This window comes from Magnolia sinica, chromosome 1 (genome assembly GCF_029962835.1).
Source record: "Magnolia sinica isolate HGM2019 chromosome 1, MsV1, whole genome shotgun sequence".
In the NCBI taxonomy this organism is placed as follows: domain Eukaryota; kingdom Viridiplantae; phylum Streptophyta; class Magnoliopsida; order Magnoliales; family Magnoliaceae; genus Magnolia; species Magnolia sinica.
Window position 1 is genome coordinate 109505668 of NC_080573.1, and position 72089 is coordinate 109577756.

The 72089-nt window shown below is 41.7% G+C and overlaps 1 protein-coding gene across 3 annotated transcripts; it reads left to right on the top strand.

Annotated features, from left to right (window-relative positions):
• The first annotated feature begins 7429 nt into the window (after positions 1-7429).
• On the top strand, positions 7430-46068 carry LOC131253664 (ubiquitin-conjugating enzyme E2 2-like). 3 transcript variants are annotated; one of them, XM_058254766.1, is made up of 7 exons: positions 7439-7737; positions 16789-16831; positions 27615-27748; positions 27889-27914; positions 29472-29561; positions 36552-36640; positions 45698-46068. In XM_058254766.1, the coding sequence occupies exons 2-7, from the start codon at positions 16802-16804 to the stop codon at positions 45824-45826; spliced, it is 498 nt and encodes a 165-aa protein (XP_058110749.1). In that variant the 5' UTR covers positions 7439-7737; positions 16789-16801; the 3' UTR covers positions 45827-46068. The 3 variants fall into 3 exon arrangements, with proteins under 3 accessions (XP_058110767.1, XP_058110749.1, XP_058110758.1); XM_058254784.1 differs by lacking the exon at positions 29472-29561 and having other exon boundaries at positions 7430-7737; XM_058254775.1 differs by lacking the exon at positions 16789-16831 and having other exon boundaries at positions 7444-7737.
• The last annotated feature ends 26021 nt before the right edge of the window (positions 46069-72089 follow it).

A 72089-nucleotide genomic window follows, 5' to 3' on the forward strand; every position in this document is an offset into this window, starting at 1 on the left:
GTGCCATAATCGAATAAGATGTGTGTTATGCATGAGAAAACAAGGAGTGTACCCTCGACAACTCCTGATGGCCGAGGATCCTGCTGGGCTACATAAAATCTGCCTTGAGCCTGCTGGGGAGGTGCATGTCCTCTCTGTTGTCATTGTTGTGGCGGCCTATACTGTTGCCTCTACTGTTGCGACAAAGGTCTCGACGGCTGATGTGGTTGTCGCTACTGTTGTTGGGGTCTCAATGGTTGATATTATTGTCGCTATTGCTGATGTGGAGGTTCTTGAGGCGCTCCCAACTGCTACTGTGGGTGGGGGCACTCCTACCTACGATGCCCCATCCATCCACATTCATAGTAAACACATGTAAATTGTCTCTGAGGTGGTGTTGAGGGTGTTGCTAGTGTTACCAGTGCTCGAAAGAGTTGTCGGGTCGTGCACCTCTGTGGTGGTTGAAGCCATTGCTATAGGCACTACCAAAGGAGGCCTTCCTCTTCCGGTCTCTGTCCTGACTGTGGATCCGTTGTTGTCACGCCACGAATTTCTGTGGCCCAAGTCTGAGCTTGTCCCGGGAATTCTAGGCATTAATTTTTCTTACACATTATTTAGATAATGTGATTTATAGTAAATTTACACACATTGTTCATAAAAGTAGGTAAGAGTTCAACAAATCATTAAATGCCCTCTCAATGGGAGCCTATTACATTGTCTTAAGTAAGCAATAGAAAATAAATAAACAAATAAATTGCAGTATCATTCTCCTTCTTTATTCACCGGCATGTTCAACATTAACGTGGATTTATTTGAACGTCTCAAGGCAACACAACACACGATTGAAAGATTCATGTGATATGATTTGTTCATGTAGTGACTATTTGTGACATCCAATCTCAGAGGTGATGTAACACGCATGACGATTTACTTTCATCGATTGTGCACAACTACCCAACCCACGAGATTACGTGTGAGGGCCACTACCCGAAACGTATTACATCTACGATAATATATCGACTGCTAGTATGTGATTTCAAACACAATACTTGCATTGCAAGATAATAACATAATGATTTGAATTATGTACAATGATTCACATGGTGAAGATAAATAATAATAATAACTCGAAGCATGTAACAATAAGATAATCACATCAATTTCATCACAAATTTTAAAGGAAGAACCCTCACCTTAAAGTTGGATCACCCTCGTAACGTTAGGATTTTGGGTATACTTTATGGTTGAATTCTAACATGATTACAGAATCGTATGGTTATATTGTAATACTATAGGTTTTATGATCGACTTCGGCTAGAGTTAGTTTTAAGATCTAAATTTGGTTTTAACATACTATAATTCTACGTGAGAAGACTTAAATTTAGATGAAGTTTGGTCAGTAACTTACCAAGTTTCAATGATCGTTCTTAACCTGACCAATCTTTTGTTTCAGAACTTTTCTTATTGAGTTGGTTCAGTTTGATTTGTCTAAAACAAGTAAAATATCATTGTTTAAGCTAAATAAAATCTAGTTCTTATGGAGGATTTCATAAGGTAATATGATGGCTAAATCACCTCTTGGAGTTGTTAAAAAAACTGACTGAATTCGATGGTTTTGGTGCGTTCCCGAATGGCGAACCTGACAACTACAACAAGATGACCCGTAGAAGCAGGAAATCCTTCTCCTCTCTCTTTCTCTCTCTTTCTCGGTGTTGGAAGGCGATCACTGAATGATCTTCTCCCTCCGCATGCTAGCTTTTATAAGCCTTTGAATGAAATCCAATGACAGGGAGAATCCCTATCCAATGCAACAGCGCCTTGTGGTACTCCTATGTGAAGGCGAGTTTCGCATGGTGGTTGGTGGATGATTTAATCAAGCTCATAGATCATATAGAGATGAGTTTTAATCCCTATTTCAAGATATGGTAGTTGTTCAAATGGGCCACTCAGTGAATGGATTTGATCTTATAATGGCGAAATCTCAACAATCGATGGTTAACACTCAAACGAGGAAGACAACTGTTGTTTTAATGGTAGGTTTCGTTCTGGCCTATCTTCCTTCGAGGTGATCATTGTGGATGGTTCATATGGGTGCACGAAGGCTTGTGGTCATTGAAAATCAAAGGTCCAATAGGTTCGATTAATGGTTTTCGTGGAAGAATGCTCCACGCGGTGCATCTTAGCTTTGGGAAAAATGGGAGGACGTTGCGATTATCTCACTTCTCCTGTCTCTTATTCTTGTTAGGAGGTGTTGAAAAATCCTCTGAGGATTGGACGGCTTAAATCCACACTTGATTTCAAAATCGAGAGTTTTAGTGGAGAAATTCCCGCAAACGTGAGTTGTTTGGACTTCGTTACAGCTAGCGGAAAGATGCCGCCTTGGTTCGGTTGCTGGAGTCGGTGGGGTCCACTGCGATGACTTTGTATAAGATCCACGCCCTTCATCGGTATCAACATGCCGTGTTGGCCAATAAGCCTAAGTATGAAGTAGATTAGAGCTTTGGATAAGCTTATATTGAAAATTCTCCTAGCGGGTGTCAAAACGGACTTGATCTTAATTAACGGTCAACACTTAATGATCGGGGCCTAATTTTGGAGAAAATGTGTAGTCAGGATAGGCAAATGATTGAGAAATTTTTAGTGGTTGATCGATGGTGAAAAAAGCCTAAATCTGAAATCTCACCTTTTGCACAAAAATGAAGGAATTATTTTTAAAGCGGTCAATATTCAATGGTATAGGATCATAAATCGAGGCCTAAATTTTGTATAATATCGTAGTCACATGAGGCCAAAGCGTGGTCCAATTTTGAGTTATGATTAACGGTATAAAGTGAGTAATTTGGAAGGTCAAGATTTAGAAAGAGTTGGCAAGCTTAAAGGAGCTAATTTTATGCTAAGGATACCAAAGTAGGGTTCTCATATTTCACACTTGGTCCCTATGATGGGAAATCTAAGTCGTTCATATGAAAGAAAATATCCTACTATGACTACCCATGAGATTTCCTCACTCGATGAACACCAAAATCAATGTTTTAGACTTTTACAATGATTTAAAGGCTGAAATTCGACGTGTATGGTTAATTTATGATAAATAGGTGTGGTATAAAATTTCACATGAAACGGATCATGAAAAACATGCGATCTAAAATTTAATGGTATATGTTAATAGCATTAAGTATTTATGATTTTGTTATCTTTTAATTTTCTAATTTCCATCATCCGTAATGTCGGATTGCACCATCCGAATACATTTAAACTTGACAGGCATTCTTTATTTTTCATGATCTTTCCATCGTCCCAGTTTGGGCCTTGATCGCTTACAGATGACCAAGATGCAATATTAATAGGCTATCACCCTCAGTAATTAAAAATAAAGTCTGTACACATCTAATTGACAAGTTATCAGGTAATTTAGGCCTATACCCTAAATATTCATGATGATCAATTTATCATAATATTTAGATGGCCCGTTTGTCAAATCTAAATATGATGGATGGTCAGATGACATGTTAAAAATAATAAAATTAAATGGTTAGTACTCTGACTATATATGTAGGTGGATGTCCGATCAGTTTCATAAACTGGTGAATAGAAATGGATTTTTGGAGTGATCAAGGGGTAGAACATGTATGCCGTTAGAATCAAGTGATTTGTTCACATGTGTAAGTTCCTTAGATTATAGTTCTGATGATGGGTTAAGCATATTCATATGTGGCAAGCAAAATGAACGGATTAAAATCTCAATTCGATACCCGTGTGAGCGGATGTAGAGATTAGGTAGTTAGTTTACTACGATCGGATTGTCCAAACTCAAAGTAGACAGTTAGATATCTTTTCATAGTGGTAAATAGTTGACTGAACGGTTGGTTATGATCGACAAGCAAGGATACTTGGATATATGATGATCCCGTCTTAAAAACCAATGGTCGGATGACTTTATCTGTGGATGAAGATTATTTCCAACGGTCAGATCCAGATTAGAGAATATATGTAAGGTTAAGATTGACTAAATTGGTATCGTACACATGTGCATACTAAGTTAAATACCATGGTAGCACTCAAGAACTTTCAATACTCGGGTATTGAAAAGTTCGGGGTGTTATAGTTGTGCATTGGTCCATTCTACCTCATAGATTTGGGCCCGCTCTACAACCTCCTTGAACGTCGGGAGCTTGTGTCTAATGACATGACTCCGAAGGCCAAGACACAAGCTGCCCTCAAAACGAAGGGCCCTCTTCGGCCAAAAGATATGATGCAAATCTGGACAGCTCGATGAACCAGGCCTCATACCGGGACATCGTCATGTCTTCATAGACCAGAGTCTCGAATTCCAATGCGCATTGCTGACGAACATGCTCGGGAAAGAACTTCCGGTTGAACCGGTCCATAAAGTCCTCCTAGGTCCACTTAAAATCGGCTCCTGTTGCTCGGGTAACAGATGCCCACCAATGCTCGGCCTCTCCCTACAGAAAGAATACAACCAAAGGGACCCATTGCTGCATCGTACACCTCATTATGTTGAAGATCTTCTTTACCTCTGATCTCCATCACTTTGCTGTTGTCGGGTCTGGCTCGCCCTGAAAATGTGGGGGGTCGAACCATTTAAAGTCACGTAGAAGAGAGCTCACGCGCTCCTACTTGATCTAGATGGGTAATCTAGTGGATTGCCTATCCTGCCTTTGTAGTATAAAGGTTATTGCATGTAGCATCTGCTGGAACTGGTCTGCACTCACTGATATAGCCCGGGCCGCACCTGTCTGGGATGTACTAGCCCCACTCCTCGGCCTCTTGGGTGTTATGTCCTATAGGAAGGAACAATGGACCTTTTAGCCTTCAGTACTCTTGAATGCACACACGTTAGGGAGCTATATCAGAAAGTTTATAGGTTCACAACAGTGAATCTTATTTTAAACTAAGTTTGAAAATATACCCTAAAGTGAGTTTATAAGTATTCAAACTTGAGGGCCTAATCATTCTTAGTTCACATCAGTCATACAGTGAAGAGAAGTTATTCTAAGACCATTAGCAGATATGTGATGTTATCATTAGGTATTCCCAAGTTATGCTCTGATACCAACTTTTGTCATGCCCCAAACTCGAAAACTGGGTTAACAGAATTCTGGCCTTCGAATCCGGTGCTGACAGCCTCTGTAGTACCCCATTATTTGATCTTAATTTTCATAGCCAAGTTTCGATCCTGGGATCCCATAATAATATCAAAGTAAGGAAAGAGAGAGAAGGAAAATGGAAAGAATAGGCAAAGGAAGGAGATTCGGCCATTGGTGTGGCACCTCGCCACTATGGGGTCCACCATACACATCATACATGATCAAGGTAGGTTCCATCCTTGTGAGACCACCAAAAATAGGATAATAGAAAGAAAGAGGGGGTTTTAACCCTCCCATGCACTTACCGTGATGGTGGACAATCAGATCGAGCCAGATCATCATTCGGATGGATTGAATGGTCCTAGGTCCTCCTAGACTCTTCTAACCCTCAAAATTATCTTCAAGCTCTCTCTCTCTCTCTCTAATCTCTCTTAAACACTCTCTTTTATCTTAATCTCTCTTTCTCTTTAATTACTCTCTAATGTTTCTTTCTTTCTTTCTAATCTCTTCTCTCTCTTTTGTTCTCAATCATATTTGCTTGAAAGATTTGAAGAAATGAGAGGGGTATGTGAGTTTTTATGGTAGAGCTTTTTGGGTAGATATGGAATTATGAAAAGAGAGAGGGTAAAATATGGAGAAAAAGAAAGAAAGAATGATGACTAACATGAGTAAGGGTACTAGTTGCATGAGAAAGGCATGAACTTTTTTGACTAATGGAGAGAGAGTGACATAAGTGATGGATGGGTTGATTGATAGATTGATTGATTTGACAACATTGAGATTTGTGCAAGTGGGTTCGCGTGCGTTGCACGACCCACCTCAGATTATGCCAAAACTACAACTTCCAAAAAAATTCATTAAAAATCAACAATTTCTCTCTAGTTGTTTAAAATAAGTATTCAGTTAAGTATTTTGCCAATTGAGTTCACCGTCAAGTTAACTCACTTCAAGTTTAAGTTCTCCACGTTGGTTTGAGCCCGTGTACAATGAACGCACCATTGGGACTGGGTCATGGTCGTTTTATTATGAATGCCAATTGTTTAAGATTCCTTTTGCACTTGGGACACGGTCCAAGGCAGATTTGATTTCAAGCCGAATGACCCAATCACGCCTTGACTCAAATAAATAAGTCATCTTATTTTATTTTATTATTTGATATTTTTTTTTAAAAATATTATCTACTCTTTTCAACACATTATTTCTAATATGCCTAAATTCTATCCTCACTAATCATTATTAAACAATTAGGTCTTTAATCCCTGGACTCAAATTGATCTGACTCCACCCATTTTGCCCCTAGGTAGGGGTGATAGTGGGTCGGGGTTCGCCCGTGCCTGACCTAATTTTTAAATGGGCTAGAATTATTGCCAAAACTCAATATATGATCCGTTACCCTCTGATCCGATCCAACCCACTTAAAATTCACCGATCCCATTCCCGCCTGACTCAACACGTTCAATTATTAAAGTTTCCAGCTCGACTGAACTGACCTGCCAAGACCAGACTAAGGTATACGAATGGCATGGGACTCTAAATCCGTGCACAAGGATGGTTACGTAGAAGAAATTTATATGCTTTTCTTTGTAATTTTTGTTTTGGGTTTTGGGTTGGCCATCCAACCCACCCATAACCAACATGGGTGGGTTAGGTCCAATAGGGTTCAACCTAAGCTCTGCCTATTTACTTAAACAGGTGAGCCCCATTCCACTGACCCTATTACTCATCCAAACCCAACTCAAAAGCGGGTCAGGCCAGTTCACAGCCGGCAGAAAGGGACCCATTGCTACCCGGACTGCCTTACATAGCATACTGTGTAAACTTTTTGGGGCCCACAGTGATGAATGTATCTTATCCACACCGTCCATCCGTTTTTCCAGCTCATTTTAGATCATGATTCCATAATTAAAGGATATCCAATGCTTAAGTGGACCACACTACAGGAAACAGCAGGAATTGAAGGCCTAGCGTTGAAAACTCCCTGGAGTCACATAAGTTTTGGATGAAGCTGTTATTTGTATTTACCCTTCATCCATGCATGTGTGACCTTATGAACAGTTTGGATGATAAATAAACATCACTCCTAAAAAGGTTTCAACGATGGTAGTCATTATTCCCACTGTTTCCTGTTGTGTGGTCCACTTTATCTTTAGATATGCTTCAAGTTTGGACTCATACCCTAAAATGAGCTGATAGAACGGATGGACGGCGTGGATAAGACACAAACATCACGGTGGGCACCGCATACCTGTCAAACGGCGTCCTTGCTACTCGCCAGCTCTATTGGACCATAAACATACGTGGTATTACGTATATACATACACATACACAAGTGGGGAGAATATACGTAGAGAATGTAGTGGAGCCATCCATATGGCGAGAGGGGTGAAGAGGTGAGAGAAAGCATCGCTTCCCAAATTCTCAACATGGATTAGGATATTGGAGTAGCAGTGTTGTAGCATAACAAGAATGGATAGATAGGGACGGCTGACCATTGCCAGTCACGACCCAATCAAAACCAACCAAAACCTCCTTCTCTCCAATCTCTAAAATTTCATAGCTAGAAAAGGGTAAGCCATAACTGCAACAACAAACCCTAGAAGAAGAAGATAAGAAGAAACCCTAAATCTCACCGCTGGTTTTCTTCTTTCAGGTGAGATATATCAAAGATCTTGTCTTTTCCTTTTTTTCTTTGAAACTGGAATTTTTCGATCTTTGTCCCTTTCAGTGGGGCCTATTGTTCTGTGGTCCAGGCTTTTGATGTGGTGGGTCCCACTGCGGATGTATCATGCATCGGAGATCTCCTTGAGTTGGTCGTCTGCTGGAAATAGACGGTTAAGGAGAGTCAATATGGCAACGGTCTGTTTTCATTTGTGAAAAAGGGTAAAGCGTGGATGGCTTGGATCTTCCAGTCTGGGAGGTTTCTGGGGCATGTTGACGTGGCTCACTGGATAGTGTTTGGATCGGCATGGGACTCACTTGTAGAAACCGGAATAACCGAGGACACTGATGGCTTACGGATCGTTTGGATGGATGCCTGTAAATGGTTTAAGTGGTAAATGATTTACAGCCTGTCCTGTTTGGCTGTAAGCTGTAAGTGATTGTCTGTGTTTGGATAGCCTGTAAATAATGGAGAGCCGGTAAAAATGAAATCACAGTTTTTTGCCTGTAAATCAAATAGGGCTGAAAGCTGTAAATGGTTTACTTTCAGCATCCAAACAATGACCGTAAACCATTTACCTTTAAATCATTAACAATTAGCCCCATTTACAATCATCCAAATGACCCCTTAGGGTTGGGAATTTTATTGTTTCTCTTTCTCCATTTCCCATAGAATTCATTTTAATTCATACAACACATGGGAGATGAGAAAAAAGAAGAAAAGAAAACTGTATAATTGGTTTGATGTGGAGTAGAGGATGCGATGTGTATTACAGGAAAGTCCCAATTTCAGCTCTAGGTTTTAGTTGTGATGCAGCTTTAACCTTTAAATATAACGTTAATTCTAGTTCTTTTTATTCTTTTTAATAATTTGCTAGTTGAAGAAAAACACTAATTGTAGATTAATTCCTTGATTATGTTCTAGGTTCTTTCTTCTTTCTTTATTTCTTTATCTGTGATCAGTTTCTTCATTCTTGTTTTTTAACTGACAAAAAGTTTATTAAAGAAATGACAAGTACATTGAAGTCGTGGAGTACAAAAAGGATCCAATCATAAGTTACCCTCTTGCATGGGTCAATATGGGTTGTTCCACCTATACTGTTTCTTTTCTTGGTTGCAACCCAGTAATGGCATTCACCCTTTTGGAAGTCTTCTTTGGTGATAAGTTTCCCTAAATTCCTCAGAATAGGTTGAACGGAAGGACCTAATAAAGCAATCACAGATCACCTCCTTCCCTTGCAAGATTTGATCTCTACAGGTAGATCTAGTCGGCTCTCCTCCGTGCACTGTTGATCTTGCGGAAGTGAGCTGAATTACTATTGCCTTCTTTGATCCACTTATCCCATGAGTGTTGCCTCCATTTTTTTAAAGGTAACAGAATTTGATTAAGAGGCTGCCCCCAAAAAGGGAATGTGAAGAATTACAACCCAGCAAGGCCAAGAAAATTACAAGCATCTGTAGAAATTAAGTCAAACGCGCACCCACTACATCTATCTTCATTCTCTAACAACCTCACTAACTGAACTCTGATAGTTGTGGAAGCAAAGATTGTTCCTTTCCCCTCAAATGGCCCAAAGCGACGCCATAAGAACAAGATACCACAAAATCTTTTCCTCTTTAACAACACCGCCGGCATGCAAGCCCAAAGGAAACCTTCAATGGAAACCGGCATCACCAACACCGTATTGAACAAACCAAAGAAGGTAGACGAAACCTCCCTAGCAAAGTTGTAATGAATAAAGAGATGATTTATTGACACGACATCTTCCATACACAAAGAACAAACATTGGCGAGTGTCATGGACCTTTTCTGAAGATTATCAATGGCTAACACCTTTTTTTCCTCTAACTAGACATAAGTCCTGATCTTGGGAGGTGCCCCACAAAAGCAAGAGAACGAGGTTGAATTGTCTATCTAGTGAGGGGCTGGGTTATGAATCATATTATAGAAAGATTTAACTGAGAACTTTCCGGAGCTGCTTTGATTCTGCACCATTGAATCCGACTTATTGTAAGAAAGATGGTAGAGATGTAAGTGATTCATGAGACTAGCAAAATCAGTTATTTCCTCCTCCAAAAGGTTCCTTCGACAAGGCGGGGACCAAATTGTGGCTCCCCCAATGTAGAAACACAACAGGCTATTGTAATTTCCTTTTCTAGAGATAACATGAAGAGCCTGGGAAAGATATTTTGAAGTGAAGAATCACCACACCAATGACCCTCCCAAAACCGAATCCAATCCCCATCACCCAAGGAGAAAGAAACTCCCTCTTTAAATTTTGCCAAACCTGAAGAGATCGCCCCTCAACAAGCTAACATCCGATAGCGCGAGGAATATCTAGTCCACCAACCCCCTTCTTTCACACCGTATTTACCGGCAATTAGAACTCTCCAAAGCCTTCCTTTTTTCCTTTGCAATCCACAACCATTACCCCATAAGAGCTAAGTTCATATTATCCAAATCTCTAATTCGAACCCCCCTTCTCTTAAAGGTTTGGTAACCTCATCCTACCTAGCAAGGTGAAATTTGTTGCTTACATTCACTCTGCTCCAAAGGAAATGCCTTCAAAGCTTGTCCATTCTATCTAATACCGCCTTAGGGCACCGAAAGAGAGACATGAAATACATGGAAAGATTTGAGAGGGCTGCCTTGATAAGTATGATTCTATCATAAAAAAGAAAGAAAGAAAGCATGATTATTTCCCCTAAGGAAAGGTGATGACTTTTCCAATGAGATAGTTGTGTTTCCATTCTTTCTAAGACCTTGTTCTAACGTTTCCACGGATTGGCTTGATAGTTACCTATTGGTTTCTCAACGGGGGCTGCCGAGACCCACTTTGGATCACCAACCTATTATCCTCGAGGTGCCTGCAGATGATTGGGGACCTAAGCCATTTAGATTTGAACTTGCGTGGGTAGAGGTGGAAGGTTTCAAAGACCTTGTAGCTGGATGGTGGAATTCTTTGGAGGTTGCTGGTTATGCCGTATGTTGGATTCCAGATTTGCAGAAAACTTAAACTTTTGGAAGGAAAAAATAAAAAATAAAAAATCAAAGTTTGGAAGAAGGAGGTTTGGGGGGCTAGAGAATTTGAGTTTGATGACATGGCTATGGAAATTCACAAGCTGATTGTGGTGGAGGCCGGGTCTTTATCAGAGGAGGATAAGATTAAGAGGGAGGCCTTGTTAAGCAAGTATGCCAGCAGATCCAAAGAGGAAGAAATTAAATGGCGGCTACATTCGAGAGCCATTTGGCTCAAGGAGGGAGATAAAAATACTCGATACTTTCACAGCATCACGAGTGCTCGGGTTAGGCGCAATTGAATTAGTAAGTTGGTTATTGATGCTGAAAGGACCTCAGATAGAGGTAGGATAAGCAACTCCATTGTTGGCTATTATAGTAATATGCTTTTTGGGGAAGCTTAGAACAGACCTCGTCTAGATTATTTGGCCTTTGACAAACTGTTCAAAGAGGATGCTACATCTCTTGAATCCCCATTTTCTTTAGATGAGGTTAAAGTAGCCGTTGGGTCCATGTGTGGGGACAAAGCTCCTGGCCTGATGGTTACCCCATTGTGTTCTTTCATATTTTTTGGCCTATCCTCCAAAAAGATGTGATGGACTTTCTTCTCGAGTTCCATGAGTGTAGCAGGCTATCAGTTGATTTGGGAGCATCTTTTATTGTGCTTCTACCCAAGATTAAAGGAGCGGAGCAGCTCAAAGATTTTCGGCATATCAGTTTAATAGGCAACCCATACAAGATCCTAGCTTTGCGCTTTAGAGGTGTGTTGTCTAAGGTTATTACAGTCAAGTAGGGGGCATTTGTAATGGGGAGACAAATTCTTGGAACTGCGCTTGTCGCTCACAAGGTATTGATTCTAGACATAGAGAGAAGCGAAGTGGTGTTGCCTGCAAATTGGATTTGGAAAATGCCTATGATCATGTTGATTGGGATTTTCTGGATTACATGTTGGATTGGTTAGACTGCGGGGTAAAGTGGAGGAGTTGGATGAGCTCTTGCATGCAATCTGCCTGCTTTTCTGTTTTGGTCAACGGTTCCCATAAAGGCTTCTTCTCGGCTACTAGAGGGCTTAGACAAGGGGACCCTCACTCCCCATATTTATTTGTGGTGGTTGGCGATGCTCTTAGCAAAATGCTTGGGATGCAAATCATCTATATTCAATACGTTGACAATACTATTTTGTTTTGCGAGGCCAATGTGACTGTTGTGGATGATCTTAAGAAAATCCTCATTTGCTTCGAAGTTGTTTTGGGTTTGAAGATCAACGCTGCCAAAAGTGAGTTGCTTGGGGTTCATGTTTTTAAGGAGGATCTTCAATCTCTGGCTTTGGTTTTTGGGTGTAAGGCATGCACTTTCCCCTCAACATATTTGGGCCTTCCGTTGTGCATTGGGAGTGTAAGGCCCATTCCCACAACACATGATATTGTCTGCTTTGGACAATCAAGTCCGTCTATAATTTTTTGCCACTTCATGGTGGGCCCAAAAAGTCTTGGATCAATTTGATCTTTGCATTTTTTTTCATCTGGATCTACATGATCTAATCAACATATTAAATGGCCATTAAATATCACGGCGGGGCACACAAGGTAGTCCACGCTGTCATAACGTGCAGGGGCATGCTGTCTCACAGCGTGGCCCACTTGTGGGCTCCACAATGGTCCATAATCATCAAGGAAAAGAAAGAGAAAGGAAAGAAGGAAAGAAGGAAGGGAGAGATCGGACCATTGGATGGGCCTCCGCCATTATGGGGCCCTCCACACACAAATATCAAATACACCAAGTGGGTCCCACCCTTATGGGCCCATGAAAAATGAAAGAAAGGAAAAATGGAGAGTTTGTCCTTCATTGCACTCACAATGGTGGATGGGCAGTCGAATTGGGCCAGATCGTCGATTGGATGACTTGGATGGTGAAGCTCATCCCCTAAACTCCTCTAACCTTCCCTCAAGCTCTAATCTCTCTTAAACACATCTCTCTCTCTCTCTCTCAAGCACTTTATCTTCTTTATCTAATCTCTCTCTAATTTCTTCTCTTTTCCCTAATCTCTTCTTTCTCTCTCTAATATCTTTTCTCTTTTCTTCTCACTCTCATTTGCTAGGAAGATTTTTTTAGAGAAATAAAGAGGGGTTTGAGAGTTTTTGTGGTAGAACTTTTTAGGTAGATAGGGAATTATGAAAAGAAATGGGTAAAATGGGGAGAAAAGAAGGAAAAAATGATGGCTAACATGGGTAAGGGTATGAGTTGCATGAGAAAGGCATAGACTTGTTTGACTAATGGAGAGATAAAGTGACATAAGTGATGAATGAGTTGATTGATGGATGGATTGATTGATTTGACAACATTTGGATTTGTGCAAGTAGGGCCCGCGTGCGTTGTGCAAGTGAAACCAGCTAGGCCCTTGCTCATGCCCAAAAGTAGCAGCGTCAGCTGTTGGGCGCTGGCAGCAACAATGTCTAGGGATGTTTTACATTCCAACAGTTGCTGTTTGCAATCTTTTTTCGTTTGTTTTGTTCTAGAGTATTGTTGGGGTCTGCTAGATGGCTGGATCAGCCAGGTTTTGGGGCTCTATGGCCAAAATGAGCAGGAAAACAGATGGGAGGTGTGGGTCTAAGAAATACATCACAATGGGTCCTATGAGTGGAAACCCACCCATGGCTCCCATGCAAAAGCGTCAGTGACGCAGGCTTACCAGCCTCCTATTTTTCACACAGTGTGGCCTACTTGGGATGTGGATCGACTTGGAACTTGTGCTCAATGGCCAAAATGGTCTGATGAATCGTATGGACGGAGTGGATGGGACACATATATCAATGTGGGTCCCACAAGTGGGACACCACTCCTCCTGGCGGAACTGCTGTTGGGTAGCAGGATGTTGCTTGCATCCAGCAACCGTCGTTGTTGCCCTTCCCTCTTTCTCAGTTGTGTTTAGGGATGGTGGGGTCCATCGTAACAAATCTGCTTGTAAGACTCGTATCCCTGTGAGGCAGACTGTACGCTTCATTTTCAGTGCCGGCATATATCTGATGGACTAGATTAACGAATTTTGATCGTTACCCTATTTTTGTACTGCAATACCCCGAGACTTGTAATCTAACGACCACGCGGGTGCTACGATTCCAACGCTACGCGGCACGCCCCATTATGATCCCTATGTTAGAAGTCGTAGTTTTGGGCATAATCCGAGGTGGGTTGCGCAACGCGTGCATGCCCCACTAGCACAAATCTCATTGTTGTCAAATCAGTCAATTCATCAATTAACCCATCAATCAACCCATCCATCACTCATGTCACTTTTTCTCTCTATTAGTCAAACAAGCCCATGCCTTTCTCATGCAATCCATATTCTTACCCATGCTAGCCATCATTATTTCTTTCTTCTCTCCCAATTTTACCCCCCTCTCTTTTCATAATTCTTTATTTACCCAAAAAGCTCTGCCACAAAAACTCCCAAACCCCTCTTATTTCTCCTAAAAAATCGTCCTAGTAAATGAGAGTAAGAAGAAAAGAGAGGAGAGATTAGAGAGAGAGAAGTGATTAGGGAGAAAGAGAAGAGAAAGTGCTTGAGAGAGAGAGAGAGAGAGAGAGAGAGAGAGAGGGTTAAAGGAGTTTTAGGGAGGAACTTCACCATCCAAGCCGTCCGATCGATGATCTGGCCTGATTCGACCGTCCATGCACCATTGTGGGTGTAATGGAGGTAAACTCTCCATTTTTCCTTACTTTCTTTCATTTTTGATGGGCCCACAAGGGCGGGACCCACTTGGTGTATGTGATATTTGTGTGGAGGGCCCCATAACGGCAGAGGCCCATCCAATGGTCTGATCTCTCCCTTCATTCTTTCCTTCTTTCCTTTCTCTTTCTTTTCCTTGATGATTGTGGACCATTGTGGGGCCCATAAGTGGGCCACGCTGCGAGACAACATGCCCCGCACGCTATGACAGCGTGGATCACCTTGTGTGCCCCGCTGTGATATTTAATTGCCATTCAACATGTTGATTAGATCATGTAGATCCAGATGAAAAAAAATGTAAAGATCAAATTGATCTAAGACTTTTTGGGCCCATTATGAAATGGCAAAAATGATGGATGGATTGGATTGTCCAAAGCGGACAATATCATGTGCTATAGGGATGAGCCTTACAAGTGGTATCAGAGCCGAAGATGGCTCTACCCTCGGTGGGGGATATTGTGATGTCCCGTCACTGTGGTCACATGTGGGCCGGTGCACATGTGAGCGGGTCCTGAGGTGGCTAGCAGGCTATTATGCACACGGTGAAGGTGAAACTTTGTCCCACATCAGAAGCGTTGTCTGAAGTTGTGGTGGCTATAAGTTGGGTTCCTTCCTTAACAAGCATGACGCGTTTTAAATTTGTGAGTTTCGGTAAAGCGGACAATATCATGTGTTGTGGGGACGGGCCTTACAGGGAGGTCGGCTAAGCATTTGTGGGACAAAGTGGTGGAGAGGATTGAGAGGAGGCTAGTTAGTTGGCAATGTCGGTATATCTCCTATGGCGGAACACCCACTCTTATCAAAGTGGCTTTTTCAAACATGCCTCTATACTTCAAGTGTCCTAGATTTGTGCTGGAAAGGCTTGAAAAGCTGAAATGGAGTTTCTTTTGGAGAGAAAATGCGGAAGGCAAGAAATTCCACCTTTGATGGGTAGAGGTTTATGAGCCAATATTTTTTAGGGGGGGTGGGGGGGTTGGGTTGGTCTAAAGAACCAAGTTCTTTTGAGGAAATGGATATGGAAATTCGGAACCGAAGAAGGGCATCTTTGGAGGGAGATAGTAGCCAGTAAGTATGGCACTCATGAAGGAGGTTGGTGTCTTAAGAGATCATCCCTGTATCATGTGTCTAGCATATGGAAAGCTATAGTGTCAACAAAGCACCTGGTTCGTTGAAATGCTGCCTTTGACTTTGGGAATGGGAATCGAATCTGATTATGGGCAAATATTTGGTGTGGGGATAAACTGCTGTAGGAAGTTTTCCCTAGGATTACCGCTCTCGTTGCTGACTGCGATATCGTTGTATCTTGATGCTTCTCTATTTCTGGAGGTTTGATGGTGTGGTCTCCCTGTTGCTGCCGGAACGTCTTGGACATCGAGATGTCCGAGTATATCAATTTACTTGACTATCTCAAGCCTATCACTCTTGCTTTTCATCAAGATGCATGGTTATGGAACGCGCACCGGTCTGGGAAATTTTTTATTTGCTCCTTCTTCAAAACCATGGCAGAGCCAACCAGGGTTATCGTGCTGCTCCATCTGTTCCATCATTGGTTCTATAGTGCTCCTCCTCGCGTGACAGTTTTGTTTGGTTGGTTAGTTGTAAAAGAGTGTTGACTCTTAACAATCTTCAGCAAAGGCGCCTAGTCCTCCCAAATATTTGTTTGCTTTGTATGGTAGACGCGGAGTCTATTGATCACCTTTCTATCCATTGCTCCTTCACTTGCAAGGTGTGGAACTCGTTTTTGGCAGAAAATTAGGTCTCTTGGGTTATGCCAAAATCTGTGGATACGTTTCTATGGGTATGGCATGGCAGAAGGAAAGAAACGAGCGATGTTTTAAAAATGGTGTGACCTCGGTGGAAAGAGTGATAGGAGCAGTTAGTACTTTAGTGTCTAGTTGGGCTCCTTATGCCAAGGGAGCATTTAATGCTCCTCTTTCTGTTACTTTGGGTATTTAGTTTTGCGCTGTATTCTTTTCCTGCTTTTAGGTAGGTTTCTCAATAAACTTTTTTGCCTTTCAAAAAAAGAGAAAAAAAAGAGAGAAAAAAGAGGCTTTGGAAGCTTACTAATACAAAGAGGAAGGCCAAGGTATGACGATGGGAAGGAGCTGACCTCATAATCAAAAGCTAGCAAACCTTTCCACCTCCTCCTTTGACATATGGAGTCCTAACATCTCACGTTTTCAGAGGTTGATCTTCAAACCAGAAACTGCTTCAAAACAATTTAAAATCTTCCTTGTGTTCTTTGCTATCTCCTTTTCTACTTCGCAAAATAAGATAGTGTTGTTGACCAATTGCAGGTGGGAGATATGGATGCACGCGCTAGCCAACTCTTATCCGAAAGTGAGATCCATCTCCTACCCCTTTCAAGTGTACGGCTAAAGGCCTGAGAGCCTCAATAACTACAAGGAACAAGAAAGGGGAAGGGGAATCGCCCTGCCTTAAGCATCGTGAGGCCTTAAAAAAGCCTTTAGAGGATCCATTTACCATAATATAGAAGGACGCCGATTGAACATGCTCCCGCATCCACCTCCCCCATATCTTCCCCAAACCCATTTTGCCCATCATGTAGTCCAAAAAATCCTAGTTGATGCGATCATGGGCTTTTCCCAGATCAAGTTCATAAACAGCCATTTTCTTCCCTTCATGGCACTGAGAATCAATTCATTCATAGGCCATGAGGACACTATCCAAATTCTGCATCCTTTCAACAAATGGCCCTTGATTTGAAATTTGATCTTATCAAGAACCACTCTTACCCTTGATACAAGAATTTTCATCACAATCTTATACGGCTACCAAGCAAATTAATAGGCTTGAACTCTTTCCAATTATCTGACCTTCCACTTTTGGGATGATGACTATGAATGTGGCACCCAACTCCTTGGATAACTGACTCCTATGAAAGAATTCTGAAATAAAATTCACCAAGTCAACCTTATTAACTTCCCAAAACACCTTAAAAAAAGTGATTGGAAAACCATCAGGACTCGGGGCTTTATCTTCACCTTAAGAATCCACTACCTGCTTAATTTCTCCTTTTAAATTTGACATTTTTAGATTCAAAGCGTCCTCTTTGGTTGAGAGAAGTCTAGATTATCCAACCTAGGCTGCCTCCAACCGTCACTAAAAAGCAACCCCTTAAAGAATTGCACAATACTGTCACAATCCTGGCACTTTTCCTCCACACCTTGATTATCCACTATAAGATTTGTAATCCTGATGGTCCTCAATCTAGTATTCACAATGTCGTGAAAAAACCAGCTGTTTTTATTGCCTTCCTTAAACCAAACTGCCCTCGAACTTCGACGCTTCTTAATTTCTTCTTCTTTGAGATGATAAGAATACTCCATCAACAACTTATCTTTAGAGGACTTTTCCTTCGACAACATCCCTCAGTCTTCCTTCATATCCAAAGACCGAATATCATTTAAAATGTTGTCCGTCTTGGCTTTGCGATTACCCATGACCCCCTGTTTCCAAGTAAAAATCTTTTCTTTCAAAACTTTCTACTTCTGGGGAAGAACAAAATCAACAAACCCCAAAACTGACAAGATTCTCACCACTGTCTAACTAGATCCTTAAACCTCTTCATTGCTAGCCATAAGAATTCAAATCTAAAGTGTCTCGGACCCCAATTTTCCTCCTCTAGATCAAGAAGAATGGGATGATGATCAGAAGCAGGTTTGATAAGACAAACTTGATGCACCTTAGGATACTTTTAAATCTATTCAAGCAACAACAAAAACCTGTCAATATGGGACATGATGGCCTGCTCTTGCCCATTGGACCAAGTAAACTTAGTGCCACCTAATGGGATATCAACCAAACTGTTCGAAGAGATCTAGTTAGAGAAATACTTCATACTTTTTGTTACCCTGCCTCCATTTGACTTCTAATAAAAAAGTTGAGTTATGCTGAAGTTTCTGCCTGTACACCATGGGTGAGGCCATTTAGTTCGAACTGAGTTCAATTCCTCCCAGAGAGAGGATTGTCTTTCCGGCTGACACAGGCCATAGACCATAATTTTCAATATTGGTATTGTATCAGGCGGTACAACTGTATCGTATCTGTATTGGCCTGATATGATACTCAATATGGGACCATATTGGCCTAGCCTTAAAAGAAAAGGCATGTATTAGGCTATATCGGCTGATACGGGGCGTATAAACCCTAATACGGGTCTGATATAGGTCAATATGACTGTAAAGGCCCAATTTTTTTCTTCAAAATTTCACTCATGTTTTCTCTTCTTTTTTCATTTAAACCATGGAGGAAGTTTAGGAAGTCATTTTAGGCTATATCTAGACCTATTTTGGGATAAAAACAAATTGATTTGAGTGAGGTTCAATAAATCAAAGCGAAGTGGACCATTATGGGAAAAATTGGAAAGAAGGGTAAACCTTCACTTTCTTTTTGATCTTTTCGTCTTCTTTTTGTTGTATTTCAATGTCATGGGCCCTAATTCACCAAGTCATACCTGATTTGTGTTCAGTTAGGGCTCATATAGTTGACTTTCAACAAAAACTGACAAACAACATTCTTATCAAAGAATATCTGATACACCAGTATATGCATGTCCAAAATACAAAAAGATAGATTCTCGAATATGTCATTTTCTTCTCTCTCTCTCTCCCTCCCTCCCTAATATCTGATATGGGCCAATGTGGTCCTATACCGATACACAACGCCTGTATCATATCGTTTTTCGGCCAGGTTGATACGCTCATTGGTATTTGATACTGATATTCAGATCTATGCCATAACTCATGGATAGTTGAAAGAATCCATCTGAAACCGTAAGCCACTTACATAGGACCATGGACATTGAGAAAGACCTGCACTAGCAATCCTCCTGAGCCCGTATCCCATTGTTCCAAGCTACTATGATGCCTCCAGCAACACCAACTGCATTCAGTGAAACCCAATCCTTTTTTTTTCTTAAATTTTTTTTTTTTTTAAATTTTTAATCCCTCAAATGGAATTCATCATTGAAATATCAATTAATTGAAGCTTAGATTCTTGCATAGAGATCAACTGAACTTTGGTTTTATGACATATGTCCTTGATCTTGAGCCCTTTCTCCTGATTTCCTAACCCTTTCATGTTCCAACTTCCAACTGAGCACCTTCATTGGGACACCAATCTCCCCTCTCTTCCTAGCTGCATAGTACTAACTCTCGATCTAGAATCCTAATTGATTGAAGACTCTAGGCTCATTAATTCCCTCCAGCCTCTTGGCGATCATCTCGGTTTCTTCTGTGATTCAAGATGCGGCTTTTGGGTAGCCGATTCCTTCACAAACCTAAGCTGAGCAATGACATCTTCGTTGCATTCCTAAATCTTACCACACAGATCTCTAGGAGAAAGGGTAAGATGTCATTATATCTTACCACTCCTATCATTTTTCCAATTGGGCCAATCGCTTCCTTTATACCACACAAGATCATTGGGAAAAAGGGAAGAAAAGTGGGAATCCCCCTTCCTTCGTTGATCGAGGCCTCACCAGCAAAGGAGGAGAGGTTGGAGGACACCCATCGTCTATTGAAATTTCTCTTGATAAAATACTTGAATCGGTTCAATGTCTAGCAAATCCAAGGGAGAAGGCTCGCGAAAATTGATCTCTTGAAGCAAATGTTCCTCTCCTCCCAACTTGATCTCCAACTCTTGATTAACTTCTATGTGCCCATCAAACGAGGAAGAATCAATAAAAGACTCAAAGGGAGAGAAAATCACCATAGACCCTGACTTAGCACAACTCCTTTCTCTTCTCGGCTCTGAGGAAGAAGCTTCATAGGCATTTATCTCTGGCTTTAGCCTCAACTGAGCTTTCCTGAAAATTAGCGAATAGAGGCTGGGAAGCGTGCAAGCCTCTCTTCTACTTGAAATAAAAAGAGGAAATCTCACACGGGAGAATGATCATGACTCACCATATGGGTCACACATGTTAATAAGATTGTATGAGTCGGGGCGAATTGAGAGTCTTCAAAGTTGCTAGTGGCCCACCGTTGCCACATCTTCTTCTCATTGGGGGACAACAAGCGTTTGTTTAGGGCGAACTGCTCTTTGGAGGACATGTGTTGACCCCTCCCTCATCTCCATGACACCTGCCACCCATACCCTCCATCTGAACACCCATTTCTCTAGCATCGAAAATAGATAAGGCCCGAACCTCCCAATGCCAGCTATCGCTCGAGCCTCAGGGTGCTCTCTCTCTCTCTCTCTCTCTCTCTCTCTCTCTCTCTCTCTCAGCTTCAGAGCTGCTCTGACTCGAAGTCATCATAGCACCTGCAGCGTTGATAGCCGATTGGCGTCCATGTGCCGACTTCTCCCATAATCCATGCGACATCTCGAGCATTGGAACCTCTCGATTCATGCTAGCTGTCACCTCACCTTTAGCCTAGGAGATTCACGTGTTCTGAATCTCAGGGTTCACTCCCCTAAAGCTCCTTGCGTCAGGCCACCCTGGTGTATTGTCATCATGTCGCCTGCCGTGCTGACAGCTACTTGACATCCTTGTGTGGTCTTCTCCCCCGCCATCATTACAATATTCAACATTAGGCCATGCATCACCTCCAACATAGCCAGATAGCCACGTACCCCTTGCCATTCACCCATCCGCTGACAGGTGGGAATTCCAGCATCTGGTGCTCCATCGGACTATCTAATCGGTGATCCATCCTCTTCGATCTCCTTGGTTTTGCACTCCCCTATTGAGGACCATCACCCTTGAGCTTCCAAACTTCCCCCCACCTTCTTAGCATCCCCTCCCCCACCTCTCTTTTAACCCTAATGGGAAGTCGACTATCTCAAACTGCAATTGGAATAGTCGAAGGATCCTTCACCTCTCTCTTTTCTTACGGACGCAAAGCCAAACAACACTAACCTCCTCCCCCTTTTCACTCTTTATATCAATGGCAATCACTTCTCCTAGGCAAGATCCTTGGGCTAGAAAAGTATCTTTGAACCAGATCTCCATTGCGATATCCTAGAGCAAAAATAGACATCAATGGAACTGAAAATGGAGAACTCTTCCCACTTGCAAATTGATAACATTGGGCCATCTTTGAAGAGGACTCTCGCCATCACCACTCTATCCTGATTGGCTTCTGGCCTTAGAGAAATCCAAACCTCATTCTCCCCAAGAGGTTCCAATGCATAGTCCTCATTTCTTAGCTCGCAGCAGGCCTCCAACCAAGTCAAAATTGCCTCCAAAGTAATTCCTGGTCTCGAATGAGCTACTAAGGATGTCTGTAAAACTCCCAAGGAGTTCTCGATGACTAGGGCATTGACCTTCACCATCGGTCTTGAAGCCAAAAACTCCTTTCAAACTCATATGCTCTCGCCCAATGGAAAGTCATCTCACTCCCTCGAAACATCCCTCTTCCTAGTACCCTAGTAGAGACCTCAGCCTTGCTAGCAACCATAGATCTAAATCTTTGTCCCTTCCTCAACTTTCCTAGCTTTTCTCTCCTCTTGGACACCTTCGCATCAACTCTTGATATCTGTGTTGCCTCCCTCCTTCCATATCTGGTCTTCTTCCAATCCTCAGAAGGTATTATGTTAACCACCTCTGATCTATATGTTGCCTTTTGAATCGATAGTTTTCTACCCCCAAAACCCTTGCCATGCAGAACTACCTCATATTTTGATGTCTCCTCCACTGATTCCATCCTAACAAAAGCAAATCCCCTCAGCCTCGAAGATTTTTGGTCTCTTGGGATGATTACCTCTTTAACCACCCTTGTCGCCTGGAAAACCTTGGAGAATTTTTTAGCATTCCAATCTTCCAGGAAATTCTCCATGGAGGCTTGCACATAATGACTAACCTTGTTTATTTTCGACCACATCTGCTTAGCCCTGTGCAACGAAAGATCAGTCAGCCCCCACTGATCCACAAACACACTGAATCGTCAAATATGGGAGGTTATACTCAACCCTCCCAACTTCCCGTGCCCAAATCTTATTACATTGAAATCCTCATAGAGTCTAGACACCGCGGTGCATCCCATTGCCTTTTGACTCTCTCAAGCTCCTAGAATTCTGGCCGCAATCCTGGGTCATTAGGATCATGCACGGAGGATAATAATTGAGGGGGGCTCTCCCAGACATGGCTTGGAACAGGATCAGAAAGGGCAGAGCGGAATTTTCCTCTTTGCATCGATGAACTCTCAAGGGACAATGAGTATGTTGCCTTGAGATTGTAGACTACCTTTCGTGAAAACACATCACTTCTAGACGCCAGTTGTTTGCTTAAGGCCCTTACCTCATGACACTTGTCTAAATTTATCGTCACATTGATCGACTTAGCAAGACCCAATCACTTGGAGTGACACTTGTCTACTTCCTACTGCAGAGAGGACATCTCATTGACCTGGAAGTTGTATCTCATTTGTCACTGAGAGCGAATGAAGTCCAGAGACTACATCCATGAGTGAGCCCCAACACAGGGACTCCACCTTGGGTCCACATCTGCACCACGTTGTGCTACCTAAGTAGGAGACATAATGCCCCTACCATCAACTTTTGAAACAGATTGCGATCGCCGATGAACATCCACCTTCCTTGGACCGGGAGCTCAAAACATTACTCGAAAGAGGGAAATACCTGTCGGAAGAGAGGCATTGCCTACTCTAAGCTTCAGATAGATCAGGTGGTCAACTTCAATTAGCAATATTGGTTCCAAGGAAGAGGAACTTGGAAGGAAAGGCCCTGATCTCAACCTTCACAACCCCACCCATCATCACATCCAAATCAAGTAGAACCCTGATTCTTGCAAACATCAATGGATTTATCTACCGTCATCTTATTTAATTCAACCACTTTGCCACGATCGGAGCCCAGGATACCAAATGGGCGAATCAAAGTCCCCCTATTTATCATCACTTTGGAAGGGAACTACATGTCCACCTTCACCAAAGACATGACTTGATGTAGGGTTTTATCTGAGAAGAAAGCCGCAATCTCTTCCCTAGAATTGAAGGAGAGGAGGAAGCTATCTGATGATAGTCTAGAGACTGAGATCTTTAAAGCTCTGAATGGGGATCATGTGGGTCGCTCCAATACATAGTTTTATCCACGAATTGATTGTGATTTATATATAAAATGTGATATTATTATTGTTATAGGTCCCACATGCATAATATTATATACAAGCTGTTGCATTAATCAAAGTATAAATCTTTACATTCTCCTCTTGTTAATCCGTCTTGATGTGTAGCCTCTTTCTTGTTTTGGTACATGATAGGTGTGGTCCAATTCTTTTTGTTTGGACCTGCCCGAATGGCTGTAAATCCTGTCAATTCAATAAAATGCTGGTGGAATATGTCCACCGTTCAGATATATATATATATATATATATAAAACTCTACACTAGGAGTATAGAATCATAATTTCGGATGGGTAAAGATGGTGATCCAGATTGCAAATGACCCATAATCCAGATAATTCGATTCATAATGGAAAACATGTGTGTGCGTGGGTGGTGGGGGGTGTTAACATTGGTTACAATCGCGCCAATCTTGGATGAATGCCATTAGCAAAGCCGTTTGGCTTCAGCTCCTTATCCATCTCCAACGTCAACTTTCAGACCTCCTGTCCATTAAATTCTCTTTCAAGCTACACTGCTAACTCCCAAGATGGCCTTTTAAAATGCTGACAATCTAATCTCAGTCCCGTAATTTTCTCTTTAGTGCAAAGATGTCCATAAAATATGACAATCACCTGTCTAATATGAACAGCATTTTCAACCAATATGCCTTGGTTGAACAATTCGTTCTTCGTCTCTTGTTTGTTATCTTTTGAAAGAAAGATGTGTTTTTCTCTCCTTTCTCAAGCCATATCATCCTATAGTTCTGCTCCATGCTGATTCCTTCCTCCTTAACAACCTTGATATTCAAACTTGAGAGTCTCCTTCTCCATTCTCCTCTGACAATGCTGGCTTATCTCCTCTTCCCTGTAAATGTCAACGCAGTTAAAGATTCGCTCTTTCTTCAGATCATCTGCACTGAGTTTTCTCTACTCCACTCCTTTGGCTTCAACTAGAGTAATTGCAACTTCTGCACTATTCTAAAGCCCACATATCTGTCTACGCTGAAGTCATTCCTCCAATTGATGAACTGAAACAAACCAAATTGCTCCAACCACTAGTTCTTAAGCCTAAACAGAATTGGGCTTGGAGAGAGAGCATCACCTTTTACTGAGCCTGCCATTGCTAGACACGTGTGGACTTTCCTTGTGAACCGCTGGTAAAATTTTGGCAATATGGGTCCTTGCATCAATGTTTTGTGTCATCAACAATCGGCTGATATATCAGCAAATATTATCAGTGTTTCATGTATCCAATACAATAAACAGGGGTAATTGTAAAATTCAGCTGTGTCACACAATATATTGATGATATTGTGCGATATATCATGATAATGTCAATATATCACAATGTATTAGATCTCCTATATAATGTTCCCTTGTATAATTGATAATGATAGGTGTGATATGTATCAGCAATACAAGGGCAGTGCACCTCCTTGTGAAAATTCCAAAAATAGTTCATAAAAATAAAATAAAAAATAAGGTGTGATATGTATTGGCAATACTAGTGTTTTCAGTATCGATGATATTGGCCAATACAACCCACGATATATCTTGTTTCCCACTTGTGTGATACGAAACACACAACTAGTGGGATATAACCCACACGTTTGATCTGGTGAGCATTTTCAATTTTCGATCTTTTTTTTTTTTGTCCGTAAATCATGTTAAATTAGTGTCAAATTGTTACTATTGGGAGCTATGATTTTGAGATTTGGAGGAGATGGGCCAAGTTGTGGAAAATTGATTTTTTCTTTTTTCCAATTTCTCGCAAATCGATTGCAATCTTTGTGTCCAAACATAAAATCAAACATGTATGTAAGCTGATTTAGTTATTCTTCTTTTGCTTTTGAATGTATTGCTTGTGTTTCCACATGTCTTCTTACATTTATAAATTATATGAATAGACTTGGAACATACTTGCATCAATTCAATTAGACAATGCATAGATTACGACCCCATAGAAAGAAAACATATTATGTGTGCTTGTTTTTTTGTATTGTTTGATTTATAAGTGTGCATTGATGTCTTTTTTAACAATCACTGAAGCTTAATTGAAAAATTCGACCAATTCCCAATGCTTCCCCATGTTTCCAACAACAGTGATACATTACACGATACAACCGGTATATACCATGCGATAACCGATATGTATCCATATCCCAAGGGTGTGATACTTTACATGATACCGATATTTCAAACACTGGGCAATACAAGGGCAGTGCATCTCCTTGCGAAAATTCCACAAAAAAGTTCATCAAAAATAAAAATAAAAATCCATTTTTTCCAATTTTTTTAGGGGAATCTGTTTGTAACTGGATTTTGGCAACTCCTTTTGAGTCGTTTCAAAAGAAAATAAGTTTGGGTGGAGAAATCGTGATCGAAGAGCGTAATCAGGCTGAAACCCATTCATTAATTATTTAATTTTGGGTGTTGTTACTTGTTTCTTTTATTTAGATTTGGTATAAGCAAGTCATTAATCTATGATTATGCATGTTTTGCATGCAAAATCATAGATTTTTTGCTCTAATTTTTTAATTTGAGGAAAATGGAAGAATTTGGGGAAAACCTGAAAATCTTTCGTTTTCACCGATTTAAATTGCAAGTAGGGTGTCAAAAAATCATATGACACTACTTGTATTTTATTTATCTTTTAAAAAAATCAGTGATCAACTAGAATTGCCTTGATCTATGTGTCTATTTATGAGTGTAGGCTAATCTGCATATCAATAACTCTTTTGTTTTTTGAAAATAAAATTGTTTTCTTTTTTTTTAAATAATAAAAAAAATATTTTAAAATTATTTTTAAAGAAAATGTACTATAGTACAGTTTTGGTGTAATTAATTGATGTAGTTCTGTCAGACACTCTTTTGTAATATATGATTTATGAATTATATGAACCCATTTTAGGTAGCATTGCATTACTTCTGTCAGACGACACATAGTTTAGTGCTTTTTAAGAAGGAAACTTATTGTGCATGCTTTTTTTTTTTTTTTTAATGTTTTGAGTTCTAAGCATGTAATCATGTCTCTTTTAACATCTCCTGAAGTTTAATTGAAAAATTCCATCATTTTCCCAATGTTTTCCAAAATTTCCCTCAGACAGCTACGCATTCCCTGATACATGCAATATTTTCCATGCAATACCAATATGTATCTGTATTCCAAGGGTGTGATACATGCATTAATACTGATACCGAAAACATTGCACGCACCCATTTTTTTTTGACGTTGGATCGCCTGTCAATGTCAGCCGCTGCCTTTCCTCTCCACTCCCAGGTTATCCAACCTGACCCTATCTGTCCCAAATAATTTGATCCCTGCAGGGACTGCTGATATGTTCTTTTCCTTGACATGTGATCATCTACCTGTTTACTCTTCTTTTTCTTAATCCTTTTCTTTTCTTCTCATTCTCCTTCCTTTTCTTCTCATTCTTGTTCTTGTTCTTGACTGGGTTGGCTAGGAACTCTTTTCTAGGTGCATTTTTATGAGTTTGAATTTGGAGTTCACTCTCCCTTGTTGTTGAGGTTTTCTCGCAAGGCTTTCTGTCTTTTGTGATCATTTTTCTTTCTCCCCCTCTTCCATATTTCTAACATTTACATGTCACACATGTCTAAGATGATTGGAACCATTCATTTGGGCTGCTGCCATGCAGACATGCCCCTGAAGATCACAACTATCAACCTAGTCGTTCTATAAGAGCCTAAGAGGTATGCAAATGCATGGTAAAATATGAGCCAAAAAAACTAAAAAGGAATAAGAAGAAGAAACATTGTCCAATTTGAGCAGACAAAATTTCATGGATTGGAAAGCAAGGATCATCCAATCACAACATTTTTTAGAGCCATGGTTCATTTATGCGGATTGGAAGCTCTCAATGTTTCAATCATCCTAGACACGTGCCTCTTGTACAGTGAAGATCGTAGGGAGGGAGAGTAACATACTCACTTATGGTGAGGAGCCTTGCCGGGGGTTTCCTGTTTCTTTTTGCTAAACCTATTCCTGATTTTTTTCTCCTGGGGCATAAATTCATAGGCGGTGAGGATGTCAACTCCTGCAAGGAAAAGGCTGATGAGGGATTTTAAGAGGATACAACATGACCCTCCTGCAGGTATTAGTGGTGCTCCCCAAGACAACAACATCATGCTCTGGAATGCTGTCATATTTGGGTAAGTTAGGAATGATAATTTTGTTTTCGTGAAATTTCTTTTACATCATGCTTTTGGTCCTATTAATTTGGACATCTTAAGTGTCTTGGAGCAGCTTTCGATCTTGCTGAAATCTTTTTGTTTTGGGGTTTGAATTGCAGCCCTGATGACACTCCTTGGGATGGAGGTGAGTCAATTTTTGTGTTTAGGCTTTGATTCAGAAAGGGTATAAATCCTGTATCAGATTGGCTTGTTTCATCTTATTGTGGTTCTTAAACTTGTCATGTTCTATTTGGTGAATTTGATTTTGTTGCTTGTATTCATCGGACTTAGGTTTTAGTTCCATAACTTTCCAACGCAACCATTAACCATATTCTAATTCTGCTACCTTGCTGTGAACTTGAAATTATTATTAGGTTGCATAATCTAATGGCCTGTTTTGGGCGGCTGCCAAACTGTGAGTGTAACGGCAATGTTTTTGCGCTCCCCCCCAAAAAAAAAAAAGAAGAAAAAAAGAAAAAAGAAAAAAGGTAATTTGGCTGCGAAATCCCTGGGAGAACTTACACCTTTATTTCTGCCCCCAGTTGGCCAATTCATGAGCTAGAGAATCTTCAAAAAATAAAAAATAAAAAATCACGGTTGATAGAAATCTCAAGTCTGATTTGCATCTTATGCTGCCACGCATGGATTGATGCTGATGAAGCCACTTCTTTGGAGAGAAGGCGGCTGCATAAACCTTTCGTATCTATAACTACAAGATTAGCTATTGCGTGCATGATATCCTTTGGCTACAGTCTCTACCTACTCAATCTCCACCATTTAATGTGAGAGATGATGCAACCATATACTCATTCCTTAATTCTGTAGGTGGACCGGACATGCCAAAAATTATAATAGGCATAGTGCTTACATAAAAGAAATTATTATTGATGGTCTATTCAGCGTTAACATGCCAAGAATGCCCTTGTATACATCAAGAACACCCTTGGATATGTCATTTAGATGTAAAACTGGAGGGTGGAATGGAATAATTGATTGTTATGGTGTAATATATCAATTTTAAATACTTGATACTTATTTGAGTATCATCTCGGATTGAGCTTGTGAAAGAAGTCATATCTCATCTTGACTAGAGATGACCTTGTATGTTGTAGCTTATGAACAATAGGTTGTAAGCACATGGCTTGACATATATTTAATCCTATGTTGCGCATGCGTGCATGCACGCACATATGTCTGTGCACATCATTTTACCAATGATTTATTTTATTCACATCTCAACATTAAAATGTTGTTGAGATGTAAATAAAATAAATCATTTGTAAAAAAATGTGCACAAACATGCACATGCATGCAGGTGTGCACACATAAGCAGGCAACATAGGATTACAGACTCGTTGATTGTAATCAACCTACATAATAGACTATTAGATAGTGCTTGATTATAATCAACCTATGTAATATTCTATTGCATTGCACCTGTGGGAGTTTTATGCTCTCATTGCTGGTCCCCAACCCGCATAAAGGAGGGTTGCATCAGGTTGGCAGCCGGCGTCAAACTTATGCCATAATTGTTAACATGAATGCAAACAATATTACATTCCACACCGTTGATAGAGTGGAATGGCAGAAATGTATTCATGTAGCCGACCCCGATTAGTTGGGATAAGGCTTAGATGATGATGATGGCATCTCAACAATAAAATACATTTACATCTCTCAACATCTCTTTTGGGTGCTCCAGGTACATTTAAGTTGACACTTCAGTTTATGGAGGATTATCCAAATAAGCCACCAACAGTTCGATTCGTTTCTCGGATGTTCCATCCAAATAGTAAGTTGGTATCAAGAAAAGTTTTACAATGATATGTTTGCCTTTCACTTGCTCAAGTAGTTAGGAGGCTAGGAGCCGTAGGGGCCTCACTTTATACATTTGTAGAGAATATTGTGAATAATATCAATAGTCACTTGGCTTTATTCCTAGTGTGGGAATTTTCTCGTTCTTCTTCTCGTCTTTGTTGTTGTTTTTTTTTTTTTTTCCTTATTCACATGATAATGGAGGACATGGGTATTTCAGATATGTGCATTTCAATATTCATCATATTTGCACTTATTTTAAGGTTGAAAAGAATATTTTCACTTTTTATAATCAAATATTATATTATTCACACATATAGATCTGCATTTATATCTGCAATTTCAGTAGCACCATTTGCACTTTTTTGGATCTCAAAACATGGATTTCCTGTGCATTTTGTGGAAAATCAGAGCTTTTAATTTTCATCATGCGTCAAACTGGACATTGCAGATTACAAGGAGCTTTTCGATTTAGAATGGATTACAGTAGTGGTTCAAGGAACTTGATAGCTTGAGAGAGGGAGGGAAGGGTTATGTATCATTACTGGGAACATGATAGCATTCACTAACAAAGGAATAGCAGCTATACCCCCATACTTACATTTTAACATGATCTGTGTGTGCATCTGAATCTACATTTTCACATGCTGTGTATGTGGGCGCACGCATGCATGGGTGGGTGAGGGTGCGTCACATTGGGTGCAGGCTGGGTGCGCATCCATGCATGCATGTGTGGATAGAATCAAAACATGTATTGCATGCTTTCTTAAACATGATGCATCATTATTTCCTTAACAAACAAGGCCTTTAAGACAGGGTCATAGGCAACAAGGTTAACTGCATGATGAGACACCTATGGGAGCACATGGAGATACCATCCTACAATTTATACAGAAAACAAATCATATCATGGATATGAATATTTTGGGATCAATTTTATTTGAATCATTTGATGCAAATGATGGTGAGTGGCCCAGAGAATCAATCAGCAAGCTGAAGCTCGTAATAATAGAGATAATGTCTCATGTTGGAATGATGGTGGGTGAAGTCGTGGTTTTTCTAAATATGTCTGACCTGCTCATGAAAGATTGGATTGCTAGCAATAGTGTTCTGATTATCACAATAGAGTAGGGCTGGACAGGGACTCCCATGGCAATGAGAAAATAATGGAGCCAAACCACATCTGAAGCTGCAATTGGCATTGATCTATACTCAGCCTTGGGGTTGGATTATGAATCTGTATCTCCCACGTGGCTCTCTCTTCTAGGAGGGAGTCACCTAGAAGTACAAGTCTATAGTAGCAGCTGTCAGTGCCATCCCCAGCCTTCATTTCGTGGAAATGTGATTATGTGGTCACCTCCTTGCTGAAGGAATATTTCTGATGAGGAAATTGAAGACATCGTCACACCCAACGTTTGGGTTTTTGGTATCTCTACCAGTTTCGCTGCCAGAGATAAAGAGACAATATCGTTATCGCCGATAACCAGAAATGCGTGGAAAACAAGGAGTTAACATGGGAAAACGGCGGAATTTTTCGGTGAAACTTTAGGACATGCCTAAATACACATATTTGCATATTTAGGAATAAAAAAATTACAAAAAGAATGCATTATGTGATAAGTTCTCATTTATTGGGGCCCAAAAAAGCATGCACCGCTATAAGAAATCACTCCAATAGTGATGATTGGAATGATTTTAAATGGACTACCATAGGAAACAATGGTGATTAACCATTAAAAACTTCTGGTGGTCCACATAAGTTTTAGATCAAGCTGATATTTGTTTTTTACCTTCATCCAGGTATGTGACACCTTATCAACGGGTTGGATGGTCAACAAAACATTGCGGTGGACCTTTGGAAGTTTTTAATGGTAGGCGTTCAGTGATAATTGAGTTTTCACTCCATCCATGTCTGTGTGACTTAATCAAGAGGTTGGATGGAAAATAAACATTATAGTGGGCCCTATGAAGTTTTTAATGGTGGGCATTTAATCATCACTGTTTCCTTTGGTGTGGTCCACTTGAGATGCAAATCTGCCTCATTTTTGGGCTAATGCTCTAAAATTATCTAGCAAAATAGATAGAAGGAGTTGATAAAACACATTGCATCGTGATGGGCCAACAAAACACCAACCGAAATTGTCTGGCAAGTCACACGCACGCCCGTGACTTCCTCGGTCATCCCTTTAAAAACGGAGGGTTTTATTTTCTGGAGAGTTTAGCCGTAAAAGAGGTTTTTTTTACGAGGAGTTTGAAAACCTTAGATGTGACCCAAATCAACGAGAAATCCACCCAAAATCCCTAGTTAATCTCCGAAATCATGTCTCTTGCGAGATACATCTACCAATCGAAAAAAGAAAGGGAAGATTTGAGGTTTTTGTTACCTCTATGGCTCTATCGAAGATCGGCGTTGTCTATCGATGCCAATAAGATTGCGTTCTTTTGATCAGCTAACAGGTATGAAAATCACTCTCAGATATTAAAAAAGAAAAAAGAAAAAAAACGAAATGAAAGCTCCCCCCATTTTTTAAAATGTATTTACACAATTTTAGCGACACCGAAATTCAAAGACAACTCCGTTCTTTTATCGTAAAAAAGGGTAATTGGGCTACTTGTTAGGTAGCTACAATCGATATTGTCGACAATAACCCCAAATTATCGAGATATCGAAAATATCGTCGACATTTCGCCAATATTTGGTAGAGAAATGTATATTTGTCGCTCGGTGTTGCTAGTGCAGCGACACCGATATTATCGGCGATAATATCGACAATTCGTCGACAATGGGAACATTGGTTACACTTCTTGATAGAATCCTCCTATATGATCCATTGGTGGGGGAGAAGAATAGAATGGTGTGGTGAAAGGATAGCTTGTGTCGATTCTCAGTTCATTCATTCTATGAGATGCTTCACTCTTTGGTGGAGGATGGCACTATGGGGCTACACAGTAAGCGGCGGCATTCGCGTGGCTAGTTGGGAGGAAGAGGTTTTTGAACATAGACAACCTTCATAAAAGAGTAATGGTAATCCCCAATGTTTGTGTTATGTGCATAGGAGATGCAAGATGCCGAATCAGTGGATCACCTGTTTTTTCATTGTCCACTTGCTCACATGGTTTGGCCTAGTCTTCTCAATATCTTTAGTATGTTGTGGGTGATGCCGGACTGAACAACGAGCTTGTTTATGTTGCTGCATGGGGTGAGCCTTGAGAAGCGAGAGAGGGTTGAATGGAAATTAGCGATGTTGGCCGGTCTTTGGAACCTGAGGGGAAGAAATGGGTGATGCATAAAAAATATGAGTAATTTAGAGATTGAGGTTCTTTGTAGGGCAAGTTTTCTTGAAGGCCTGTTTGGTTAACCATTTACCAAAGTAAATGATGGTAAATGGGTAATAATTATTTACCCTTTTAAATTCATATAAGCTGGTTAGATGACGGTGATCAGTGCACTAAAATCGATGAGAGAAAAACCAGACACTAAAATTTGTGGGGCCCACTGTAATGTATGTGTCTTATCCACACCCTCCATTCATTTTATCAGCTCATTTAAGGGCATGAGCCTAAAAATGAGGCAAATATGAAGTGCATGTGGGCCACATCACAAACTACACTGGAAATCAAACACCTACCGTTGGAAACTTTTTGAGGGCCACAAAAGTTTTGGATCAAGCTAATATTTGTGTTTTTAGTTCATCAATGACTTTCTGATCATTTGAACAGGTTGGATGATAAATACACATCACACCATCACTATTTGTCCTGTACCAATTTCAATTTTTAATGGTGGACGTTATTATCCCCCTTGCTTCATGTGGTGTGGTCCACTTGAGCATACAATCTGCCTCATTTTGGGCTCAAGCCCTAAAATGAGCTAGTAAAATGGATGGACTTGGACGGTGTGGATCAGAAAAATACATCAAGGTGGGGCCCACGGATTTTACAAAGGCAATCACAACCAATACAATTTTGGTTTTCGAGGCAGAATTAACTCCCTATTTTCCCTCCCATCCAAATGGGTATTAAAAGTAATCATTATGATGTTCCCAGCAATTACTTGGAACCAAACAAGCCCTTAACTGAACTTGCTTCTTGTATAGATGCTTTGAAGGATTGTGATTTTTTCTTTCTTTGGGCAGGTTGTAAGTTTTTACGCCATCTCGACACTATTTTAATAAAAGTTCTGTTGCCTTGAATGGGGGAAAAAAGATTTCCCCAGCCCAGTCTACAGGGCATGTAACTGAATCTTTGGTTGATAAGGTGATTTGAGGGCATGAAACAGTACCCTACATATATTCGATAATAAAACTGGCAAAATCACTAGGAATGGAGATGAGTGCTAGAATATTTGAATCATGCTTGATCTATAGTTGCATGATCAAATAGACCAAGCTGCCAACAAGTTGGCTATAATGAGTGGGATCAAGTACAATAATGCAGGGGCATTTTCACATAGGGCCGGAGTGGGGTGGCCTGTGGGATGCATTGGCACACTTGGGGTGGGTGGCTCGTGTGAGGCGGAACCCATGTGATGTAGGGCCCACGAGGGGAGTTCGGCTGAGGACCTAACCCATGGGATGTGGGGCCTACGCTATTGGATAAAATGATTGATTCGCCATGCTCTATCAATTTGATCTTTTAGAGCTAGTGGTTAGTTGTCCTGCGTCAAAGTGGTATCAGAGCGGGAGTCTCGTGTTCGAGACTCTTCACCAGGGGTGATTAATGCAGGGGCACACTCGGGGTGGGCGACCCGTGTGAGGCGGAACTTGTGTGATGTGGAGCCCACGAGGGGGGTTCGGCCGAGGACCTAGCCCATGGGATGTAGGGCCTGGGCTATGAGAAAAAGGGATTGATTCGCCGCCATGTTCTATCACTTCAAGCTTTTAGAGCAAGTGGTTAGTTGTCCTGTGTCATACAATCCCCATTAGTTAGTTGGAGTGTGAAGAGACCTTGCTTGGCTCCACATTGGCTGATGGCCAACTTATATGTGGACTTCGGTTAGGACAAGTAGCTTTGTGGAAGAATGAGCAACCTCAAGCCCTTAAAAAAAAGCATAGGGGCCCAAGTTCCTTCATCTCAAACTACTATTGTAGGTGTCATTTAAGGTATGAATCCAAACCATACCATAACTCGTTATGATAATGTCAACTGCATATAATAACAGAATAAATCACCCATGATTTGAACATCAGAGACAATTATACTGGAGTCATGCTCGCCGTGAGTTAAGTAGAGAGAAATAATGATTGAGCTAGGCTGCATGCAGACTCACAAAAGTCTATCTTTCACATCTGATTGAAACATTTACCACGCTCCAATAGTTGGAGAACAAACTAAATGCATATTTGCCTCTGTTAAAAGGTCTTGTCACAGTTGATTACATATTCCTGATCAAATCCCCTAGCAACTAGAAGGGCCTCATACCATTCCTTTGCTTAGCTGTTTAATGGCTTCAGATCCTTTGCGATTGAGGGTTTGAGGAGTTGGTGCCGATTGCCAATGTCATAAAAAGTAGAAGGGCCTCATATTGCTTCTGGGGTCCATCAGAGTTTGTCTTGACCTTTTTTCCTCTGGAAAGTGATCCTGATCCCATGCATGCGTTAGTCTGAGCATAGTTGCATTTAAATGAGATTCTCAACAAAATAATCCTGATGTGCAACAAAAGCGGAGGAAGTTGGGAGCTTTTGTTTTTCATCTTCGTGGCATTGGCAGTTCATGTTTCCAAGTCTCTAACAGTAGAGACATCAAACCAGAAAACTGTCCTGACAAACACAAATGGCAGTTCATGTTTCCAAGTCTCTAACAGTAGAGACATCAAACAAGAAAACTCTCCTGATAAATACAGACAAAATCATCGATGTTGAGGCCATCTCCATAAAAGATGCTGAAAGCAAAAGCTCCGAGATCAAGCAGTCCCTAGATCAATCAAATAAGGACAAAATTAACTACAGATAAAGTAATCAGAAAGTATGAGCCACGATGGCAAATTTCTGCCAAAAGATCATCACCACTCTCAAATATCATCCAAAATAAGTCAAACTAGTTTTAAGTGTTGATTTTCCGATGCAATGTCAGATTGTCACTAATAAAAACTAACTCAAAGGATGAGAAAATTCAAATTAATTAGAAAATAAGAAAATACGCCTGAAACCTTGTTTTTTATGTGCTGATCTCAAATATTTATCAACCATATGGTTCCAATCCCAAAAGTTCTGCTTTTTGTTTTTTCAATGCTCTTTCAGTTTCCTGGAGATGCTTATCATATCAGACAACTGGTAGATGAATGATGAAGAAAAAACTCAGTTTTGGTTTTTTGAAAAAGATCTCCTTGAGAAGCACTTCAAAAAGAAATCCAAACGATCCTTATCAATCACAATTAATCATAAGCACTTGCAAACACAACCCAAAGATTGTTGAAGAACAACAAAAATGATGATAACTGTTCATGTGAATAGTGATGTGTATTGTGTTTTGCACTAAAAGAAGCGAGATCGTGCCTCCAACCTTTCATCATATAGTTAACAAACCCCAGAAAGCTAGGAACCCTAGCTTTGATGCCATTGTAGCTTGAGAGATGGATTTGGAGAATGGAGTGAGTATCATTATTGAGAGCTCAGTGACTGATATACATACACATACGGAGTAATAATGGCTAAAAGTACTCCCATCTCTACTCATATGTGTTCCGTCTCTACTCATTAGTGTCGAATATACACATCACCAAAAGCAATCCATACGTAATCTAACAGTTAAATCATGCAGTTTGGCTATGTTGGGAGGTGCCTGTTCACTTTTTCCTGAGTTTATGCAGCATCCTTCCTTCAACTGCTGCCTTTTCTTTCATATGTTCTGATTTTACAGAAGTTCATTCTAACTTGAACTTGTCATTGAAGGTTATGGCTGAATGTTAGAGCCCTTTTTAACTTCTACTTTTATTTTATTTTCTTTTTTTCCCCCTGAATTTTGCCAGTCTATGCGGATGGGAGTATTTGCTTGGATATCCTACAGAACCAGTGGAGTCCTATCTATGATGTTGCTGCAATACTTACATCCATCCAGGTACGCTATAGGCTTTCACTTGTGGGTCAGCAATTAATGCCTTCCATTTACCTTACCATTTATTGTTTTGCGAAGATGCTGAGTAAATTGAGATTTTTAAGTAGCTGCATAAAGTGAGAATCACAACACCAATGTGCATTTACCTTCTTCTTTTTTTTTTTTTGTTGAACAATTTGCATTTACCAATAGTTGGTAGATCGAGCAATGGAAATTCGAAACAAATGCGATCAAGCCTGGAGTTTGTTACATATAGTAACCAAAGTATGTGAAGTGGACGTCTAGATAGGAACCAAGAAATGAGAATATAGGTATTTGTGAGTGGAAATGGATTTCTCAGGTGTGAAGTTAGACTAGCTCAATGGTCCTTTTTTAGATAGTTAATGATAGCTGTTTCAAGAAAAAAAGAACAAGAAACCGCGGTGGATCATCACAGCATCGAGGGATGCATTGGAATGCAATGGGATGGTGCCCTTCTCTGTCTTTGTCCATCCATTTTATCATAGTGACCCTTGGGATGCAATGGAAGACAAAGATCTAGATCCCGACGATCTGGAAGAAAATGAAGACAGAGAAGGAAGAGCAGATGTAAGATGAGAGTACTACGGAAACCGCGGTGGATCATCACAACATCGAGGGAAAGGAGCGGTAGAAGCAGGCGTCAGCAGGAGGAGTCTCAGGACCCATGATACGGCCTTCTCGGGAGAAAGGAATGGTGCCAATGATGGTATTTCTATGGAGGAATGGACGGAGATCGGAAGAAGAAAGGGACGTCGCCCAAGGAAATCTAACCAAGAGAGAAAAACTTCGTCTTTCCCAACGCTGTACGTAAAAGGGTATCCCCTCAGATGGCTCCCTATCAACATCTCTAGAGTCTTCGGATGCGCAGGAGCGGTAATGGAGGTTGTCATGCCTAGGGATGTTACCTTAGGGCAATACAGGGGCTTCGCTCTCGTTCGGATGAGCTCCGAAGAAGAGCTCTCCAGAGCTGTTCTAATGCTTCACGGAGAGCGTTTCGGTGGGGTGCCTCTCTTGGTCCAACGCGCGAGATTTGGCCCCAGCCAGAAGAATCGAATTGTCCAACCCCTGTCCCTCAAATTAGCTCAAACGGCCGACGTCAGGATCAAACCGAAACTACCAGAGGGATGCTCCTATAGGGATGTCCTACTCGATTTCGAAGTCTCTTCGAAAAGGATCCCTGCCCAACACATCTCGAAGGGCAAGGATAGAGAGGAAGATGGGAGCAAATAGCTGGTCGAGGAGGATAGTCTGCAACCTTTTTCCATGCGTATTACCCAAGAGTGAGTAGAGCTCTCTAAGGAATGGCTACGGGATTTGGTGGTGATTCGCACCAGGGAGGGGACCTCCATCCTACAGGTTCGTCACTGGATCGACAGTGTTTGTCGAATTCGACCGGCTTAATACTCGATCAAGCCTATCGGTCACAACGATTTATGGGTTAAACTCTGTCCGAGGTTGAGCCCGGACATTCTGATTATGACAGGGTCTATCCACGGCGAAGGCCTGATTGTCAGTGTTCAGAGCTGGGATGGATACTTGATGTTCGGGTGGGAGGAAGCCTGGTTTCTTATTTGGGGAATACCCCTTGAACTTTGGGACGATGCGTTCTTCATCGATGTCGCTAAGCTTCTAGGAGTCCTGGTGGAATTGGACAGCAAGACAAAGTTAGGGGAGGAGATGGGGGTGGCTAGAATTCTCATTTGCAGGAAGAAGGGCGATCCCCTTCCGCTGCACCTTCAGGTCTCTGTGGAAGGTTGTCAGATCGCATTACCCCTGCAGAAGGAAGAGAGGAACTCCCCTATGCCTAGATGGGGTGATTATTGGCGTGCTAAGGAGCAACATCCTCACTCCACTTCGGCTGAAGTTGCAGCTAAGGAAGATGACGAAGCTCGTTTTCGGCCCTTCAGAAGACCATCGATTCTTTTTCCTTCACACGCTGCCCGTACGCCGAACGTGCAGCACCAGATCTTGACGTGTGGCTCAATTGCGTCGGTTTCCCGCCCTTCTCTTGACCGTGGCGAGACATGCGATGATCAACTCGAGGAGATGTCGACACATTGCCATCGGGTGCCTCCCTGTGTCAGTCAGTTTGACACGCTCCCTTCGAGGCAGTTGCGTGTAGCGGAAGCATTAGCGACACGCGCGACACGTGTTAATCAAATAGCCTCAGTGCCAACACGTGGCGGGTAGGAGTTGCCTTCTGTCAGAGAGTCAGTCGGGTGGCCTGACAACAATAAACACCCAGTCTGCTGTATTCATCCTGGCCAGACGCGTGGTGTGGTTTCGGATTTTCATCGGGCCCCCGATCAGGCTGGGGATCCATGCAACACCCAACTGGATGGGATGGTGCCACGTGGTACCCCTCATCTGGATTATCCTAGCGAACGCCTAGTGATTGGGACGCGTGGCGCCTTAGATCTGCAGCACCCACTTCCTAGACCCGATTCTGCTTTACCCGATTTTGCCGGGCTCGGGTCCCGAGTCCACTTAACCTGTCAGCCCGTTCAGGAGACTCTGGAGCTCGGGGTTTTATCAGGTCCAAATTCTTGCAATATCTCTTTATTGCTGGAGTCCTTCTCGCGATCGGATGGTAGGATAGTTCCTAAGAATACTGAGGATTTTGATTCCTCTTCTTTTCCTCCATTTACAATAGGCATGCTCCATCAACTTGCATCGCCGGGTCGTCTGCAACATAGTTGGGCGCCGGATCCTCGGGCTGGGATTGTGGACAATCTTTCATCAAGCCCAACTATAACCCATTTGCTGCTGCAACCTCCTTACAGTGCTGATTTTGATCAAGGCTCCTATCGGTTGGACAATCCTCCCTCTCTAACCGATGAGCCCTCTTCCCCACGACCTTCTTCAGGTGACTGGTCTGAGCAATGACTTCTGACTCTGTTCTAAGATCAGCCGGATCTCGAAGTGATTGAAGCGGAACCTCTTCGGATGCGAATAGCTAGAAGACTCTTCGCAGCAGATTACTAACGATTCGCACAAAGCCACCTTGTTAGATACCATTCATAAGAAAAAATGGATCAGAGATGCCATGAGGCACGTGTGCAAATCCTTAAGGCTCTCATTTGGGGACTGCCCCGAAGATTTCTTAGCCCTATTCCAGTGTGTGGAGACTCGTGGCAGGCCCCTTTGTCTCGAAATTGCCCAAAGGCAGAAACCGACGAGTAAGATCGCTCAACAGCAGGGAATTGCATCGTTTAGCTGATGGCCTAGGAGATCCAGCCGACCCTTCAGTCAGCTTAAAGGGACAGGAAGTTCGGGGAAGTGCGGTTGTCCAACAAAGGAGTTGGGTCCAAACAGAAGCGGAGACTGATAAAAAACTCTTGTGATAGGCATCGCCCTGATATCGTTTGTTTTCAGGAAACGAAGATCAGTGGCTGTGATGTTAGATTGATAGGTACTCTCTAGAAGGCCAGGGATGCCAAGTGGGTTGTGCTAGATGCTTTGGGTAGCGCATGTGGAATTATCCTTGCCTAGCGATCGTCCCTCTGGTCGGTCCAAGCTAATTGGTCTGCTTTGTTTTCGGTGTCGGCTAAACTGCAGCATATCTCATTAGGTCTTACCTGCCTTTTCTGCTCGGTGTATGGTCCTAACTAAGACTCGTATAGGCCTTAATTTTGGGAAGAACTCTCTGCTTCCATTAATTCTTTCGACGGCCCCTGTTGCATAATGGGAGATTTCAACATCACCAGATTCACAGAGGAGAAGACCCATGGGAACAAGGTTACTCCAGCAATGGCTTCCTTCTCCCGATGGATTGATGATCAAGAGTTGGTGGACCTCCCTCTGATAGACTCTAGATTTACGTGGTCCAATGGGCGCGCAGCTCCTACCTTATCCAGGCTCGATAGATTCTTGATCTCCCCTTCCTGGCTTGAGGTCTTCCCCTCCTCTTCCCAATCTGCCCTTCCTCGGGTTACATCGGACCATTGCCCTATTTTGCTGGATGTGGATGGCAGAATTGGGGCACAAAGCCTTTCCGGTTCGATTGTTCCTGGTTGCGATTGTTCCTGGCTGAAGATCAAGGGATTCAAACAGATGATTGTGGATCGGTGGGCAAAGTTCGCAGTTGATGGTCACGCTAGTTTCAAACTGTGTTCCAAGGTGAAACGTTTGAAGAAAGCTTTGAAGCTATGGCGTAAAAAAGAATACCACGACAGGGAGATGGAAATTGAAGCCCATCTAACAGAGCTGCGCTAGATTGATATCCAAGCAGAAGGGGTCCCGATAACTCCCAACATCATGGCTCGTAGAATTCAGTTAAGTCAGGGGCTGGCAGATAGAGTGGTGGAGAAGGAGATCTCCTGGAAGCAAAAAGCTCGTATAAGCTAGTTGAAAGAAGCCGATCGCAATACCAGATTCTTCCACAGCATGGCTACCAGATCAACTCCCTCATGGTGAACGGTGCTCGGATAGATGACAGAGACAGGATCGTCGATGAAACAGTGAGATATTTCTCTAGCCTTCTCGCTTGTGAAACTGGCATAGGCCGTATCTCGATGACCTTCATTTTGAAGGTTTATTGGTTGCCGAGGTAGATTTGCTCGAAGCCCCCTTCTCAGCTGAAGAAGTCAAGCAGGCCCTCGACAGTATGGCTGGGGAGAAGGCCCCGGGGCCAGATGGCTTCCCCATCCTTTTCTTTCAACAGTTCTAGGAGGTGGTTCAAGGTGATGTCCTGGAATTCCTTGCTGAGTTCCATGGAAAAGGTAGGATCTCCAAGAGTTTTGGTGCCTTGTTTATTGCCCTCATCCCAAAAGTTTCAGGAGCTGCCTCCTTGAAGGAATTCAGGCCGATTAGCCTGTTGGGAAGCCCCTATAAAATCCTAGCCAAAGTTCTTGCTTCCCGTTTGAGCCGAGTGATTGAGAGGATCATCTCTGGAAATCAGTGCGCTTTTATTGCCGGCAGACAGATAGTGGATGCAGCTCTCATCGTGAACGAGGATTCAGCCTCATCTTCCGGGAAGAAGTCAGTTATCTGTAAACTTGACATTGAAAAGGCTTACGACCACGTGGATTTGGATTTTTTGCTCTATCTTATGAAGCGGATGGGTTTTGGGTCAAAGTGACGAGGCTGGATAAAGGAATGGATTGGTTCTGCCTTCTTCTCCGTCCTTCTAAATGACTCTCCTAAAGGGTTCTTTCAAAGCTTGAGGGGCCTCAGGCAAGGCGATCCCCTTTCCCCTCTCTTGTTCCTTATAGTCATGGAAGCCCTCTCCAGAATGCTGCACAAAGGTCAGGCGGAAGGTGTCTTAAGTGGGATCAATATCAAAGGGCTGATGAACCCGATATCGATAATTCAATATGCAAACAACTCCTTGCTATTTTCGGAAGCCGAGGTCGAAAAGGTTGAAAATTTGCGTACCGGTATCCGTTGTTTCGAGGCTGTATCAGGGCTAAAAGTCAATCTAGCTAAATCCAATATCTATGGCACCAATCTGGACAACGATGAGCTCGCGGCCTTGGCGGGTATCTTTGGGTGTTCCGCAGCTTCGTTCCCCTGCTCCTTCTTCCCCTTTGCATCGGCAGGCCGCCCATAAGAATGTGGGAGAAAGTCACTTCCAGGCTCGAGAAACTTCTTGCTAGATGGAAAAGTCGTTACTTATCTTTAGGCGGTCATCTCACCCTAATTAAAGCCTCCCTCTCCAATCTTCCTATTTATTTTATCTCACTGCTCAAATGTCCCAGTGCAGTGCTGGCGACGCTTGAAAAGTGTAGGCACGACTTCCTTTGGAACGGGAATGATATGAGGAAGAAATTTCACCTGATGAAATAGAAGGATGTGTGTAGGTGTACGGCAGATGGAGGGACTGGAATAAGGGATCTCAAGGCTATGAATCAGGCCTTGCTAGGTAAATGGATTTGGAGATTGGGGGCTGAAAACGGCAGTTTTTGGAATGATGTTATTAAGCATAAATACGGGAAAGCGAGCGGGGGCTGGTGGACTAGAAGAGTCCTCCACTTACAGGGCGGGCTGCTTCTCGGTGTCCTCCTTGTACAGTTACGTTACTTCCAATAGATTCCAAAATCAGCCCAGAGGGGAGGCCTTCTTATGGAAATACACTCCCACCTTTTTGGCTGGCTGGTGGGGAAAAGGAAGATCTTGACCATCGACAATTTGCAGAAAAAAGGGATGATCATTCCTAACATTTGCTTGTGCTGTATGCAGCAGGAGGAAACAGTTGATCACTTGCTGGTGAATTGCTCCTTTATTTCTTCAATATGGGCCGATTTCCTTTGTTGTTTCAACATCAGTTCCTGCTTCCCTGAGAGGGCGGATTTTTTCCTGAAAGCGTGGCATGGAGTGCATATGGGCAAAAAGAGAGAACAAAGATCTGGAGGTTGCCATCTGGTGGTTTGTTTGGGAAGAACGTAACAACAGATGTTTCAGGGATGTCGTTCATACCACGCAGTATGTGTCCTCTAAGGTGAAGGCCCTGATAGAATGGGCCACGCCGGTTGATGCGCTGAAGAACGCTGATTTGTTGTTTTTAGGGGTTTGAGCTGAGCTGTTCTGATCTGCTATCTCAGCGGATCTCTCAGTCTCAGTTTTTCTGTTTTTCTGTTTTCTGTTGTGCTTTCCCTGTGTTTCAGTCTTGTTCGTTTTCAATACAATTATCTTTCAAAAAAACAAGAAGAACAAGAAACAAATTACAAAACTACAAGCAGCTTCTTGTCAAGAAGAAGTGACTCTAATGCTGCACGTTTGATGAATACAGCAAATAATGGACTGTTTGTATGCACAAACAACCCACAAGTATAATGCTATAAGCTAGCATCAAAACCTAAAAATTGATTGAAGAGGATTATGGAAACAACTCGAATAACCTTCTACTCTGAATCAACACATGCTCAAAGGGGATAGAAGCTACACATTCTAGAAAAATAACCTGAATCATTCAAATAATAAAATAGCATTGTCCATTGTTTCATACCTATGGTTGTGGCTATGTATATGGACTTTTACATTAACCTCTAGGGCTGCAACTCGAGTTCCATTCAACCTGATGTCAAGGTCCTCAGGTTGGAGAACTCCAACCCGATTTGAAATCAGGTTGGGCACGGGTTGAGCAAAGTCAGTTTGGTTTAGGTTGGGTGGGGAATAATCACATGTATTTGGGTTGGGTCAGGTTGGGTTGAGTATAGGAATTCGGGTTGCACACCTTGGGTAGGAATTCGGATCAGATCAGGTTGCGGTTGGATCCTCTTGAGGTTGGTTTGTGCTCAGGTCAACCCTCAACCTGGCCCAACCCACCCGAGTTGCACCCTACTAACCGCTGATGGTCAATATAAACTACTTTCGCATAAACTCATTGTTAAGGTTCCTTGTGAAGCTAGTATGCTGATAAGGATATTTGGTGAAGTTTTGTGTTGAAACCATCTCTTCTATTTTTGGTTACATGATTAAACATTCCCATTTCTATAGGGTTTGGAAAAATAAGGTCCTCTCACTTAGGCTCACAGTTCATGGGCAAACTTTCATGGCTGGTGATATTATTCCTAGATAATATGCATCTTTGGTTACACCTCTTACCACATAATGCCTGTTTATAGTTGCATGAACCATGAAGGGATTTAGCAGTGGATTCTGGTGCGAAAGCAGGCAAGCATCTGTTTCAAAATATTGCAAGTATAAATGGCAGGGTGCTAGAGCGCAAGTTTGAGGCAGGAGAAGCACCTGGTAGAATGTTCCTGCAAAAAAGCCTGTCTAGTGTACAGGGTTTCATGGGTCTTCTTGATGTCTCTTGCATTTTGATTTTAGCTGTCCTGAAAAAAGAAATATCACTTATTGTAATTATGGGTACAAAAAAAAAAAAAAAAAAAAAAAAAAACCACAATCACTGCACTTTGCACAGAATGAAGGATTTAATGATGTGAAGCCTTGGGGCCCATGTTGTCAGACCATGTCAGAAATGCAAACCTAAATGGATTCAAAAGGATTTGAGTCCATCAAATGCATATGGGCCCTAAAACAATTAAAAACTCTGGCCACATAAGCAAAGTGAGCTCTCTCTCTCTCTCTCTCTCTCTCTCTCTCTCTCTCTCTCTATATATATATATATATATATATATATATATATATATATATATATATCTCACGGTATGAAGACAACTAATCCCACCATTAAATCTACCTCAAAGTACATGCTGCTGTTATTTGTGTTTCCTTCTTTAGTTAACCAAACAAAAAAGTCATTTTTCTGATTTCTTGAAATCTACACATAGGGACTGTTTGGATGACGATTTATTCCCCATTTAAGGGGGTGTTTGATTTTTCATTTCTCCGGTAAATAGAAAATTATTAATTTTTACCCCTGTTTGAAAGAAGCGGAATATTTCCTCGAAAAGTGGTCCCAAAGGTACCGACTTAAATTTTTGGGCCACACCATATGTATGTGACATATCCAACCCGTTCATCTGTTTTACTGGAACAATTTAGGGCATGAACCCAAAAATGAGGCAGATCCAAAGATCAAGTGGCCACACCACAAACAGTGGTCGTGAAACGTCCACCGTTGAAAAGTTTTTTCTTCGTAGGGTCCACAAGATTATTTATCATCTAACCCATTCATAAGATCACACAGAAATAAATGAGGGGAAAACACAAATACCAGCTTGATCCAAAACTTCTAGGGCCCCCAAAAAGTTTTTAAAGGTAGGCGTTCAATTCCCACTGGTGTGTTCCACTTGAGCTTTGGGTCTGCCTCAAGTCTGGGCTCATGCCCTAAAATCAGCCTGCAAAACAGATGGACAGCATGGATAATCCACATACATCACAGTGGGCCCCACATGAAATTCGCACCCTCGATTTTTGTGTTCAAAAAGCTCCTAGTCAGCATCAGCATTGAAAAGGGTGCAGGAATTACACTGGTAATTAATTATTACCTATTTATAGGTATTTATACTGGCGAATTAGAAAACAAACAGCCCCATAATGAAATTATTTGAGGTTCCTTTTTTTTTTTTCATTACAAATGAGGTTCCAAATGAGTTTTACTTTGGTCTGAACTTCCATCGTCCTTTGCAGTCATTGCTTTGTGATCCGAATCCAAACTCACCTGCAAATTCAGAAGCTGCACGCGTGTTTAGTGAGAACAAGCGCGACTACAACCGTAGGGTAAGAGAAGTTGTGGAGCAGAGCTGGACAGCAGATTAAATTACTCTTGCAGGACGGGTTGTTGAATGCTTCCTGCTGCTGTTTGAGTATGCTGGTACTTGGTATACATTCTGGTCCAACTTGTTACACTTGTAATAATCATATTTGTTTGCTTGTCTTTTGAGGATGGATGGACGTTTTGAAATTCACCTTTTGTTTTTCTGCTTGCCTTGGCCAAATCTCTGTATGTCCTTATGAAATGCACGCTTCCAGGTTTCATGTATATAGTAGCATTTCATGCATTCTTGTTTTAGGAGATCAAGTTCATCATCCCATTTTGAAGAGTCTTGGATTTTTTATTTTTTTTCTTTTTTCGGTTTTCTTTTATAATTTCAGTCTTGGTAAAAGGATCCCATCATGGTTTAAAATATCATCTTATCCACCACTGATGTAGGGTCATATCACCCTGTATGTAACTGTTTGCAGCCTATACAGGCATATCATTCACAGATGATCCAGGGTGATGTGTCTGTTTTAAAAAAATGTGTAATTCTCTTGTTCACTACCAATAAGGCGTTGTATCGCCCTGCATCAGACTTTCAGGCTGATACATCCATGTTGTCCTGCTAGTAGTGCCAGGTCCAGGTACATATCTGGCTATGCTAACCGGGCCGCACTTTAAGCCTTGGACACCTTGGGGATTGCTAATACTCAAGTTAGCACTTGTCAAGTAATCACTCCTGGTAAACGTGGACAGACATTAGATTTAGAATCTTTATCTCTTGGGTCCCACGTTGGATGGGCCATATGCCAAAAATCACACAGTTCAGATGATCCTAGCTGCAGATTGGAAGAATTTTTGCATGTGAATTTTGATTTCTCAGCCCAGAAATTTTTGGGGAGATTTTCAAAATTCGAGGTTTCTCCATGGATATTAACAAGAAAATCTTGTCGAAAATAAAGTAATTTAAAATATTTATTGTAAATTAATAAATAAATTTAAAATTTAAAATTATATTTGTATGATGAATTCTTTAAGTTTACTGTTTTCTGACTCGATATCATAATAAAAATGCGATATTTTAAAATCTGTTGATACTTTGAATTTGTTGCTATAATATTGTTTAGTGTATTCTTCGCTGTATTATTGCAGGATTTTCAAAATCTTGGTGATACTTGTCGCACTGGATATGCCTCAATGAATGCAGATGAATGCAGGTTCAGATTGCTAATATCATAGTCATTATCAATCATTCAATCGAGAGCGGATTAGGTGTTACCCAGGTAACACCTTAGTGGGTGTTACCCTTACTGTGGGACCCACCTTGATGATGCCTTGTATATCCACGTTGTCCATCCGTTTCTCCAGCCATTTCCATTTTAGGACGTGGTCCAAAAATCTAGCAGATCCAAATCTCAGCTGGACCACACCAGAAGAAACAGTGCTGTTTGGGTGCCTCACCATTAAAAATTCCAAAGGGCCCATTGGAAGGCTTTCTTAATTTTTATTTGCCATCCAACCTGTTGATAATGTCAAGAAGACCTGGATGAAGGAAAAAAATTACAAAGATCAACTTGATCCAAAACTTTTGTGGCCCACAAGGTTTTTAATGGTCATTCACTATTTTTAGTGGTGTGGTCCACCTGAGATTTAGGTCTTCTCAAGGTTTGGGATCGCGTCCTAAAATGAGATTAAAAAACAGATGGACCGTGTGGATATACAACAAATACATCAAAGTCGCCCCACACGGTCAGGGGAACACCTTAACCCCGGGTAACAGATAATCCGCTCCCCATTCAATCACAGCACGGATGGATGCATATGAGCTTGGGACCGCCTATCTGTTTGGTCCTGTCAATGGATTGTATGCAGACAATCATATAGTCCGATGATTCTAGTGCACATCGGATTGAATGTTGACACAGCACGCATGGACATGGATCATCAGACTGCTAGATTAATGGAGTATCAAAATTTTATCAATTTTTAATTTTTAATTTTTTTTTTTAATTTTTTTTAATTTTTTTTAATGAATACTAATTTTAAAATTTCATTTACATATCGTATATCTAGCCCCACTTCTCTGATGATTCAATCATGTGGGTCCCACCATGGATGGCCCACTTGATAGATTGTTATCAATATCAAAAAGTCCTGGTTAATGGGTGATTACAGCCATCCATTTGTGAAATTTCACCAATTAATGTGGATCTTTGCTCATTTATTTTTCACTAAATTTTAACCGTTTGCTGCAGAGAGAGTGCCATAGTGGTAGCCCACTAGATCATTCAGTCGTGATCAACGCGCCATATGTACAATAGATGATTCGATAAGAGCAGGAACAACCAAAATATGATTGGGGCATCTTGCTATACAAGTGTATGGATCGATGATTACCATCCATTTAGTGGGCCCATTATAAATCACACTTAACCATTAGACCATACTTTCTTTCCAGCAGTGCTTAATGTTGACAGCTAAAAGTTTTTCTTTGTTAGGGTTGCTTTGAAGGCCATTTTTTAGATGGGCCACCCTACCATGTTGTGTACTTAGCTCTATTGTGGTGTCTAAACACGACAATCCATAAGCAGATTCGAGCAAACCACAAACACCTTGTGTGCACAACCAACAACCCTACCTAAAACTATGTGCCACAAAATAAAAGAAAATAAATTGGAAAATAAAATGTAGCAAGATATAATCATTTTGTTGGAGACGAGATTTACATGGTTCATAAAGAGGCAAAGAAACGAATTTACTCTCCTCGATGCTCCAGAAATCTCTTTTCTTTGCTCTCTCTCTCTCCCACATAAATATTTGCCACATAACATAAACCTTATAACCATTGGGTAATTTCACTAAATCTAATGGGTGCCCTATTGAATTTCAAAACAGCATCATTGGATAATTATGAGCAATGCTTGCCAAATCCAGTCCATTCAAAACTATTGATACTGGATCATGATAGTCAACACAACAATTAATCTTTTCGAAGTGTGATGAATTATAGTCACGAATACCAAAAGCCTTAACGACATGGATCGATTATATGGGGTGTGGTATGAAGATTACACATCTAATGTCATCATACGTGCCTATCGTCAAGTGGTTTTATTGAATGTGTCTCCAAGACATAAACTAAAGTCTTGCTTACTCAAAATTGAATGTATACACTGAAGAAGAAGCAAAATATAAACTAAATAGTAAAATCATCAATGCATATAAAAGAGATTTCTAAAATGTTTGTATATAGTCATATCAAAAGTAAAAACTCTCACTACTCGAATACATCATTGGGATCTACAACCCATAGAAATTATATGTTTCTTAAAGAGCGTGATAGGAATGACTTTAGTGAGAGTACACGTTATCATCTGCTTCATGTTGATGAATTCTACAGACACTTGATGATTTTGAACTCTTTCCTCCATAACAAGGTACTTAATGTCAATATGCTTTGACCTCGATGAATGTTTGTTGTTGTTGGAGAAGTTAACTACAACTAAACTATTATAATAGATTTTCAATGGTTTTGAGATCATCTGCACAACTTGTAAACCAAATAAAAAACTTTGAAGCCAGATCGCCTAACTTCATGAAAATCTAAATATTCTGCTTCCATGGTGGAAGACGCCATAATCAATTGTTTCACACATTTCTATAATATGACTCCACCAACCATCATGAATACGTAGCCGGAAGTGGATTTTTTGCTGCCGAGATAGCTAGCAAAATCTGCACTTATATATCCAATCAACTCCAAATAGTCAGATCTCCTATACTTGAGTGTGAAGTCATTTGTCCTTTACAAGTAGCGCAATACTTTCTTAATAGCTATCAAATGGTTCATCCCTGAATTGCTAAGGTACATGTCTAACATTTCAACTACAAAAGCAATGTCCATATGCGTACAGACTTAAGTATACATGATGCTCCGTACTGTTGACATATATCTTTCATCTTGCCCTTTTCTAGGTCATTCTTAAGACACTGAAATTGTCCAAACCTGTTATATTTTACAATAGGTACTTGGTCAGGAGTACAACCTTGTATATTAAACCTTTCAGGAACCCTCTCAACATATGCCCTCTACGACAGGCTAAGCAGTCCACGTGATCTGTCATGGCTAATTTGAATGCTGATGACAAATGATGCATCACTAAGATCTTTCATCTCAAAGTTTTGAGATAGAATTTTTTTTTTTTTAGTCTCGCGCAACAATCCAATATCACCATGGCCAACAAAATGTCATCAACATACAAAACTAAAATAATAAATTTACTCCCACTAACTTTCACATATATACACTTATCTGCAATGTTTTTAATGAAACCATATGAGATAACGACTTCATGAAACTTTAGATACCATTATCGTGATGGATGTTTCAACGCATGAATGAACTTCTTAAACTTGCAGACTAGATATTCTGAGTATTTGGCTTAAAAACCTTTTAGCTGCAATATATATATCTTTTCACTTAGATCTCCATTGAGAAATATACGTAGTTTTCACGTCTATTTGATGTAGCTCTAATCCATTGAGCCACAAGAGCCATAATGATCCTAAATGAGTCTTTCTTGGACACATGTGAGAAAATTTTCTTAAAGTCAATGCCCTTATGCTAACTAAAACCCTTTGTAACTAGTCTGACTTTGAACCTTTCGATATTGCCCTTAGAGTCTTGTTTGGTTTTGAACACCCACTTATAACCAATCGGCTTAATCCCTTCAGGCAATTCAACAAGGTCTCAAACTTTGTTATCCCCCATGTATTTCAATTCATCCTTCATGGCATTGAACCAATGATAAGAATTCACGCTTTATTTGTATGATTGTGTTAAAGGCTCATTATTCTGAATTGAGTTTTCTATTTCCTCATCAGTGGGTTGTATTTGAGGCTCTGCATGACCATTTAAAGGAATATTAAGGTCCACTGCTAAATAGACGACCATACTATTCTGAATAATTATGGTGGGAATCATAATCCACTCTTCCTCAAATACGATATTTCTTAAGTTTAATCAGGGAGGAGATGAAATGAAGCTGTGCTGTCGAAGACCTGAAAAGTGATGGTTGATATTTTGAGACTAATCAGAATCTTGAAGTTAATCTCTCCCTCGACCTGTCTCCTAGAGGCAGGAACCACCCATCCCAAACTCTTCTTTTGAATGATCAAAGATTGAGTAGAGTTAGAAAAATCCCTTTAAGTAGTAGAATGTCCTTTCTAGAAAGTCACCACATGATTGAAGTTGGGCCCTGATTTTGTCAGGGCATATGACATGTTACTCGGGGAAGGGGCATTTCCTTGAAGCATGACGGTTGGAGTAGGGGCCGGATAGGCCGGTGGTGCCCTTGTAAGACAGGATGTGTGGACTGGACTGATTGGGGGTGACTCTTGTAGACTTTGGGGCATGGAGATTGGACTTACTGGAGATGCCCCTTGCATATTTAAGGGCGTAAAAATTGGATTGGCTGGGTGTGCCCCTTGAAAAATCAAGAGTATTGGTGTTGGACTAGCAGTGATTGCATGGATGGATTAGATTAAATGGCAAGGTGATTTCCCTTGAATGATATTAGTGGTAGGGGTGCCCGATGAGCTGGGGCCTACTTGATGTGGTGCCAGGGGGTTTTAGAGGATTTAATTGTTGGCAGTAACAATAAGAGAGGTAACTACAATCCATTGGTTGCCAATTAGATCTCGAATTACGTGCTTTAGGGTGAAACAACGATCCGTTGTGTGGCCTTGAAATTGGTGGTATGCACAATACTCATGCTCATTATAATTTGGTAGCAGAGGATTTGGTGGGGGCCTAGGCAATAATGAGGCAAGTATTTGCCTTTGGAGTAGCATGGATAGTATCTTGCTGTAAGTTTGAGCTATTGATGTGAACTGCTTAAGCTCCCAGGCCATCCCCATCTGCCAACTATGATTGGAGTATTGTGCATTCTATCTTGGTTGTTGCTGTTGTTGTCCTTGTTGAGGGGAAAATGGTGCGCCTTGGGTAGAGGCGACAAAATTGTCTTCTTCTATTGGATAGAGGACATGAATGCTTCTGTTACCATTCTCGTATCTTATAGGCATTCCTTCCACTATCCGCTATATACCAGGGAGGCTTGATGTGGCCACCAAGGGATCATCGCAGCCCTTATTTCGACTTTGACTTAATACCTGACGCGAATGAATTGGGTAAAATTGACATATGGCTACAAGACGAGGTATCCATGGATACTCAGGTTTGTTGAGTAGACGATCATGGAGATTTTCTCCTCATCGTCGATGGTTGTTTTCATTCTAGTGGCCATGACCCACCACTGTCCAACGTAAGTTGACAATGACGCGTATTCCTCTACCTTAAGGCATCAAGATCCACCCTTCTGGGCGCTACATTGAGATTGTACACAAAATGATCGATAAATACTTGGGAAAGTTATTCGTATGTTTTGATTTGATGGTAGTCTAATGACGTGTACCAATTTAATGCATCGCCTTTCAAGGATTTCTAAAATAGACAGATCAACGCTCCGTCATTATCTGCTATAATATTAAGCTCTCCAAAGAATGCTCTTATGTGGTCCGTAGGACACCTTGTGCCATCATATCTTTTGAATTTTGGTACATAAAAGTCTTGAAGTACCTTTTCATTAGGGAAGGAACAAAGATCCCTAAACTTTGTAGATAGGAGATCCGTCCCTTCTGCTTTCTTAGATTCCCCTGCATCTCTCGCAATTGTTCTCGGAGCTCTTCAATTTCAGAGGGACCGGATGAGAGGGGTTTCGGCCCTTGGGATTGACTGGATCTTATCTTAGGAAGAGTATGTTTGTAACATATTGAAATTTGAGGGTCGTGCATATACTTGACTCCCAAGTTTTCGAGTATCACTTACAACCAATTTTAAGGTTTTACATATAATTCAATTTAATGAGTAGTATGGAATTGACCAGAACATAAACCACAATCATAACTGGTCTACTGAAATGAAAGCGACTAATGTATACAAGTCTACAAAAAATATCAACAGGCTGCACAAGGCGTCGCCCGACAAAAAATAAAAAAAATGAGATGTCCAAAAGAATAGTGCGCCGAGTCTACTATTCAGCAATCCATAATCAGTCTGCTAAATCTAAGGCAACCCACCTATCAGTTGGAAGTAGGATAGCTCATCCTCGTCTATGCTCGCACCGCTCGGCTCGCCGAGCTCAGCATCACCTGCATTTACTGAAGAGTCTGGTTGATGTTTTAAAACACCGTCCCAGAGTGGGAGTGAGTGATCAACTAGTGGGTGCTATTAGTCTATGATGAATTTAATGAAAAACATACATTCATAAATCCTTAACTAATCTTGTTAATGCATATGAATAAATTATGGTATGATGCATGACTTCACAACAACACTCACTCGAGCGACTTCATCTAATGATCGCGCATGACCAATGCTCCCTCATTGCGACCTCAACGTCGCCAACTTAAGTAATGCGATGCGATTGTTATCGTGTTGTCCAAGTCTTTAATTAATTCCGTTCATCCAGCAGATTGAGAAAACTGGTACACCCTACGGTATCAGTGACCTCAACCATTTGCGAGGCTAGGACCCCATGATCCTTGATTCCATCAGGTTTCTCATCCCCGATTCCAAGCACATGGGGAGTGCTGGGAAGCGGGATTGCACGCGGTCACTACAGGGAGGCTCGTCACTCCAGCGTAGGCCGACAGCTCGGACACAGTGTCCCATTCCACCATGCCCGGCTTACGAGACAGTGGATCAGTTTCTAATAGCTATTAGTGGGCTTCAGTGGGCGAAGGGTGTTCCAGTTTCTATACAGGCGTGAATAGGCATTGTTAACAAACATGGTTGGTCAGTAAGTGGACTAGACCATCCCAGTTCCGGTGAGCACGTAACGGACGACATCGAGTGTAAGCAACCCACGTAGTCCAACTACTGTCGTCCATTCACATCTACCCAAATCCGTCAGTCTAGTCACAGGATGGTCCTACCAACGGGACCACCTTCACTAATGTCAGTTTCCTGACCAACCTGAAAAATGGATTGTATTCAATAACACTTCAACAATTAAGAGTTCATCTTCTAGTACAAGTGAAATCATGTGTACAATGCATCGAGCATAGAATTTCAAATTGTTAATATGACACAACTACTCTTAATAGCATGAATTAAACGTGTGTACGTGTGGTGCTGGATTACCGAAGAGACTAAGGACAACACATCACTCATAGTACAAGAATACAACAAGAAGTAATGCAATCATACATGTTACAGGGAAAATCATACAAGAATCAATGTAAAATGAACATGCAACACCAATTTCTTGCCTAAACATGCTGAAGACTAAACAAACAACAATTAATCATTTCATGTAAGTCGGGTGGACCTATCATGTAGGTTCTTAACTAAGTTTTCTCTAGATTACTCATGCACATCACCCTAACATTCATAATCATTAAATTTATCATAAAATTAGTACTTCGCCACCTAAGGATAATAGTCTGCACCTATGGATTGTTGAGAGCTTGAGGAAATGACCTAGGGGTGCCGAAATTGTGGGTCGATTTGCCGAGGTCCTGAGTCAAATGCATTTGCATGTTAGGATGACATGCAAGGCCTAACTCAACATAAAGAAATTCTAGAGAAGAAGAGTAGTTACCTCCCCAATCGGTTGAAAGTGGTGCTTGTAGTTATGGATATGGGAAGAGGAAGAAGATTCTCTATGGTTCCAAGTTTCCTTGGGCCCCACTTCCTACTACACTCTTCTTCTCTTACTTCTTTCTCTCTTCTCTCTCTTCTCTCTCTTGTTGTTGGAAAAATTGTGAGAGTGGGTGCTAAAGGATCTCATATCTTGAATTTTTGGGCCAAATGGCCTTAAGTTATATTAATTTCCTTCAATGGCCCTGTGGGACCCCTCTTTGGCTATTAGGGCTGCCCTGACACCCCTTGGCCACCAAATTTGTAGCGTAGTTGTCCCATAACCCGATAAGGGCTGTGTAAAATTTGAAGGCAAATAGATGCAAGGTTTTATCATACGGGTTCGATCTTTAAATGGCCCTATGGGGTCCATTTATGATTGTTGAGGCTGCCCTGATGCCCCCTTAGCCATGAAATTTATAGCATAGGTGCCCCATGGCCCGATGAAGGGTCGTGTAAAGTTTGAAGGCAAACAGACGCTGGGTTTTATTGCAAGGGGTCAATTTGCGATCAACGTCACCGTTCCATGATCGGGGTCCAGATTTTGTGGATGGGTGTGGGAAAATATTTTTGGCCTTCGATGTAAATTTAGAAGAGATCCGATGGCTATAATGCCTAATATCTCAGTTTCATTAAAAGGGCCAATGATTTAAAATTCTAATCCTTGGGCCAAGACTGGGGTGAGTCGCGCTTGGTAAGTGCCGACTGGATAGTGCAGATATTTCATTTCCAGGTGCCCTCTGGGTCCGTAATTCGTGTCAGACCACAAGCCCAGCGAGGTTCACAGTTTCTCCAAGTTTTAGATTTGTCTGACCTTCCTTGGCCGTTTCTCGGCCCGCATAGACAGTTGGCAAGTACCTTTAGACTAAATGGCTTAACAGCCCGCACTCGCTCCTAACATAACCAGACTTGACCGCCATAACAGGATAATCCGAGTTAATTTGTTGGTGATACCCCTCACACGAGTGGTTTAGTCGAGCGGTCCTGCTGCAATTTTCACGTGGACACCTCAAGACACTATTCGGAGTAGGTCGGGCGTTACAATCTACCCCCTTATAAATAAATTTCATCCTAAAAATTTGTACCTATTTGTATTGCTAAAGCAGGCTTGGGTAATGCTTGTGGACTTTTGCTTCTGTCTCCTAAGTGGCCTCCTCTTCATCGTGGTGCGTCAATAATATCTTGACTAATGGGATGATCTTATTGCGTAGGACTTGCTCATTCCTATCCAGTATTCGAGTGGGTTGGAGGATATATGTGGCATTTTCCTTAAGCTCCACATGTTTCCACTTGATGATGTGCGAAGGGTCGGGGACATACTTCTTTAACATTGAAACATGAAAGATGTTGTGCACTCCGGCGAGCGACGTGGGTACGGCCAGATGATATGCAACTGGACCTACACGATCTAGGATTTGAAAGGACCCAATGAATCATGGTGTGAGTTTTCCCTTCTTGCCGAAGCGCATAACTCCCTTTATTAGTGAAATCTTAAGAAATACATGGTCCCCAGCTTCAAATTCCAAGTCTCTTCGCCTCGTGTTGGCGTAGCTTTTCTGTCTGCTTTGGGCCGTTAAGAGGTGGCATTGGATAATCTCAATCTTCTCAGTTGTTATTCGCACCAAGTCCGGCCCTAGTAAGCTTTTCTTGTCAATTTCTTCCCAACAATGTGGAGCTCGGCACGGGCGCCCTACAAAGCTTCATAAGGCGTCATGTTGATGCTAGCCTAGAAGCTATTATTATAGGCAGTCGTCCCAACTCTCCTGAAAATCCATCGCACAAGCCTGCAACATATCTTTCAATATTTGGTTCACTCATTCAGTTTGCCCATCTGTCTGCGGGTGGAAGGCGGTACTAAATTTCAGCTTCACTCCCATAGCTTTTTAGATGCACGTCCAGAAAATCAATGTGAATCAAGTGTCTCGGTCCAACACAATTTCTAATGGGACGCCATAAAGTCGTATTATTTCCTTGATATACAACTTGACTAAGTCATCAACGGAGCTAGAAGCCCTTATTGGAAGGAAGTGGGCTGATTTCGTTAACTGGTCCACAATCACCCATATTGCGTCATGCCCCTTCCTAGTCTTGGGCAATCCAAAGATAAAATCTATAGATATGAAGTCCCATTTCCATTTAGTTAAGGGCATGGGCTGTAAGAGTCCCGTCGGTCGGTAGTGCTCAGCCTTGACCTGTTGACAAGTGAGGCATCGGGACACATACTCTGCCATTTTCCTTTTCATGTTGTCCCACCAATCATTTCACCTTAGGTCCCAGTACATCTTGGTACTACCCGGGTGTATCACCAATTTGGAGTTGTGAGAAGCATTGAGGACCTCTTCCCGTAGTCTTTGGAGATTCGGGACACAAAGATGGCCTTGGTACCGCAATCCTCCATCAGAACCTACTCTCCACTCGAATTCCGTATCATTTTCCGCTCTTTCTTTTATCATTTTCAACAATTTATCGCCTTCCTGGGTTTCAATGATTTTACTGATAATTGCGGTTGGACTTGAGCATGGGCTATATGACCTCGTACGGTTCCTTTATAGTTAGCTTCATATCGAAGTCTCGTACAAATTCCACCATGTTCCATTCCTTCACCATCAACGGGGCCACAAATTTGAGTGCTCTCTTTCGAGTCAAGGCGTTTGCAGCCAGATTGGCCTTGACAGGGTGGTATGAGACTTCAAACTTGAAGTCCTTCAACGTCTTCATCCAACGATGCTATCTCATGTTCAGATCCTTTTGAGTGAAGATGTATTTGAGGCTCTTATGATCACAGAAGAGCTCAAACTCCTCTCCATAGAGATAGTGTCTCCATATCTTCAAAGTAAAGACTACCGCTGCTAGTTCGAGGTCATGGGTAGGATAGTTCTCCTCATGCTTCCTTAGCTGCCGCGAGGCGTATGCAATTGCCTTGTCCTTCTACATGAGTACGCAACCCAAACCCATGTGTGAGGCGTCAGTATAGATGGTGTACTTGACCCCTTGCTCAGGTAGCACAAATATTGGTGTCGATGTCAGTTTATCCTTCAATTCTTAGAAAGCGGCCTCCGCCTTCTCATTCTAGGCAAACTAATGTCCTTCCGCGTAAGCAGGGATAATGGTTGGGCTATTTTTGAAAAATCTCTAATGAATCTCTGGTAGTAGCTTGCAAGATCGAGAAAACTCCTTACTTCTATAACCAAACTCGATTGCTTCCAATCTTGTACGATTGCCACCTTGGCGAGGTTTATGGATACGCCTTCCTTAGACACCACATGGCCCAGAAATTTGACCTATTCCTTCCAGAAATCGTACTTTCGAAACTATGCATACAACTGATTTTTCTTAAGGGTTTCGAGGATTGCCCACAAATGTTCTTCATGCTCTTCGCGGCTCTTTGAATACACCAGTATGTCATCGATGAATACGATGACGAATTTGTACAAGAATGGCCTGAAGACTCTGTTCATGAGATCCATGAATACCGCTGGAGCATTAGTGAGTCCAAATAGTATAACTAGGAACTCGCAGTAGCCAAAGCAGGTTTTAAAGGCCGTCTTCTGCACATCCTCTTCCTTGACTCGCAGCTGATGGTACCCTGATTGCAGATCAATCTTTGAGAAGTATTGATTGCCCCTCAGCTGGTTGAATAAGTCTTTAATTCTGGGCAACGGGTATTTATTCTGGACCGTCACCTGGTTCAATCTCCTGTAGTCTACGCATAATCATAATGTGTCGTCCTTCTTTTTCACAAATAAGACTGGGGCTCCCTATGGTGAGACACTGGGTCGGATAAAGCCTGACTTTAACAAGTTGTCGATTTGAGTCCTAAGCTTTTCCATCTCACATGGGAGCATGCGGTAAGTTGGCAAAGAGATGGGTGTGGCACCCAGAGTTAGGTCGATTGTGAAGTCTATTTCCCGTCAAGGAGGGAGCCCAGGTATGGATTTGAACATATCTAGGAAATCTTGGACCATGGGGGTGGATGTTAGTGAGGGTCCATCATAACCCTCTTCCAATGAAGCATAACACAATTATATGTTCGTGGCTGACTTGGACTGGGAATGTGAAGGAGGTGCCTTCGCCCTCGTATATCTTCACCGATAGAGTGTCACAGTCGATTTTCGCCTTCATCACCGTTAACCAGTCTATGCCCGAGATAACGTCGTACGCTATCAGGTCCACGAGTACCACCTTGCTTCCCAAGTCTATGGGGCAGTCACGACATATCCTCGTCGCTTCTGAGAAGGTCCCGGCGGCGGCAATGATCTTCACTCCTATGATGGGAGTGAGGTGTAGCTCTAGACGCTCGACGGTTGCACATGATATGAGAGAAGTAGTGGACCCAATGTCCACCAAGAGGAATACTGGAGTACCTTGTATATGGGTTGTCACCTCGAAGGCCGTAGGAGTGGGTATGACTGCATCCTGCCCCTCTGCCGCTAATGCGTGAACTCGAGCTTGTTACGGAAGATTTGGTCACTGCATAGGCCATTGTGGTGGCCTAACTTGAGGTGTAGGAGGGCGACGGAATTGCTGGTCCAGTCCTATCGCCCTCAGAGGAGGCATCTGCATGGCTTGTTGTGGGGGCCCATTGATACGTTGAGAGGTTATGAAGCCGTGGTCCCTCATTCTTGACAAATAAAATGGTTCTGAGTGGCCTACCCTCTTGCAGTAGTCGTACATGCGGTTCGGCCGTGCAAAAGGAGCCGGACGGGATGCAGGCCTGGGAGGAGAGCTCGGGCGCAGCCTTTTTTTTGCGAAGGTTGAAGACTGCCTTTCCGTCCTATTCCATGGGCCCAGCTGTAGTCGAGTATGAGAGACTCGTTTCTTATCTTGTTCCAACCGAAGGGACATCTCTACTAATTCGGCGTAGGTCCTGATATTTGTATAACACATTTTGGAGCAGATACTGTTCCTTAGGCCCTTAGTAAAATGCTGCATCTTAGTCCCCTCATCGGCCACAATCCGAGGGGCGTAGCATGACAGTTCGGCAAACCGGTTCTTGTACTGTGCTACGAACATCCCTCCCTACTGGAGGCGAAGGAACTCGTTCTCTCTCTCTCTCTCTCTCTCGTTGTGGTATGTCTGTGGAAAGTATTTCTAGTAGAAGCGGGTCTCAAACGCTTCCCACGTCCATACATAGCCCGTAAGGGTGGTTCTAACTACACTTTCCCACCATACATCAGCCTCTTTCTCGAAGAGGTAGGAGATCAACTCGACACTCTCAACTTCAGAGCAATGGAGAGGTCTAAGCAACTTGGTGACCCGATTCAGCTAATACTCGGCTTCCTCAGGGCGGTGAGTGCTGGCGAAAGTAGGCGGACATAACGGCCCTCTCCTCGTGGGGGCATTTCTTGGAATGACGTTCCTTAAGAGGTTAAGCACAAGAGCCTTATCCATATAAGGATTGCGCACAAACATACAATATCTAAAGGATTCATTCATGAACATTAATAACTAAGCATTCAAGAGATTTACAAGGCAATAAAAAGAAATTTCTAGGCAACCCATACATTCGTATTAGATTCAAAATGCCATTTGGCATGGCAAGTTACATCCTATCGCAAGGATACATGAGTCATCAGATACTTTAAACACAAAAACCACGATTAAGTTAAAGTAAAAAGATTTCCAACTATCCTTCAATACATAGGAGTAATTCTAATTAGTTCAAAACAAACTACTAGTTATCATTAGAGCTAGACTACTATTCTTCTGGGTCGGATGAAGACGGGAGTGCTTCCTCTCATTGATTGCAGCAAATCAAGGCCTTTATGGTGCGATACATTTTCTTGTTCCACTTCTCCTGCTTTGCTTGATTCTCCTTGATCCTAGTTATCCTAGCGTCGAGCATATCCAAGCATTCATGTATGTCTGGAACGGCGGGCGGCCCCTTGCCGACTTTCTCGGCTTCTTCAGCCTCTTCAGCATCTTCAGTTTCTTCCTCATCCTCATCACTTTCATCGCCTTCCTTTTCTTCTTTGTTAGCATCACCAAACTCCTCAATGTGGGCCTGTCGCTATTTGAGGCCCATTCCCATAAGATTTAACGTCTTATCACCCAATATTTTCGTCGGTATGAGATTCTCGTTCGATCTGCCTATCCCATACTGGTGGGCCATATGGCAGACTAGGCGGCCAAATGGAAGGACCATGTCCTTTCGAGTTGCCCTAGCGACCCTCACAATTTGAAGAAGCACCATGTTGGGGACGCACACATTCGCTCCATGACCCACTTGATATAGGAATGCCACCATATAGCGGGTGCGCTCGGTGCGGTTTTTCAACCTTAGGTACACGTAGGTACAAATACAGTGAAGTAATCGGTATTCGGGGGTCAAGGCTGTCGCGTACAGGCCGACATCCCACGTCCATTGAGTCGCTCGGCCGCACAAGAAGCGGGTCCGTTCGTCACGACTTCGATGCGATTCCATATTCCCTTCATCAATATGCACTTCCCCCTGTGGTACTCCCAATATTTCAGAAATCTCCTCCACTCCGAAGTGGATGTTCTTGCCACCTACTATAATATCAAAACCCAGGGGCATGAATTGAGGGTTTCTAATTCGAGTGTAGAACGCCCTAGCTTGCCCCTCATCGGCCCGTGCACCTCCATAAAACATGGGACCCCATCCCTTTTCTATAAGTCGATTGAGTAGAGAGTAATTACCTAACAAATGTTCCTCCACGGAGGCCTCAAAGGCGACCTTGCGAACGAGAAAATTTCTTAAATCTTCAACGGGCGGTTAGTTGGCTCGTGTTACAAGCTTCCTTTAGGAATCGTTTCTTCTTTTGGATCGGGCTTCTGGGTTTGATTTCCTCTTTAGTTCGGCATTGCGCTTGCTTCGCCGCTCTTGGCTTGACCCTTCGTATGGATTGGCCGTCTTCTTGCTCTGCCTTTCTCACTTCGGCCCCGCCTCCTCGGAGGCCGGTCTCTTCTTTCCCATGAGGGAAAAGGCCATCTTCCTTGGCTAGAGGTGGATTGGATGTGAGGAAGTACAAGTGGATTGTTGAAGGAAAAGGAATTTAGGAATAGGTTTGAGAGTGAGTCCTACGAATGTGTTTTGGGAATGGTTCTTAGGAATGGGTTTGAGAATGGGTTTTGAGGATGGGTTTTAGGAATGAGTTTTGGAGTGGGTTTTGGAAATGGTTATGGGAATGAATTTTGAGAATGATGGTGTGAAATGAATAGAGAGAAAGGGATTGTGAAGGAAGGGAAGATGGGAGATTGTTGGAAGGGTGAGTTTTGAGAATGGGTTGGTAAGATGTTAAGATTTGGGAGATGGGTTTGAAAGAAATGAAGTGAAAGGAGTTGAAGGTGGATGTTGTTTGGATGGGTTTCGAGAATGGGTTGAGAATTGGAGAGGGAGAGGGTTTTCTCTAGAGGTTTTGGGAGGGTTGGAGTGAAGTGAGAGGAGAGAAAAGGGGATTAAGGGTTTATAATGGTAAGAAAGTGGGCCCCACACGAATTTGGATCACATAAAGGAGCCACCCATCAGCAGCCCAGGCGGGGGCCACGCCAGCCTAGCGGGGGTCATGTGGGCTTTTGAACCCCTGGGCGGGGGCCACGCTGAGCCCTGCTTGTCCAGGTGGGGGCCACGCCCATGCAGACCGGGAGGGGGCCGCGCCCACCTCTGGACTCCCGGGTGTGGGCAACGCATCCCCGGACTTGGGTACATGGATTTTTGGTTCCCGAAACGCTGGCAACGCCCTCCGAGCATGGGCTACGAGTCCCATGTCCTCCATTTCTTCCATTTTCGAACAATTTTCCTCTTCCAACAGTGTCCCTCATCTGCTAGTTCGCTTGAATTGGATCAGCGAATCCAGTAGTATGGGTGGGCCAAACATCACCTATATAAGGAATGCGTGGTACCTAACCCTCGAACCTACGACGAATGTATTAGCGCCTGAGTTGAGAGATTTAGATGTCGATTGTCGAATACGAGAGTGACATGGCTACTTAAAGCACCAAATTTGATCAAGTTGTGTCCTACCGTTTGGTTCCGGCTCATTCTTAAGATAGACTGGAATATTGTAAGACTCCCGATCTATTCCCAGCATCACCGCTCTCTCTCACTCCCTAATCTAAACCCTTCGGAAGTCATTTCTTCTATCTAAGATCTGTCAATTCAGGTACCTGGGGTGGTTCCTATCATTTCAGTATTACTATTGTGTTCCCTCGTACGTCAGCGGATGCATTAGTGAGTTTATGGTCCATGGCCCAATAGATCCTAAACCATTGCTTTAATACCAACTTGTAACACCCTGAAATTTGGGGGTCGTGCATACACTCGACTCCCAAGTTTTCGGGTGTCACTTATAACCAATTTTAAGGTTTTCCATATAATTTAATTTAATGAGCAGTATGGAATTGACCGGAACATAACCACAATCATAATTGATCTACTGAAAGAAAGCGACTAATGTATACGAGTCTATAAAAAATATCAATGGGCCGCACAAGGCGTCGCCCGACAAAATACAAAAAAATGAGATGTCCAAAAGAATTATGCACCGAGTCTACTACTCAGCAATCCATAATCAGTCCGCTCAATCTAAGGCAACCCGCCCATCAGCTAGAAGTAGGATAACTTGTCCTCCTCATCTATGCTCACACCGCTTGACTCGTCGACCTCAACATCATCTGTATTTACTAAAGAGTCTAGTTGGTGTTTTAAAATACCATCCCAAAGTAGAAGTGAGTAATCAACTCAGTGGGTACTATTAGCCTAAAGTTACATCAAGTGTCAATTTTATGATGAATTTAAAGAAAATCATACATTCATAAATTCTTAACTAATGTTGTAAATGCATATGCATGAATTATGGTATGATGCATGATCTTACAATAACACTCCCTCGAGCGACTTCATCTAACGATCGCGCATGACCAACGCTCCCTCATTGCGACCTTAACTGCCGAGTCGCTAACCTAACTAATGTGATGTGATCGTGTTAACTGAGTCTTTAATTAATTCCGTTCATCCAGTAGATTGAGAAAACTGGTACATCCTATGGTATGAATGCCCTCAACCATTTGCGAGGCCAGAAGTCCGCGATCCTTGATCCCATCGGGTTTTCCATCCCCGATTTCAAGCACATGGGGAGTGCTGAGAAGCAGGATCACACGCGGTCACTACGGGGAGGATCGTCTGTAACAACCCAAATAAATCTTGGCCGTTAAATTTTAACCATTGATCAATGTACCCAATTAGTCCGATATGACCGTCGATCTACAAGATCAATTGGTTCAATCTCAACCATTAATTTGGACATATCTAATCCAACTGCTCATTAACTAATGAATCCAACCGTACAATTATCCATCCATCTACATCATCCATGTACCATCAAATACATCACAACCACACACATGCACAAACACATCATGCACATCCATCCATCTATCCATACATCCATCCGTCCATCTATTGATCCATCCATCCATCTACATCATCACAACGATAGCTTAATACTGGACACCTTGTATAACAATTTCATTCATGCACATACATGTGGCACACATGAGATACATGGTGCACATGCACACTAGAATTCCACCATGAACACCTATTTCATACACACCTCTTATACGTGTGGCACACATGCACCACATACATCACATGCACCTAATGTCCATACACGTGACACACATAGCATATGTGAAATGTACAACCGATGGTGCGTGCAAACCAGAAAACGTGTAGCACATGTTTTAAATAGACAAATAAAGAAGAAGAAAGAGAAACGGTAAGAGAGTAGTAAGAGTCACTCTCCCTTACACGTGTTAAATATGTGAATGAAGAGGGAAGAGGCTATAAAAGGGAGGCATGAGAGTACATGCATCTGAAGTCAAATGAATTTTTGGAACATAGGTGAGCAGAGTGTTCTTTGCTGTTCTTAGATCTGATGGAGATACCGAAAGTAAAAAATAAATTTTCTAAATGGATTAGGAAGGGAGAGAAGAAAGAGAACAAAGAGAAAAGAGAGTGAGAAAAGGAAGGGAGGAATAGTTAAATCGAAAAAGAAAAAGAAAGAAAATACTTTTCAATGAAAAAGTGAGGTTCTCAAGCATATTTATGAACAAAATTTAATTAAATCGGTTTCCTTGTAATCGATAAAGTTGTATACAAATGGCCATCTTGGAGGTGGATTTTTAAGGTTCCTAATTTCCTTGTCTAAAAGTTTAATTATTATTTTTGTTTCATTCTTTATTCCTCTGTATTGACATATTAGCATTGTAATTTTTTAAAAAAAGTATTTAATGATTTTTCTGTAATTTGCCAAGGTTTTAGTTTATATATATTTGTTAATAAATCCTAATGGATACATATGTTGCATGTATCTTTTTACAAACTAACACCAATTGAAGTTATTTTCATTATTTTAACCATGTCTAATAATTAGTTGAAATTGATTTATTTTTTGTAAAATTAAGTTATTGGATATTCTTAATTGAAATTTTTGTTTTTAGTTTATTAAATCATGTACATCAAGTATTATGGATTTACCAAAGAATAGTAGTCATTGAAGATATTTAGAAATATTTGATTTAAATCATGCATCATTAAAATAGTTATGAAACACCAAAAAATAAGTGAGGCGATTAAGTCCTCTGGGTTGAAAATCCCTAAAGCGTAAATAGGTGGGGCGATCAAGACCCTTGGGTTGAAAGTCCCAGAAACCCAACTGGTACCTTTTGGAACATCTACTGTACCCTTTGAGTGGGTGAGCATGTCAGAGAATCGTAACCGTCAGTCCCCGGCAACGGCGCCAAAAACTTGTTCACACCCCAAGTGCAGGGTTGTGATGTAGTAATAAACTCGGTAAGACCGAGGTCGAATCCACAGGGACTGATACCTGTACGTTATCTAAAATCAAGTAGAAATAGAACTAGACTAAGAAGTGATATAATTTAGGAAATAATTGTGGAATAATTATCTAAGACTTTAAGTAATTCAAGGGAAGGAAAACTAGGGATTCAGAGGATCCACTCGTAGAGATCAGGGAGATCTTTTGCCTGCATCAGGAATCATGGAGATCAAACTGAACTTACTTGATCTGGTTTTCAAGAGATGAAAGGTGTATGAATTAGAATGGATTCCATCACCAAACCTTGCCCAGGTGATAAAGCAAACAACAGAATTAATCTAATCACCAATCAATCAACATGCCATGAAAGTTAGGCAGAGTACCGTCATCCGACCATGCCCATGAGACGATGGTGAACAATAGGGCTTCCTGACTTCATAAACATGAAAAGGAGAAAAGGAACATGCTCAAAGCTATCACAGACCCATTGTAATTTCAGTCACAATAGACCATTAAAAACTACAACCATTCCCTTAATAATTAAACCATAATCAAGTTCAATTCACGATTAAATAGTTAACCCAGCAATTAGAGTCTCCCATCTCACTACAAGCTTCACCTCTTAGCCCTAGCTAAGAGGTTTAGCCACACATGGATAGGCTAAAATAAACAAATAAACAAAGGAGAAAGAAGAAAGGAAATATGGCAAGAAGTTTGAGTGAATAAGAAGAGACAAACCTCTCTCTCTCTCTCTCTCTCTCTCTCTCTCTCAGCCTCCAGATCTTCTCTTTTTCTCCCTGCCGAACTGCTCCAGCACTCTCTCTCCGCTGCTAAACTTCTGCTCTGTTTATCTGCAGCCACGCCAAGCCAAGCTCCACATCCCTCTCCTTTCACGTCCAACCGTAGCTGCTCCTATACACGCTCCAGCCGTGGATACTCCCTCAATCCTATCTCTTTTTCCTCATATAGAGCAGGAGGTCCGTGCGGAAGGCTGGAGTCCGCGGACGAGTTAGCTGCGGAAGAGTTCTTTACGCACAACCGCCAAACTCGGAGCGTTCCCCTCTTTTTTTTCTTTTCTTTCCTTCCAAAAGGACAACGTCCTTTGGGAGATTTTTGGCAGACCTACGTGATGAACGGCTCGGATCAGCCGTCCGATCGCCCCCACGAACGCGCAACTCGCCGTAAAAACCGGACGGCGTCGGTTGCGAAACAGAGTGCATTACGTACTTACGCTGGCTGATGGTGGGGCCCACATGGCTTTCGTTTTGGAAAATCCACACCGTCTATTCATATCAGCTCGAAAAAACAGGTAGGATTCACTGTTTTTGGATAAAAACCGGTGCGGTCCAGGGATGATTTCATTCAGCCGTCCGTCGCACGTTTGGGGCAGCTAGAGATCAATATCCATTGTATAGTCAAATTCTGCCGCCTAGGACTTGGTGAGCAGGCCGTTATGGACTCGATGAATGGCTTGGATTCTTTATTTGGCCAATGGGTGGGGCCCACAGGAAAGAGCCGCAAGTTTTTATTCCTTCCGCAGGGAGGAATTTGAATCAGAGAAGGAGAGCTCGGTCAGCGCTTGCTGACCGAGGTTTGGATTTTAGGTGTGCGCCCGGTGCACCTGCACAACGTGTACGTGCACTACTGTATGGGTCCCACAGAGATGTTTGTGAGAAATCTACTCCGTCCATCTGGTCACTCATCTTGTTTTAACCGTGGGGACTGAAGATGAAGCGCATTCATACAGCAGGTGGGCCCCATATCACTGTTTTAGTGGCTGATCTGTTCATTGGGCCACTTCCACAGTGATTCAGGAGCTGAATTTTTATGTGTACGGTTCATTTATGGTCCTCAGGCCACGTATGAAGTTTCGAACTGATCAGATGGTGGGAACCCTATGATCTTGCATTTTGGACACTTTTCAGGCCACTTGAACTTCAATTCCTTGATTTTCTTGGATCCCTAGCATGCAAATCAGTCGATCTTGATCTCCTGGGGTCCATCCCATGCTTTGGTGTCATTAGAGCGTTAAGTCCATGCTTTAAGCACCTTTTTTCGGTCCAGGCTCGTACAAACACTCTGCATTACAAACACGATTAATCAGGCCATTACACGGTATCATGCGTGTAAATCTATGCAACAACTGGGTCTGATATGCAATATTTGACCCTCAACAGCTAACGTACAAATGGGTCCCTCACCAAGTACCCTTTGGATGGGTGAGCATGTCATGCAAAAGGTTCCCATTGCCAGGCTAGGTGTTGTATTGGCGTAGGTATTGGCCGACCGGTGTAAACTGGCCCTAGTGTTAAAAAGAATAAACTGCACATGTTATTATGGAGTATAGCATATGTTGATTTCATTCATTTATTTTTTCGTTGAATTTACATGGAAACATTTTGTTTATTAAATCTCCTCATTTGTTGCTTTGTCCCAATACGTAATGTATTTTTATATAGTTTTATTCATATTACATGAGATTATTTTGAAACCTGTGTTGAGATTACTCACTAGGCTTCGCAGCTTACCCTGTTGGGATTTTAAAATTTCAGGATCGAGATCACATGGAGGAGTTTAAAGAGATTTTCTTTTATTTATTTTTGTTTCTTTACTATTTTCTAAATAAGTGTAATGAACATTTAGTATGACAACATTACGATGACATGTGTTTGATGATAATCTTGAATAGTCGGAACATGGACATTTTTATTTAAATAAATGTTTAATTATTAAATTTTTGGATTGTTATATTTTATGAATAAAGTTATTTTGTCAATATATGTGTGGAATTTGAAATGCAAACATACAAAACATAAGTCATGCCTGCGGGTATGGAATCAGGGTCGGATATACCTAGGTGCCGGATTTCGCGGCGTGACATCGTCACTCCAGCGTAGGCCGACATCACAGACACATTGTCCTATTCCACCATGCCCGGCTCACGAGACAGTGAATCAGTTTCTAACAGTTGTCAGTGGGCGAGGGCTGTCCCAGGTTCCATACAGGCGTGAATAGGCATGGTTAACAAACATGGTTACCATCCCGGTTCCGGCGAGCACATAATGAACGACATCGGGTGCAAGCAACCCACGCAGTCCAACTACTGTCGCCCATTTGCATCTGCCTAAATCCGTCAGTCTAGTTATAAGATGGTCTTACCAACGGGACCACCTTCACCAATGTCAGTTCCCTGACCAACCCAGAAAATGGATTTTATTCAATAACACTTTAACAATTAAGAGTTTATCTTATAATACAAGTGAAATCATGTGTACAATGCATCGAGCATAGAATTTCAAGTTGTTAATATGACACAACTACTCTTAATAGCATGAATTAAATGTGTGTACGTGTGGTGCTGGATTACCAAAGAGACTAAGGACAACACATCACTCACAGTACAAGAATACAACAAGAAGAATATGCAACATATATGCTACAGGGAAAATCATGCAAGAATCAATGTGAGATGAATATGCAACACCAATTTCATGCCCAAACATGTTGAAGACCAAACAAACAACAATTAATCATTTCATGTAAGTTGCGTGAACCTATCATGTAGGTTCTTAGCTAGGTTTTCTTTAGATTACTCGTGCACATCACCCTAACATTCATAATCATTAAATTTATCCTAAAATTGGTACTTGGCCACCTAAGGATAATAGTACACACCTATGGATCGTTGAGAGCTTGAGGAAACGACCTAGGGGTGCTGAAATCGCGGGTCGATTTGCCGAGGTCCTGAGTCAAATACATTTGCATGTTAGGATGATATGCAAGGCCTAGTTCAACACAAAGAAATTCTAGAGAAGAAGAGTGGTTACCTCCCCAATCGGTTGAAAGTGGTGCTTGTAGTTGTGGATATGGGAAGAGCAAAGAGATTCTCTAAGGTTCCAAGTTTCCTTGGCCCCACCTCCTACTACACTCTCCTTCTCTCACTTCTTCCTCTCTTCTTTCTCTCTTCTCTCTTCTTTCTCTTGTTGCTGGAAAAATTGTGAGAGTGGGTGAGAGCGGGTGCTAAAGGATCTTATATCCTGAATTTTTGAGCCAAATGGCCTTAAGTTCTATTAATTTCCTTCAATGGCCCTGTGGGACCCCTTTTTTGCTGTTGGGGCTGCCCTGACACCCCCCTAGCCACCAAATTTGAAGCGTAGGTGTCCCATGGCCCGATGAAGGGCTGTGCAAAATTTGAAGGCAAATGGACGCGAGGTTTTATCGTACGGGTCCGATCTTTAAATGACCCTGTGGGGTCCATTTATGACTGTTAGGGCTACCTTGATGCCTCCCTAGCCATAAAAATTATAAAATAGGTGGCCCATGGCCCGATGAAGGGTCGTGTAAGGTTTGAAGGCAAACGGACTCGGGGTTTTATCGCAAGGGCCGCTTTGCGATCAATAGTCATCGTTCCACGATCGAGGTCCAGATTTTGTGGACGGGTGTGGAGAAATGTTTTTGGCCTTCGACATAAATTTATAAGAAATCCGACAGCTGCAATGCCTAATATCTCAGTTTCATTAAAAGGGCTAGTGATTTAAATTTCTAGTCCTTGGGCCAAGACTGGGGTGAGTCGCACTTGGCAAGTGCCGACCGAATAGTATGGATATTTCATTTCTAGGCACCCTTTGGGTCAATAATTCGTGTTGGACCACAAGCTCAGCGAGGTCCACGATTTTCCCAAGTTTTAGATTTGTCTGACTTTCCTTGGCTATTGCTCAGCCCGCATAATGGCCAACACTTAATCCGAACATAACCAGACTTGACCGCCATAATGGGATAATTTGAGTTAATTTGTTGGTAGTACCCCTCACACGAGCAGTTTAGTGGAGCGTTCCTGCGGCAATTTCCACATGGACGCCTCAGGACACTGTTCGGAGTGGGCCGGGCATTACAATGTTGGGATTGGTTGGGATTCCTAGTTGCGGGAGGTTGTATTTGGTAGCGGTTCTCATTAATTAGAGGTTACTGGAAAGGATTCTCGGTTGTGAAAAATTGGCCTTGAAAGTGACTCCCATTATGGGGAGGATGTTGGAAAGTTGAGATGACTGGAGCACTAGGGGATGATACCTGTATAGTTTAGGCAACGCCTCTTTGAATATATTGGGTAAGAAAGTTCTACAACACCCTAAGATTTTGTGCCACATCGGACATGGATGTGGTAGTTGCTATATTACCAGTCATGAGCTCAGGTGATCTGGGGTGTGCCTTTTAGGCACAATGTTTCTTCTTCTTGGTTTGCTATGGTAACTTTGGATTGAGTAAGCATGAGGTGAGCGAAAGCCTTGAATGGGTGTAAGCTAAAGATTGATACACATCTTTTATATATATATATATATATATATATATATATATATATATATATATATATATGCAAAGTATGAATACAAATGTTTATATGTAGAATATTCTCTAAGATTGGATTACCATACTCTTTCGAGTTGGGTCTCAGTTTGGGTTAGTAATTAGTTCCTAGCAGAGTTGTCATTCTGTGAACATTGAAAATCGATACCCATGCTTTTTATCTTTGTTTCTAAGGTGTATGGGCTGATTTGGATTGATGATGTACTAGACTTGGAGTCACAACTAGTTAGACTTGGAGTCACAACTAGTAAATTAGCTCAAAATCGTGCAGTCGGTTAGAACCTGCAAAATCTGTAAAAATCAGAGAATCCGTAGATTCTCTTACTTTAAGTTGACTCCTGATCTGCGACCTGAGATTCCGAGTAAGGGACTTCATTTACAGAGAGAGAAGGTGTTGGGTACCGTCTTTGCCTGTGTAGGTTTATGGTCTCTACTTCATGTGATAAGTTAATCTTAGGGGATAAAATGATAGGATGTAAATCATTAAAATGAGATTAGGCAGACTCTGATTTCTGATGTAGCAGGCTTTGAAATTCCAGCAAGCCACAGAGCATACATACAAAGAATGTCTAAATATGAGATTTAAGAAGAGATGGGATGATACTAAAATGTTATGTAAGAGGATTAGGGTACCATGAGTTTATGATGTGACAGGATTCAGAGTTCCGATAAGTCATAGAGTTTATGTTCAATAGAAACCTAGGGGAGCCCTTGGGGGGGGGGAGGGGGGGGGTTGAGAAGGGAAGTAATAATGCGATTAACGAAGTATGAATGCTAGTGATGATGTCATGATCTTTAGCTTGTAGTTGAAATGGCTTGGATGTTTGGGTATACCATGGTTAGAAGGGTTGTCCTAAGTGAGACTAGGATGCTAAGAGAGGATTGGAGGAGTCTAGAGGGGGCTGAAGAAGATGGATGTTATCATGAAGACCTAAATTAGTATAAATACGAATGAAACTTAATTGAATATTCGCCTACATGTTAGCTTAAATCTGATTGTTGTAAGTAATCTCCATCCATAGATCAAGCCATCCATCCATTGATTTTCAAGATAGAACGTCAAATCGTTAGATTCACCATTTATTGGGTTTACAACCTTCTGTTGTATGGTCGATCCTTTGAAAATGCAGATCAGATTATCTAGTTTCATATTTAACTCTCAGATTGCACCTAAACATTTTTTTAGGACCCCTAGGGTTATTGACAGCTAAATACGAGTCAATCTAACCGTTGGATTGTTTGAATGGTCAGGAAGTTGATATTTAGCAACTAGACGTTCATATGGTGTGGCGCACTTAACTGTTAAAATACTTTGATACTTAGCCACATGACTTATAGATTTTGATCTACTGCAAGGGCGGCTCTCTTTAGAAGTAGGCCCTACAATTCTAAATTAAGATAATGATGATAATAATAATTTATAACAAAGTAATAATAAAATTAATATTAAAACTATTA

Excerpts from the sequence above, each read along its gene's own strand:
- LOC131253664 (XM_058254766.1), top strand. The coding sequence starts at position 16,802 with ATGCACGCGCTAGCCAACTCTTATCCGAAA. Across the intron at positions 16,832-27,614 it reads TAGCCAACTCTTATCCGAAA|GCGGTGAGGATGTCAACTCC; the intron begins GTGAGATCCATC and ends ATAAATTCATAG. Across the intron at positions 27,749-27,888 it reads TGGAATGCTGTCATATTTGG|CCCTGATGACACTCCTTGGG; the intron begins GTAAGTTAGGAA and ends TTTGAATTGCAG.